The sequence below is a fragment of the Scatophagus argus genome, chromosome 2 (genome assembly GCF_020382885.2).
Source record: "Scatophagus argus isolate fScaArg1 chromosome 2, fScaArg1.pri, whole genome shotgun sequence".
NCBI lineage: Eukaryota > Metazoa > Chordata > Actinopteri > Scatophagidae > Scatophagus > Scatophagus argus.
In genome coordinates this window covers 1379891-1451979 of record NC_058494.1, presented here as the reverse complement: position 1 = coordinate 1451979, position 72089 = coordinate 1379891, and the positions used below count along the sequence as shown (strand labels likewise).

The 72089-nt window shown below is 38.7% G+C and overlaps 1 protein-coding gene across 1 annotated transcript; it reads right to left on the bottom strand.

Moving 5' to 3' along the window:
- Positions 1-16991: 16991 nt before the first annotated feature.
- Positions 16992-47944, bottom strand: LOC124053221. Its single transcript, XM_046378254.1, has 6 exons — positions 47455-47944; positions 47188-47260; positions 46667-47042; positions 46425-46513; positions 42474-42725; positions 16992-17143 (listed from the first exon to the last, which is right to left on the bottom strand). The coding sequence occupies exons 1-6, from the start codon at positions 47689-47691 to the stop codon at positions 16992-16994; spliced, it is 1179 nt and encodes a 392-aa protein (XP_046234210.1). The 5' UTR covers positions 47692-47944.
- Positions 47945-72089: the final 24145 nt, after the last annotated feature.

The window sequence follows — 72089 nt, the reverse complement described above, 5'->3', positions numbered from 1 at the left end:
CAGGAAGGGATTGACCATAAAATTATTGGGATTCGCAACAACATTTTTAGTCCTGTGATTATGTTTGTTGGAAGATTAAGCTTATCAGAGGAAAAAATAGGTTATTTTGCATTTTACTGTACTTTTATTTTTCACAATGCACTTCTTTTCTTGTGTCATATTAGACTTGAATGTCACAGAAAAAAAGAAAGTCAGAACGAGAGTGGATGGAGGATGGAGGATGTTAGGGAGGGGAGATGAGTCACTCTGTTTTTGTTTGCTGATCAGAAATCTGCAGTCTTATGCCATTTTGTCAGGAATCTATTGATTATTGATATTGATATGGATTGAATTGGAAGGAGAGCACTTAGAATAACAAGTGATATAAATTGGACTATGTTGTTTTGTGAATAGTAATTTATTTATATTTATTTATTAGTCAGAAATTATTATGACATTTAATTTTGATTTGTTCAATTGGTATCAATAGATTCTAACCTTCAATAAACCAAATAAACATAGTAAGAGTAGATACATCCTCCCATTGCACACCCCTTACAGTGAACCTATAAAGAAAGAAAAATAAAACGTGAAAAAAAGAAATAAATTAAGGGGCAGAAAATAATAATTAAGTAACATTTTGTTGCTTTTTTGTTTTTCAGCTTGACAAGAGAATTATATTAGAAGTGAAAATTATATAGAAATAAGGAAAAAATTGGTTATCTATTGGTCAGTTTCATTTTATGTATATGGAATTAGTCAAGAATAAACAACTTATTTATATTGAAAACAAATCAAAACATCACTAACATAAAGCATAAACATTTTTCATTTTTTTCTAGAAATTATGGCATATCAATCCACAATATTTTGGAATACATACAGTAGAAAAATATGTGAGAAATAGTTTCTTTCTTTAGACTGCAATAATCACAGAAATAATTAATTCAGTCAGTTAAACCTTTTCAAGATGTGCTTCAGAGGATTTTATTTTCACTCCAATGTCATTACTGGACTGATATTTCATACCTTATTCCAATCCAAGTCTCCTTCAGTAGAAGACCAGAATATCTATATCAGGGGAATATTATTATTATTTCTTTGTATTCCAGATTGATTTCTTACTACATTTTATTTAAGACAGATAAAGATATTCCCTCTGCATCTTTTGTTTTATCTTGAGAATCGAAAAACACCTCATGGCATAGTAACAAATAGCATTGCATATACGTTTGTAATGTAAAAGGCAATTCAGATTTTTTTCAGGACTTTTCTATAATAGTAATAAACCATTTCAAAGGTTGCTGAAATTGAATGACACTGGTAGCAAACTTCTTCTTGTGTTTAAACTGAACGTCTTCGTGTTCCATATGTACTATCTGTGTGAAGTTGTGGTGTCAGATCTGTTTGCATGGCCAAGGTCCATGCTAATAGTGCCTGTTAGAGAAAATAAGCTGTTTAATAGGCAATTCGCCCATATTTGAACCTGTATTGTCTGTATTTAATTGTATCTGATTCCATCTGCATTTTTACATACAGTAGGGTAAGAAAGTACAAATTGCTAAACAGTCACATGCAACATTTTTGCAACATTTTTGAAAAATAATTTCAAGCCCTGCTATGCAGGAAAATGGAGCATGTGTTCTGAGAATGACATTTAGAAAACTGACAGCACTGAATGCTTTCAAAAGGATGAAAACGCTGCTCCACTCTGCTCCCCTGCTTTTACAGGCAGGAGAACTAGGCCGGGTGCAATAGCATCACCAGCCAGCGCATGAGATCGAATGTTTCAGTCATTTATAGGGCATGCAAAAAAATACAAAAAAATTAGAGTGGCATCAATGTGACCATTGCATGTGGCCAAAAAGCTCAACCTGCCTTTCCTGAGCTACAGCATCCAGCTGCTGGCTTGACAGAGGTGCACTGTGGGAGATGGAGCTGCATGAAGGTCAAGTGCAGTTCACCATTGACAGATGAATATGTGTAAATAGAAGCAGTGTGGAATTGTTTGACTATTAACAAAAACCCTCAGGAGTTTAATGTAGAAAAAAGAGCTAATGATGTTCTAGATAATGGTTCATCTTGGAAATCATTTGTATGTTGATTTGTGACTGTATGATTATTGAAATTTAAATTGATTTATTGTGTCATTTGTGTATTCATGTGGTTACACATAATTTCTACAGTAATATTTCAGTCAATTATTAATAGGAAAACATGTTAATGGAGGCAGTGTTAGGTATTCTGGATGTTTGGAGTAACAGTGAGTGTCTGGCCTGTTTCATTTTTATTTTTTTTGTTTTTTAGTTTTGTTGTTTTGTCTCTTAGAAATGTATGATACAGTCACTTAACTGTTTAATGAGCCACGTTTAAAAGATGTGGAAAACTGTGAACAAAAAGTGAATAAAACTATTCCAACTTCAACTATCCCAAAGCAACAGATACAAACCAAATACCAAGGAGAAAATACATTTGATCCACAGAATTCCATTCCTGATACAGTTCCCAAAATCACTCTCCAGGTCATGGTTCAAAGCTGACAGCTCGAATCCAAAGGCACAGGAAGATATAATTAACAAAAAGAAAATTTTAAAAAAGTTACTACTGGTGATAACAAAGAAACACAACATAACAAAAGGCTGGAAATCCAGTCCAGCAAAGAATAATTCTAATGAAACAAGTTAAAAAGAATACTAAATACACAAACAGAGGAGGGAGCACAAAACTGAATACATTAGGGAGGTGAAACTTGTCAGGTCAATTCAAAAGACATGAAAAAGACAAAGACAGGAAATGTAAAGAAAAAACAGCTAAATAAAACAGGAACAAAAAAACCCCCATGCCACTCAGTAATGTGCAAAAACATCTAATAACCGTTTATGCAACAAGTATGCATCACATGCGTAGGCGGCTTTGAGAGAAACACTTAGATTTTACTTTTGGTTTCACTGCCTGTACATAATATTGTGACTGATATGTCCATCCCCCGTCAGGGTCATGGGGGGCTGGAGAATATCCCAGATGACAACAGGTGAGGAGCAGGGTACTCTCTTGACTGGTCGGCAGCCAATCACAGGGCCGGCTGATTATAATTTTACAGCTTAAAAAAAGAAATTAATAGTCACAATAATATAAATGATTTTTTTTTTAAATTTGAAATATTTGATTGAATATTTGATTGAGTAATTATGCATACTTTAGACATGTAAGTGAAAGTGGAATGACTGTATGTATTTAAATTTTGCATTTTGCAATATTTTTATCAAACACATTGATTTAAGAAAGAATGGGAAGTGTTAAGAACTGAAGAGCAAATGGACTATCCCAGTGTAATCGTCTTTTTTTGGGGGGGGTTGATTAACAGGGAAAATGCAAGACTGACAGCTGGGGCTGTGGCAGTTCATCCACCACCTATTCCATCATGCAGAGGTCATGTATTTAGGCATTAATGTTTCCCCCAGGCAGTCAGAGGCTCAACTTCACTCCACTACTCAGGAAAATAAATGATGACTTCCAGCTGGATAAATAGTTTCTGTTAAAATTATCAGTGTTTCCTAAAATAAATTATCCATCTGTATTATCGAAATTCAGTCATCTCCAAATTCGACTAAACTACCCTACTGTAAAAAAAAACAACAACAATAACATGGGCCACTCTACAGAAAGCTTTAGCTTCAATATCTATAAAAGCGGCTCCTCCCCAGTCAGATAACACATGGTTTAATAAAAAGCTTTAGCTGGCTAGACCATTCTTCATTTAAAGCATTAACAACAGCAGCAGCTCTGACAGCCTGGTGGAAATTCCACAGATGTCTTGCACCACATTTTCCCCAGTCTGCAAGGTTGATTTTCTAATGAACGTTTTTTTGTTTGTTTGTTTGTTTTTCTGTACACATATGAAAAAGGCATCACACACACCACGGTGTCATTCTCCCACTTGATCCAAAAGTATGGTATCAGGAACAAACATTTTTTGGAACATCTGCAACTTAAACCCTCCATCCAAACAAAATTTAAGATCATGGCCACCAAGTAAGACTTAGATTTACTTCCAAAATTCCTCTTAGTGGTTATGATCATTTTGTCATGCGATCCTCCCTTTTTTTTTTTTTTTTTTTTTTTTTTTTTTTGTATGTAGATGTACGTCTGTCCATCCATTATCCGCTTATCCGTCAGGGTCGCAGGGGGAGCTGGAGCCTATCCCAGCTGACTACGGGTGAGAGGCGGGGTTCACCCTGGACTGGTCGCCAGTCAATCGCAGGGCCAAAGACAGACAACCACACACTCTCACACTCACACCTAGGGTCAATGTAGAGTAGCCAGTTTACCTGATGTGTGTGTTTTTGGTATTGTGGGAGGAAGCCGGAGTACCCGGAGAAAACCCACGCAGGCACAGGGAGAACATGCAAACTCCACATAGAAGGGCCCAGATCGGGATTCGAACCTGGAACCCTCTTGCTATGAAGTGATAGCGCTAGTGTTTTATCTGATAAATATTTCAGTGAAACTTCAGACTAAATAGTTTCACAAAGTTACAAAGCATTATCTAGTATGGCCAGGAAGTAACTGAATCATATGGCACTGTTGCATGCTCATTTCCCTCGTATCTTTCAGATAATAGCCATACAGGCACCTGTGCATAATGCATGAAGCACAATAGTGTTGAGCAGATGCATTTTGCTACCTTGTTAAAAAGCACTTAAGCAGGGGTGGTAAAAAAAAAAAAAAAAAAAAAAAATCAGCTGAAGTACAGTGGAAGCTTCCATCTTGTTCATCTCTCCTTTTTATCCTGCCGTCAAACCACAGCAGTTACAATCACTGCTTATATCACACAGTGGAGAGACTATATTAACAAATTAAATACTACAACTTAGAAAGTTCCTAATTTGCTAACTGGGAGATAAAAGAAAACTGTAGCACTCATTAGTTTTTAATATTGCTGACAGGGAAATAGGATATCACTGAATTCCAAAAAAGCCCCACTGTCATCTTCAAATTAGAGGATGTTTTATTGATTTGTTAGGACAATTACTTAGGGCCAATTAGGGCTAGCAGCCAATTAGACTAGAAATTTGCTCTTTTTTCAAACTAAATAAGAGCATTCAGTAGAGCTGTTTACAGCAGCTCTCTGTTGATAATTACCTGGAGCATTTATTTTAGCTTTACTACTTCCAGATGTATGTTTTGTGATGTGCCATTTTTCTGTGGCACACTCTTCCTGCACATTCCTGATGGTAATTTTAGTATGAATATAGTGAAGTTTAGTCTACTGGTTCTGTTTTTGCAGAATACAATATTTTCCCCTTTAGGCTGGTATAGTACATCACATTGACATGTATTTATTGTATTTTCTCCAGTAACTTTTTCTCTCATTCTCTTGCTCACTCTCAGACATATTTCTTCTTCCTTGCTAGAAGGTTTATTATGATTGGTGAATCCCATTAATGTGTGTATGGATGTGAGTGTGTGCGTGCAATGTCCAACGTCTAGGACCAAGAGTGCTGCACAGAGACTGATGAGCTTGAGGGAGGAGGTAGAATAAAGAACATTTAGAATGCCACCCACACACACACACACATAGAGACGCACACATGCTCACAAACACACACTGTGTTCAGTGAGCATTTAAGAAGAATTAAACAGTATATGGGCAGGTGCAAACACATAATGTCAAAACGTTTTGAACAAAGAAAATGCACCAACACAGAGATACAGCTTTTACAGCTTTTGTGTCTTTGTTTAACTGAAGCTACTGTAAACATGGTGGATTATATTGATCTATCAAGACAGGACAATATTCACAATTTTTTGGTGTCCTGGTGTGATGGATGCGATGCAGACTGAATGATTCTGTGCTTATTGTAAATTGAATCAGCATTGCTTTGTTTGCCTGTGGGAAATGCTGTCCGTGTCTCCTGATGACCCAAATGCTTTTTGACTCCAACAAGAATGATATTTTATTTAAATGGTCGTATTACTCACTTCAATTTCCTTCAAGAATGTATAGACCAATAGACCAAGTCATTCAGAACACACAGTGCTGGTGTGGGTTTCTAATCACAGTTTACATTGCTTAGGCTAGTATAAATTATGCTTAGGTACTACTAATTATGTTTAATAGTTTCAACTTGCTGATTACAAAAATGGATTGTAATTTTTGCAAATGTTCCATTGTCTTGTAATGTGAAAGGCGTCACTTGCAGCGACAGAGACAGAGAATTATGAGTGGCTCTGCATTTCTCCTCAGCTGTACGCAGCGTTTTTGTTTTGCAGCTCATTATTGTGATGTTATTGTTGCTAACTTTACCGCTTTACTGTTTCAGCCTCACCACTCTCACCAGTGCAGTGTTCAGGTAGTGGATGCCGAAACTGAGCTAAAAGACTGAATATTGCGCTTCCATTTATCATGGATCAGGACACAAACGAGACTCTAGAAGTATCAGTAAGAGAGGTTTTGACTGCATAAAGCAGAATTTTACATCGAGAAATTGTGGGTATAATTGAATTAATGCAATCTTGTGCCGTAAGATAGATAGATAGATAGATAGCTAATTTATTGAAGGAAATTTAAGAAACCATTACGTCCATTAAAATTGCTGGCATTAATTTGAAATGTTTTTAAAAAGAAATTACTAATATATGTGTCACACATTTATTCCAACCATTGATATAAGCTCTAGGAATCAATATTTTAATCCATGAAATAAACAAAAATGAATGATGTAAAAGGGTTTGCTAGTCATGAAAACCCACTGAGAAATGAAAACTGTGCAGCCATACAGTGTTATGATTTAAACCCTTGATGAGGTCACCACTCAGAAACCCTCAGAAGCTTTAGGAGTTCATAGAGAAGACTTATTACAAAAAAAAAAGTCCTTAACAGAGAGCAGAATGCTTAGCTCAGAATATAAAGTCATATGTGGGGTTAGTAGAAGAAAGTGTCAGGTGAGCCAAGGCCAGATGAGCGCATGTGGACGGATGCTGTGCAAATTTTCAAGAGTAGCCAAAGGAAGTGGGATCCAAAATAGTCACAGGAGCTGGCAAGGACAGGCAGACATGAGTGGATGGACCTGAAGCACAGGAAAAATGTACTGGCCAAAAGGTCAAACAAGGAACACTAGGAGATAATAAATTCAGCCTGAAACATGTACCACACTAGATGAAAGCACAATCTGGAGAGGATGGCAGGGATGGAAAGGAAGGAAGACAAACACACACGCAAAGACACACAGGGATAACAGGACGGGGAGGGGAGGGGGAGGAATATGGAAACACTGGGGAAATCAGGGAGGCGAAACAAGAACCCCAACATATTTTCTTTTATTCTCTGTTAGTTCATTGTTTTACGCACTGCTGATTGTTATATTGTTAATGTTGTTGACCTTGGTGAACCCGCCAGCCCCTCCAGCACCTATGGCAGACAAAACTCTCAAGAGTTAATAAGCAAATAAGTAAATATTTGACTTCGCTTTGTCAGGTGGTCGAAAACTGCGAAGGAATGTTGCTCCTTGTGCTGGATCTGTAAAGAGCATCTGTTTGCTAAAAGGTTAGCCACAACAACCTTCCAGGGTCTATTAGGGCTTGTTGTGTGAGCTTTTTCATTCTAAATGCAGTTGTTTGTTTGAAGTAGTATTTGCTTAGCTCAGCTTGTGTTTCTGACAGTGAACAAATTTATTGTATTTGAAATGTGAAGTGTAGTGTCATTTGATAATTTAGCTACATTTTTAAGCAGTTTTCATTGTCTTTGTCAACCCAAAAGTAAGAACTCCAGAACATATCGTGAGTGTGTAAAAGGCCACTTCTTTTTAGGAGGTATTGCCACTTTATTACTGTCTACTTTCTTACAACCTGACTCTGTCTTTTCCTGCTTTTTCCCCACCTTCATTTGCCTATTACTCATGCTGTCCATTTGTCCTTCTCTTCTATGATCATCTCCCATTGCACTTGATATCAATCTTATTTCTGTTTTTATCTATCTGTCAATCCATCTGTTATCTACCCATCTCTCCTTTCTTGAGGCTTTTTAGTCTTTTTCCTGCTCTAAAAAAAAAATCAAAAAAAATCATGGCCTCGATCCCTATGGGGAAATTTTTCCTGATAAAATGTCACTGACACACACTCACATACAAACATACTCATGAACACTTAACCACACACACACCCACACACATACACATACACACACCCTTATATACACACAAATACACACATGCACGTATCCAAAAAGCCTGTATTTGTCCTAATAAAACGTCAAGCCGGCAGCAAAATGAACTGTAATGACTTTCAGGCTGTACTAATGGCCAATAAATCCTGGATTAGGAAGCTCACACACACTTCCTCTCTGTCTCACACACATACACACACACAGAAATACACACGTACACATACTCATACAAACACACCCACGCAGGGTCATGTTTCATGGCGTGCTGCGCTGGGTTCATTCAGGAGTCAGATGGGTAAAGTTTTAAGCTGTTTTCTGCTGTTAATGACTGTTGTGCTGACTTTTATAATAACAGCATGGAAAAGAATCAGCAGGAATTAGCATGCTAGGATCATTTAAACCAGTGATTCATGATGACTGGGCCTGGAAGCCATGCACACATGCATATGCACACACACACACACACACACACACACAGTGAGAAAGAAAAAGATACAGTGATCACACATAAAAACATTTCCATCAGAGAATTTCACATTATGACTGTTCAGAGGGAGAGAGAGAGAGAGAAAAATCAAAATCCCAGATGCAGTGTCTTCATTCATTATCAGTGGAGTGATGGATGCTTTTCATTGCTTTAATTTAAAGAGAATGAACAGGACGATGTGTAAATGAGAGAGAAAATTGTGTATGAGGGATTTATTTTTAGAGGAATTTCTGCCATATTAAACAGTATGTGATGGAAAAATATCGGTGAAATTACAGGGAGGAGAAATGATATTGCAGCAACAAAGGTCATCAGTCAGGGGAACTAAACTTTATTTGTATTGAGAGGAAACAACTTAATATGGTACAGATAAGTAGAACATCAAAATAAGGCAACATGAAAGAACCTTTTGTGCAATCTCTATAGATGAATTTTGTATTTTGACTTGGTTGGAAGTTGCAGTGTCAGAAATGTATGCTCACAGGATAAATTCCTCAAAATGCATCGTTTCTTTCAAAGGCTCCCAAACAAACACTCCCAAATAGAATATAAAACAGTACCAGGAACAATAAGTTATTATCCAACAGTTATAACACTCACAACAAACAATCAGTAAGCAAACAACAAACTAAATCACAAAAGAAGTATAAACAAAACAAAAGAGTCACAACCTTAGACTAGACTCCATTACAAGAAAAGACAAAAATCAATCAAATAAAAGAACAAGTACGTCTAACATGGTGCAACTGTGTGTAAAAGCTAAGCCAGCTGAGATGAGACATCAGTCAAATTGCCAGTTTTGTGTTTATGTGAATAATATTTTGCTGAATTGGTTTTCCTCGTCTACATAGCAGGCACCATAAGTTAGTTTACACACACACACACACACAAACATATTAGACAAAAGGAAAAAATCTGTATATGCATATCAAGCATGTGCAAAGACACCATACAGTACTTATTTTTCCAAAAGTTTGACTAAACATCAGTTCATTTGAAGGTTGAATCACTGCTTGCATTAAAATATAAGCTTGCCAGCTTTAGTTTTTCATTCTGTTGGGTCATCCAGCCTATGAAAGAAAGTGAAAAGAAAAGAAATCATGAAAAGAAGTTACTGACGACAAATGTTATCACAGAATATTTTTCTAAGGACTAAGGCAAGTCAAAGCACATAACTTTCAAATTGTTCATAGGTTAAAGGCAATGTTAAAAATACAAGGAAATACAGAAGAAAGGGAGAAAAATGTGCGGTTACGTATATATCTAAAACAACAACAACAACAACTGTGAAAAAGACATACAGTAAAATGTAACATCTAAGCAAGAGCTGAAAAGTAATAATCTCAGCCTGGTCTACTGGTCTGTGGTCATGCTTTCAAAGGCCATGCATGCTACTTTGTTGAAAGCTGAAAAGACATCCACGGTTTTCCAGTTACATTTACATTACATTACATAACACCCAGTTTCCCATTATTTTTGGTGTAACCATGGCAGCCTTTTTGTACCTTAACAAAATGGCTGAAATCAGTGCATGCACAATTTAGCATAGCAGATAAGGCAGGGCAAAGAATATCTTTTTTGCATTGTGCAGATTCAATACACGGAACAGATTTGGGAGGATCTGTGGATGGTCCTCAGCTCTTCACACAACACTGTAGGGGTTTCTCACTCGCCGAAGCGAAAGAAAATTTCTAATCAGGCGGCTGACAGAGACTCGGACAAAGAGGTATGAGATGACGGTCATGTGGAGGAAATATCTGTAGCAGAGTGGGATAGAGAGAACAACGAGGAGGCACCTTAAGCTGAGAGAGAGCAGAATGATATTCACTGTCACCCAGAGGGTAAACAATAACATTTACCATCCCAGAGTCAAACACAAACAAAAAGGCACAAAGGAAAAGACAAGTGCATGTCTCTCTGTGTGTGCATGTGTGTTTTAATATATTTTTATATATAAAAATGGTGCAATGCACTTCACAAAACACAGTGCACAACAAAAATAAATGACTAAAATAAGGGATATCAGTTTTGGTTAATTTTGCTTTCCAGATTTTGTTAATGACATGTTTAATGGTTCTAAGCAAGCAGTCAGCAGATTATTTGTGTGTGGATGCAAATTAACCTATAGAAAAATATTCATAATGTCTGCAATATTCATGGTTAACTGATTAAAGGTTAACAGGTATAAAAAAAAAAAAGTAAGACAAACAAATCACACACACACACACACACATGCATATTGAAAAGTTGTGTGTGTTTTTTCTGTCAGATCTTCACAAGTAGGTTGGAATGACCAAGAGGAAACACATGCTGATTGCAACAGAACACACGGGGTTAATAGCATGGCAACAGAACCAGAAGTCCATTAGAGCTTAAACTTATGAAACTTACTTATTATCATTTTAGGTCATATAAATCAGAAAAGTCCTATAGAAGGATCATTTGTAACAAGTTGTGGTGCGGAAAGGAACTTTTCGATCAGCAAATTCAAAGAAAACTCTTCAACCCCATCAACACCATCAGGATGAGGTGAGCCATGCCTTTTTTGCCAGTGCCTGACCTCACAAATGCTCTACTGCATGAATGGGCAAATATTCCTACAGAAATACTCACAAAATCTTGTGGAAAAGCCTTTCCAGAAGACTGGAAGCTGTTACAGATGTAAAGCTGTCTGAGTATTTAGAATGTGATGTCATTAAAATCCCTGCTGTTGTTGGTGTAAAATCCCTGTGGTCAGGTGTCCCAATACTTTTGTCTTAATAGGGTGCTTAACATCCTAGAAATTAAGGTTCCTCATCTGTACTGTGCATCTTCTTTCATACTTCCTTTACTGCTGTGAAACTTACCTACCTTATCTTAATGTATTAATGTATATATATATAGTGTAGTTGCTGTACCTTTTTCTAACGGCGAGCATACAAGTGCATTACTGAAAATCCTTTCTGTATTTCAAACAGCGTAATGCTGGTATTGGCTGGGCAGTGAAGTGTGAATATTACATGTTGAACAGCACATAAATTTCATCTCAGAGCATAGCTGCAGAGATAATAAAACTGGTAAGATTTCAATATTAGCTACAAATAAAACAGCGCTTTTAGCTGTTTATGTTGTTAAATATTAATGTTTGGATTTTATAGAACTTTCTGTTCATCAATATTAATGTGCCTAACAGGTCAGGGGGCAACAACACGAGGTAAGTGTAGCTTTGGGAATTGTCTTCCTCCTTAAATTTGAAATAAATCATTTCTGTATATAAAAAGTGTAATACTAAGTAATACTTGATCATAACTGGTTGAGCAAAATACATTTTCACTAAACTATTTGAAGTATTCCACTATGATCTCAAAAAAGTTGGTATTTATGCTGAAATTTTGGTTTATATGCCTATGTGCATATGTGTGTGCAGAGAGAGAAAGATAGTTATATTTATACACAAATATGTTACATTACACCGAGCAACAAAACACAATATTACACAAATGAATTAATAAAAAATAAATAGATAAAAAAATAAAGATAAATAACAGATTCAAGAATTTTACAGGTAAATATATAAATGCACATAACGTATTCAGTTTTAAATTCTCTACACACAAGGAAAATTAACAAATGTTAATTAAACATTTTCTTAAAGTAAAATATTGTATATTACATTATATACATTTGAAGAGGCCCTTATTCTATGAATGTAGTACACTGATTAAATTGATAAAATGAAAATTATTTATCAATATAATCAGCCCCCCCCAACACACACACACACCCATCCCCACCCCCCGACACACACACACAAACACACATATGGATGGACAGCAGTATTACCACGCTCACACACAGATCTGTAATTTCCATGCCCACTGAACCCTCGCTGACAAGCTGTCAATGGAGCATGAGGAAAAATAGACATCTTCCAGTCCACTACTGCGTATATATGAATGGCGGGTGTGTATTTGACTACTTCAACAAAAACATGATTCCTTCTCAAATATCAACCTGGGAATCATCATATTTTGTATGTGTGTGTGTGTGGGTGTGTGTTGATGAATATGTATTTTCTGCAACTGCAACACACACTGTAGTTGTCTAAAAGCAAGAGGGTGTTTGGAGTTCCTCGACTGTATGAAAAGCTGCAAAGTGCTTATTTTCCGTTTTTTCCACTCTACTTCCCACTGAGTGTTTCATCATCTCTTGGAAAACAAACACTAGATTTTCTTGCAATGTCTTCTACCTTTCATTGCTGTTTGCTCTCTCTCCCTCACCTCTTAGCTCATATGATATTTATACTGTATGGAAGTAAGCTCACATGAATAGCTTTCTCTCATCCAGTACACAGTGAAGAGTTCAGTGCTTAGGTTTTGCTTATGTTGACTTGATATTTTATGTTTTGCAGCCCAATCCCATTAGCAGCTAGAGGTAACTTCTGCAAATTTGTTTTCATTTTCAAGATATCATCTCTGAAGCTGATGTGTTGGAAAAGAAAAACCCAGGCTCACTTTTTTCCTTTAGGAGATTTCTGAAGTGTCAGAGAGAGTTTAATGCACTCCAACTTAAAAAAAAAATGCATATAAATACACCAACGACAAGAAATTAAGAGGGAAAAAAAATCAATGTGCAGCAGTTAGATAAATAGCTGAATACGTGCTGCAAATACACACAGTACAATCAAATGCACAAACAATGCAATCCAAAACTACAAAAAAATATATACTGATGACCTATCCCCTGATCCAAACCCAGTTACTGAAAGCCAGCACCTAAATTAAGCCACCTTCATTAAATGCACAGTACATAATTTCTGTCTATCAAAACAATTATATAAATATACGTTGTTTAATAATATAATGAAATAGCATGGGATCATGGGGATTCACCATTTCAGATGAATCAGTCTATCTGATTGGTGTTTGGAAAAACTTTTTAAAATAACAAAAAAGTACTACCTTTTTTTTCTTTTTGTGTTTTTTTTTTTTTTTTGTCTTTGTCTGGAAGTTGTGTGGTATTCCAGATGTGGCATAAGTTGTCGTCTATATACTATGATACACTAGATTTTTTAATTTTAGCACCCAACACCCATTTTCTTTCCAGATGCCCTACATCGGTCAGATCAAGCTTGGGGTTGGGATGTCCTTTGTCCTTTGTTGCAGAACATACTGAATGTTCTGCACATAATAATGTTTAGGTTCACTGACGGAAAGAAAAGGTTGCCTTTAAAAATACACTTAGGTACTAGTTTAATAAAATCACCCATAAAATCTAATGCAATTCAGCTGCCCTACAGTACAAAACTTGAAATGTGTTTTTTTGTCGACATTGGGTCAGAGGGGATTTCATTCAAATATATGATTTGGAGTTTACTGAATTCTGCATTATATTGAAATCTGTTTTCATGTTTTCTTAAGTGCAGGAGGGGGGCAGTAGACAGGTCCAGCTATACAGGGCATGCAGACAGATCAGAGAGCTGAAAAATAGGGAAAATAATCATGTAATCGTCTGGTTGGTCTCCCCAGAATTTATTTAAATTGACTCCTTAAATTGACATTTTTAATGTGTCTATTTAAATACATCAATCTGAAATTTACAAATTCCATAAATTAAGAAAAAACTATTTCCATGAACCAGAAACACAGTTGCATATAAACAGACAATCGGAAGGGTCCATATGCGCCAATATTATGAATGATCATTAAGGAATGTAATCCTCTCTTAATACATTTTAGTTCTGCATTGCCTTTCACTGTCCTTTGCTGCTCTTTACTCTCTGTAGTAGTTTATATGTGTACTCAACACAAAAATTTAAAGCTCATATTTCCATCAACATTAATTAAATATTTACAGTCTTATTTGTACACAATAAGACAATACTGCATCAACACAAAATGTGACATATCTTGTTTGGGTCACATAAGTATCCTGTTTTTGTTTTGGATGTTTGCTATGGGCAACAGCTTGAGCCTTTAGCTCAAACTCTATGTGTGTGTGTGTGTGTGTGTGTATGTGGACACGTATTCCTGTATCTGTGGGGACAAAATGCAAGCCCCCTCAATGTAAATCATTAAATATCAGGGTAAAGACTTGCTTTAAATTTAAATTGAGATTAGGGTAAGGGTTAGGATTAGGCAGGTAATGTTTATTGTTATGGTTAGGTGGTGGTTAAGCCTCCAGGAAATGAATGAAAGGCTATGTAATGTCCCCAGAAATGATGGAAAGACCACTGAGTGTGTGTGTGTGTGTGTGTGTGTGTGTGCACATGTATCAAGAGCCACCAGCAGTTTTTTAATCCACAGGGACACAACTTGGCACTCACTGGAATTTTCTCTCCCTGTGACAGTTCACTGATTCTCAAGGGGTGTGTGCAAATGTGTGCGTGTTTGTGTGTGTGTACATAGGCCTACCTACATATGTATGTGTTATTGTGTCCATGACGATTTCTTTCTCTCTGTTCTCTCCTCGCAGTCAGACTATTGTCTCTTCTCTGTTTGAGGGATTCAGTATGAGGGCTTCGCTAGCCCACTATGCTCATTACACACACACAAACAGAGCACAGACAATCCAAGGTATTGTCTTTGTCAAGTCACTCTCCCCTGTTTCACATCCCTTTTTCACTCTTTTTTTGCTCTTTCTCCATCTCCACATCTGTCCACGGCATCCTCTTTCTTTCACCTTCTCTCCTCACTCTGCCATCTCCCTTTTTTCTTCATGCCGCTCTTTCTGTTGTCTTCTGCTTTCCATAAAATAGCCGAGGTCAGAGAAGGTCATTGACAGACAGTTTCATGTTCTCCCCTCTCTTCCACCTGCTCACCTCTGCCTCTTCTGATCCTGTTTAAAAAAATCTGTTCACCCAGATGAGTACCTGAAGGAGGACAGGAAGGAGCAGTTGGTACCTTCATAGAAGCAAATGAAAAAAAAAAAAAATTACTTTCTTCTTCCCCTATAATTATTGTATTTGAAAGTTTCATGACAGCAAGTTTTCTTTTGAACTAAAATATTGTTTATTTAATTAAACATATTTTAAAATAATGACAAGATACAAAATAAAAATCTGACAAAATAAAGAATTTTGGTTCATTTCAGTTAAAGGTGAATGACATAAACCAGAAGTACTTATAAATGCTCACAGTCATATTGGAGGCCAAAGTAATGCCGTCCAGAGAGAGAATATTATCAGTTTTTTCTAGTTCTGAGATGTTTGGGGCCAAAAACAATGACCTCAGTTTCGTCTCAGTTTAATAGTAAAAAATTGGAGGTCATCCAGACATGTCTGAAGTCTGACTAATGGCTCTATTTCTACAGGTTTTATTGATAAGTACAGCTGGGTATCATCAGCATAACACTGAAAGTTTACACCATGTCTCTGAATAATATTTCCTAGAGGGAGCAGGTATAAGGTGAACATGATCGGCCGGAGCGCTGAACCCTTTGGAACACGATGATTAACCCTTATAACCCCAGATAAGAGCAAAATCATTTCCCAATGCAACAAGATGTCTTCAGAGCAGTGTGCTGATACATCAGTTGTGCCAAACAACTTTTGATTTACTCAGCCACTACGAGTCTTGATTGGGTGCAGAGCATGCCAACCTGGCTCTGACTCCTCAGGTGTGTTTTGTATTTTATATTTTTATATATTTTCTTAAGTGTGCAATTTTAATTTTCTGCTGACTATTTATAAGTGTGTTTTTAAGCCGAGAATCTGCACAAAATTTCGCTATGCTTGCATAATGACAATAAAGACTCTTGAATCTTGAATCGTGTTGCACTTGAACTGTGCTTGCCTTCCTCAAGCTGAGAAGCAGCAGATGCTTTTAATGCTGTAGCAGAGGATGTGTGGCCAGTACAGCACTCATGTTCAGTTTATGAAATCCTGGGCATTTTGGACTTGCTTGTTGGATGACTCCGCCCCCCGATCCATGGACCTTCATGCAGGTTGGCCTGCTGCAGACAGTAGGGAGGTCTCAAAGATAATCAGAAGGGCAGCTGCCTACAAGAATGTCATACACTCCTGCAGGTGGCATGGCCAGCAGTCTTCCCCTGATAAAGCTGACCAGGCCTGATCATGGCATGGGGTTTTCCTGTCCAAAGGAAATATCAAGTGGTGACGGCACACCCTTGGACTCTGAGGGTCCAGTCGTATTGTACAATTTACAGAGCATTATTGCTCTCATGTTCATCCTTTGGAGTCCAACCGGAAAGCTTTTTTTCTGTGGAACAAGGCTAACATGATGACCAGACTCTCACCTGTGTATGTATCAAGTGTTAGTGGCAGCCAATTATGTCTCCTTCAGTCAACCACAGCACATTAACAAAATGTGTAGCTATTCCTCTGCCTCTTTTAGTGAGATTGGTATGTGTAATGAATGTAGCTTAGTTGCAGAACTGGAAGCGAGGCGAGTTGAGGCGAGGCGAATTGGAAATACTCTGCACCATGGAAACCAAATCTTTAGCTACAGGAGTTGGCAATCCCCAGTAGCCGGGGGCGGGCAGACCCAGTGTAGCTCTTCCTAGCCAATCCTTGGCTGCAGGGAGGCAGGGTAACTGTGCAAAGAAAGCATAGCCCTAAGCAAAAGCCCACGGTTCACCCCCAACCTGATCACGTTTTAAAGAAATTTTCCCCACTCAACGACACACCCACTGAGAAACCAACTCTGGTTTTTGGCAGCTACATATTGAGAAACGTGTGGTTAGCGACCCCAGTGACCATAGTCAAATGCATTCATATATGCATATTATTTAAAAACTGCTGGTGAATGATAAGCCTAAACACAGTAAGACAGTAATACATGTCAGCGGTAATAACACCCAGATGCACCAGTCGGAGGTCACTAAAATGAATCGGTGTGTACACTTGTAGTAGTAGTTTCTGCTCTTGTGAGCCATAGTTTTTTCTGGACCCCTACCCAATCTGATCCATGATGACATGTACAGCCACTGTCATCATTCAACCACTGGCTGTTAAGGTGGTGTCCAGCAAGTCAACCCTAAAACCATAGAGACTGTGTCTGTCTCCCAGCCACCTAAATTAATTACACCAAATACAAAAAAAAAAGTTCTACATAATATTCTAATTAAATTTAACACCAACAACACCATGGTTTTAAAAAAAATTAATAGGAGAATTAAATGTGGACTTTTAAACATCTCTGTGATCTAAAGCTGGTTTAGTAAACGACATAATATCGTACCATGATATAGATTGATCTTGCCTAACTGAAACCTGGCTCTGTTCCGAAGAATATGTTATCGAAATGAATCCACTCCCCCAAGTCTGCTCACATTCCTTGAGACACTGGCTGAGAAGGTGGAGTCGCAGCCAGTTTTTGACTCAAGACTAGCAATCAGTCCAAAGCCTAAACTCAATCAGAATTCATTTGAGAACCTTATTCTTAGCTTTTCACACACAAACTGGAAAACAGAGTTTTTATCAGGTCCAGTTCTGAAAACAAATAAAGTAATTATTGCAGGTGGTTTTAAAATTCATTTGGAAAATAACAGCAATAGCCTTTGTACAGCATTTATCTCTTTATTGCATTTAATTGGCTTTTATCAATGTGTACATAAACCGACGTATTGTTTTAATCACATTCTCAACCTTGTTCTGAAATATGACATTGAAATTGAACATGAAATAGTCTTCCCACAAAATCCTCTTTTATCTGACCACTGTTCAATAACTTTTGAATTTCCATTACTTGATTGTAAACCATGCTGACAGAGAGTCATAGCACTGTCAAGCCTTGTATTCCTGTAATCCTTAGAAGTAATGATTTTATGACCTTTTTTAATGTTAAAATTTTACTCATTAGAGACAAAATTCAACACCTCCTAACCTTGGCTAGTACTGACCTACCTTTAAATACAGAAACCTTGGAAGTAGCTGTAGAAACAGGTAATTATCTTCTTATCTATCTTATCTTGCTTTTCTTAACCTTCATCAACTACATTCACTGATCTATTCATCTAAACCAGGGGTTAGCAACCTTAAGCATGAAAAGAGCCATTTGGCCCATCTCCCACCAAATTAAAACCCACTTGGAGCCGCAAAATCTGACCACTAAACTGAAAGTAACACCACATATAGTTTCCTTAAACTTATGCTTTACATGTGAGAATTATAATATATTACTTTTATGAAATTAATAATAATAAACGGAAATGACAATTTTTTCTTTTCCATTTTTAACATCCCTAAACACCTAATGCTTTTGTACTTTGAGAGAAAAAGTCACTGGCACTTACACATTTATTTTCAAATACAACATTATAAAAATAAATCAGGCCTGTGGCAACGTTAACACGTTAACGCATTCGGGCTGGGCAAGTCAACAACAACAATTATTATTTTTTATTTTATCATACATTAACTCAGTTTTTTAGTAAGCAAGTGAGCAATGGTTAGATGAGCAACAGACTTATTATATATAATATATATATATATATATATATATATATATATATATATATATATATATATATATATATATATATATTATATAATAATTATTATAGTAAAAACAACAGTGCGATAAAATAATTGCGTTAACACATATGCGATAATAACGTGCTAAATTGCACAGCCCTAATATATACATGAAATAAAATAAAAAATGTTTGCTTTGTTTTTGTTTTATTCACATCCTTTTTCCACAAAATATGCTTGCCCTCTCTTAGCCATGGGAGCCACAGAAGATGGATGAAAGAGCCGCATTGCAGGCCCCTGATCTAAACCGACAACATGCCTCTTAGATCCCATCCCAACTAAGCTGCTCAAAGAAGTTTTACCCTTACTTAGCACTTCCTCACTAGACATGATGAATCTGTCTCTAATAACAGGCTATGTACCCCAGTCCTTTAAAGTAGCTGTAATCAAACCTCTCCTTAAAAAGATTACTCTTGATCCAGAGGTTTTGGACAACTATAGACAGATAACCTAACCTTCCCTTTTTCTCTAAGATCCTTCAGAAAGCAGTTACTAATCAGCTACGTGACTTCCTACACAATAATACTCTATTTGAGGATTTCTAGTCTGGTATTAGAGCTCATCACAGCACAGAGACTGCGCTGGTCGAAGTCACAAATGATCTTTTACTTGAATCAAATAAGGGTCTTGCCTCCAGTGCTGCATTTGATACTGTTGACTCTCCAACTACGGTACTCCAGAATGCCGCTGCACGTGTGCAAACAAAAACTCATATTAGAGAACATATTTCTCCTGTATTGGCTTCTCTTCAATGGCTGCCTGTAAAATTCAGAATAGAGTTTAAAATTCTCCTCACATACAAAGTGTCATGAGACAATTTTTGTTGTAATTTGACGCTATACAAATAAATTGAATTGAGTTGAAAATACCATGCCATTTGGTTGCTTCCTGGCTTCACACACTTATTTCAGACGTGAGTACACAGCTCTGAAGTCATGCAGGATGGGGATGATAATATATGGGGATAATGTTTATTTATCTGGATGACCTGCTCTTGCTGGGTTGCTCGGAAGTCACACTACAGATGAAGGAAATTGTGTCACATCTGTCAAGCCTTGTCTTCACAATAAACTTATGATGCTAACCTACAAACTTGACAGGCCTGAGAGGAGATGGCAAATCAAAAATTTCAATATTTTTGTTGAGCGATGAGAAGATCCAAAAATTGGCACAACAGCAAGCTGGCACCTGACTAGGCCCAAGCACATTATTCAAGAATGGCCTGGTACAGGGTTTGTGACTGGCTAGCTAGTGACTGCTGCAACTGCACTTTACACTCAGTGGTTATAGGTCCCTTTGAACCATTGGATCAGGTTCTCCTTAAGTTGTTATCAGTCAGAACAGGTCTGCTCAGTTTGCAAAAAGTGCTGGGAATTTATCTATGTCATTTTGTCCTCCCCTGAAATAGGTCTGCACAAAAGCGCACCCTGCCAGAAGGATTTTATCTTGCTTGGCTTTTCATGGAAGAGTGTCTGTTGAAGACATTTGCATTTGCAGGATGCTTCATGTTTTTCTTTAACTCACTCTATCTGTGACTGATATCAAGGAATTTAGTTAGACTCTCCGTCCTACCTGTTGAGGCATGAAAAGCCTTCTTCCTAGTCTGCTTTGCATTGGACTGTTACAGTGTGTAACCTTCATGCTCACTTTGTCACAGCAGTCAGTTTTGCTTGGGGGCAGCTGTGGCTCAGAGGTTTGAGAAGTGGCTTGTGATCGGAGGGTTGCCGGTTTGATTCCCCCACCGGATGGGCAGGAAAAATTTTGGTGTGGTGGAGTGATTAATGAGAAAAATGTCCCCCATGTGGAGTGCTTGCAGTTTTCTTGCAGGTATTTGAAGGCATCACATAGGCATAGTGTGGCATAGACCATATCCTGCTTTGCCTTTCCCCATAAGTGACAGTCGTAGAAGGCGGAACCAATAGTAATACTAATGTAAAGTTAATTATAAAGTTTTGGGACCAACTAGCCAGTTGTAAAGTCTCACTGCAATTTGTGGATTGAAGTTGTTCAGTGCAGATAAATGCAACACACACTATCTGTGTGTGCTAAATGCACTAGCGAAAGCATCTAAAAGCAGTTCCTGTTCTCATAGAATCTTGAATTACCTTACACAATAACAGATTTCTCACCTTTGTCAGGTGTTTTTGTCTTCATTTATACAATGATCAGCTGATAGCACAGGTGATGAAAAGAATAATTAATAAAGACACATTATTGCTGTACAAAAGATTACATTCAGATTATCATGTTATTGTATGAAGGCAGCCTTTTCAGAGGTTAGCCTTCTGCTTTGTGTGAGAGTGCAGTTATTTGACAGTAACCTAAACTCATGTGTCTTGTAGGTTATATCTTGGCTATAGGTTATGTCTCTACTGGACATCAGTGGAGACATGATATGAAATGTAAAAATCCTTTCTAGAGGTTTGAGGAAGAATTTTGTTCTGACTTCTACTATGCTACTATGTTAATTATCATATAAGCTTGTCAGAGCAATAACAGCAAGCAATAACAAACACAACATGTTTGCTGTAAATTCAAACTTTGAAGTGCAACTGCACACCCATACTCAATTAGTTGCCCCCCTCTAAGAAAGTTCAAATAATGCAGCAGAGGATAACCAGTTCAGGGCATGCGAATTTGTAGAAACGTAGCCTGTGACGCAGTAGGCTTCATGAGACACTGACAGCGTGATAGACGGCCAGTGCTCAGTGTAGCAGGAACAGCCAGCTGGTAGTCAGAGCTAACCAGCCATGAGCAGCTGCTGTCAGACAGCTGGAAACACAGAGACACTGCCGGAGCTTTGACAGTCACTAAAGCACATTCATTGTTCTTTGTATAAGTTTCTGTATCGCACCTGTGTTGTGGCTGACCGAGTGGTTTAGAGAGGCTCTTGGTCTGTGTGTGTGTGTGTTTATATGTCTGTGTGTGTGTTGTGTTGTGTAATATACAACAGTAAGTTAAGAATGTAGTCTAGCGGTGCTTTAACGGCTACCAAAAGCTTTCCAAAACACTGCACCAAAATTTCAATGTACTAAGTAGAGAGTTAGCAAAATAAATAGCATAAACTCCAATGAATAGTGAATCTCAATTGGCATATGCTTAAAAATGAGTGTCGTTTCACAATCCCACTTAAAGAAGTGTTAACAATTTTGCTGAATAAATACAAACTGCTGATAAAAAATTGGCAGAAAAGGTATCTTCATCAGTTAAAATGCTACTGGCCTTAACTTTTTGAGGATTTAAAAGTGTGGATTAAAATCTTTTCAGATCTTGATGAGAAAACTGCAGCAATGGTTTGTGCTGAAATCTCTTTCATCTCTTTGTGGCATCACAGTTGGGCCAGCTCTGTCTGATAGGGTGGCTATGGGGTGTTTCGGGATAGTACTCTTCTGGTGTGCAATTTCCAAACCTCTCCAACTGTCCTCTCCTTGAACATCTCATGCCCAAGCAAGGGCAAGGACATGAGATGTAGGGGTTTTACTGAAACAGTTACCTGTATTTTAAATGTTAATTGTGGCAGTTTTAGTCTCTTTCTCCCATCCACTGGGTTTTTTGTCACTTGTTGAATGCTTCAGACAGTTTTCATATTACACTTTGTCATCTAATCATCACTGAGTGTCATCACTCTTGTGAGCCAGGAGGAAACCTCGGGATGTTTACGTCTCCTAGCAGCCTCTTATAGAATGACGTCTGGTGTTAATTAAACACAATGCAGCTGAATTCCACCATGACCAATTTAATATATCCTGTCTGGTTGGGAGGTAAGAATGGTTTGTCAGATGGGAACTGTCTGTCTAAAGGCACAGCGTCCAGGGGGACCACAGTGGCAGACAGACCAACTAAGAATAGCAGAATCAAACTGACTGGATGGGTAGATGGAGAACCAATTCACGCCTGGGCTGATGAGAAAACACAGACGTGAAAAACATATTGCCATATTTTCACCTGATATGTGCTAAAAATAGCACAACAATAAAATTGTCTACTATAAACCAATGTAGTTTATTGCCGTTACCCTTGGGTTATTCTTATTCTGAAATCAGGATTGCATTAAACAAAATGGAAAAAAAAAATAATCCAGTGTTAAGGTGGGGTGAGCAGTCCTGTTGAAAGATAATTGCTGTCAAATACAGATATTTTTGGCTGTTGATTCTCACTTACACTCAACAATAATACTCAACAATAAACAACTAATGAGCCACCACCATACCATCAACTATGCTTCTCCAGAATCTAACCCCACCTTTTAGGGTCCTGTAGGCAAACTTTATAGCAATAATAGTGTAAAATTAAATTTTATGGATCTTTGAAATTAATATTATTTGTGATTGTTGTGTCCCTATTGCATTGCATTGTATGTAAAATTAAAAAGTGCATTAACATGAACCCACCTTCCACAGAGCTGTGTGTAAGACATGTAATAATAATAACTGTAAAATTGTGATAATGCAATCACTGTGTGGGGCAAGCTTTTGCTATTTATCATAATTTGTTCATTGCTTATGGAAAGGGAGGACGCTAAGTGGCTTGCTATATTTAAGTTTATATGTAGCTTAGTTATTGTGTTATTGTGTGTTGTGGATTTAAGCTGTAAGCTGTTGTCATAGTGGGGCAGTTAGAGGTGTTGGTGCTGGACAAAGGTCCGGCTGTAACCGTGATCATTCTGGTATAGAGGAAAAAACACTCTGGGTTGTTATTTGTTAAAACCGACAACAACAATCGAGCCTTTCAAAGAGAGCAGACTACACACAAGAGGTAGAGCTCGAGCTCACCATTCACACAGTTGCATCCAGAGTAAGTAGAGTAGGGTAGAGACAAAGAAAACATATGTGCTGTTAATCCTCTCTGGATATCACTGTTATGACACAGAGGAAGAAGACAGTGGGTTACTATGGTGGCCATGAGAGCTTGACCAATTGCAACCTAAAAAAAACAAAAAACCACATCGTAATAACTTTCACAGCACATGTGCTGCAAATACTCAATTCAACAGGATGAAAAGGGTGCTGTAAATATTCACAACTCACAAATACTCAAATGAAAGGCCCTCTCTGGATCCCTTGTTTGGTTTGTCTGTTCTACACTGTTGTAGAAACAGTAGTGTAAAAAAGGCTTCATGGAGGAGGACTTCCTCCCTGTAATACAAAAGGCTCATTCTGAGGATATGAAAACACAGCAAGTGTTCTGTTTTCAGGTGATCATACATAATTCTGAATCTTATAATTCGCCTCTGCCCATAGATCCTCCTAAATCCCATTATTTGAATTGGCAGGATAATAATGCACAAAAGGCAAAGGCTAGGTTAACAACATGTATTTGAAACATCATGATGTTATATCAATGAGTCACAACTTCACAAACAATTGCAATAACAAGAGTTATACAACCATGTATGTGTAGAGCAATGAAACAACTAAAGCTGTGTATCAATCTGTACTGTCTGATTTTGTGTAAGGTGTGGATTAAAAAAAGGATGACAAAGTGTATTGTAATATTTCGACAAAAGGTGTACATACAGCACCATAATACACCATACACTATACACCAGGACATTTACAAGACCAATTGTTACATCTGGGGCACACTGCCTGCTTGAGCAGCATGTGTGTTATAAAACTCTTCCTTTTCATTTCGGAACCCATGTTAACAGGTTAGAGCAGCCGTGCAACAGTGTGTCCTCTAGACATTTGATCTTGCTTATTTTTCCTTATCAGACGCACAGCTCTCAACAAAAATACAGTGAGAATATCATACTGACATTATTCTAGTGTGTCACGATAGTTTCAGTGTCTATATCTGTACAATATGTCAGACATGAAAAAATATAAACAATAGAAAGACAATATTTTTTTGCTGTCTTTCTTTCTATGTTTCTCTCTCTGAACGAGGGTAAACAAAAATCTTGTCATCGTCATTACTGACACCTTCAGCCGGTGTCCACCAGCGGGTTGGAGGATTACCACTGCGACAAGCACTAGTGACCCTCTGACCCCAGCTCCAAACAGCCATCGCAGTGATGGCAACATGGAACACGGTCCACTCAGATCCCATGTCCGTCACCATACCTGGAATGCCACTGAAGCTCTACCTGAGGTGGCAGTTGAAGACCATGATCCTGACATGGTCCTCAGCCAGACATTCCCTGCAAACCCTCACTGATCATTTAGGTCTGCTGGGTCTATCTGGCATCCTCCTCTTGCTACCTGATCCAGCTCACCACCAGGTGGTGATCAGTTGACAGCTCTGCTCCTCTCTTCACCCAAGTGTCCAGAACATACGACTGCAGATCAGCTGATACAACTGCAGATTTGATCTTTGACCTGCAACTATGGTGTCCTGGTGCCAAGTGCACTTATGGGCATCCTTATGTTCGAACATGGTGTTATTTATAGACAAACTGTTACTAGCACAGAGGTCCAATAACTAACCACCACTCGAGTTCAGATCGGGGAGGCTGTTCCTCCCAATCACACTCCTCCAGGTCACGTCATTGCCCACATGAGCAATGAAGTCCTCCAGCAGAACGACGGAATCCCCAGTAGGGGTATCTTCCACTGCCCATCCCAAGGACTTCATAAAGGATGGATACTCCAAACTGTTGTGTGGTGCATAAGCACAAACAACCCTCTCATTCAATGGAGTAAACTTCAACATGCAGGCAGAGAGCTGGGAGGGGGGTGCTATAAGTAGTCCTACACCTGCCCCCCGCCTCTTTCCTGGAGCAACTTCAGAAAAGAGGAGACTCCAACCCCTATCTCTCAACCTCACGTACAAGTTCAAGCACCTTCACCACCAGTGAGGTGACATTCCATGTCCCAACAGCTAGCTTTAACGACCTGGGATTGGACCGCCAAGGTCCCCACCTTTGTCTGCTGCCCTATCCATATGACACCATATCTTCCCCACATATTATAGTTTGTAAAATATGCTGCTCTGCTGTGAATAAATTTGTCCATGTTTGTGGTTGTCATATGCTGCAAACACTTCCTCTTTTACGCAAACATCATTGACTTATCAAGTTGATAACCAGCTTCAAGTGTCCGCTTATTGTAGTGGTTAGATGAGCAGGGGATCTTGCATGGTAGCATCTGCTATCATTGCGGAAATGGGTGAATGATAGTCAGACAGCATCAAAGACAGTCAGACAGTCAAAGTGCTATGTAAATACAGGCCATTCACCATTTCATTTTAGATGTTAGATGTTAGACTTGCAATTCAGAAGACAAAGTTTGAGTACCTTTATTTAGACAATTATAATTTAGTTGCAAATTTAATTGGATATGTGTAGCAGTGTTAGTTTCGTTGAAGTATAATTTTCTTCATAGTTTTCATCAACAACCTTTTTTTCTCAGACCAAAACGAGACAACAAGTAAATAAAAACTAATGCACGAGGACAAAACTATGACAAAATCTACTGACATTTTTGTCAACCAATAAAAACAAGACGTAACCCAATTTGGCTTTTGAATATTATTTGTCAATGAAATTAACACTGACGTGTAGCAAGTTTTCTTTGAACGGAATTATTTTGAGCTAAGGAGTCTGTAGCTCTTTGAACTTTGCATGTGGAACAATGGGGCTAACTGTGTCATTGCAGAACAACATTCAAAAACATGTACCTTTTCATTCTCTCTGACTATCTTACTCTTAGAAAGAGAGGATGTAAAATGATGTGTTGCTTGTGTAAATGTGTATGGCTTGCTTAATGTAACACTTGCAGCATGCTAACTGGATGAGGAGCTAATATTGGCAAGGTTGTGAAATAATCTTTAGGCCCGCTCCATCTATTATCATTATCTCTGCTAAGCTCAGCTCCATGGGAGTCATAACAGCCTAAGTGTATGTGTGTGCACTTGTATGCATGTGTGTGTGTGCTTAAGACAGAAGGGGAAAAAATGGAATTCACGTGTTACTCAGCATAAGCGCGTAAAAAAGTGCATGCATTCTTATTGATGGTGCCTGTGTGTGTGTATGTGGTGGAAAATGAGTGTGCATGCATCCCCTAAATCACATCACACGGCTAATGTAGATGTTAAATTGAATCGACTGCCGCATCATTTGTCTGGTGGATCATTACTGGTAATACGTCTGTCATATTAGCGAGGCATTTCTCCTCTGGACAGTAAAATGTCTTCCCTGTACTCACTGGAATGGCAGCACTTAAGTGGCTGGATTTTTTCATTTGTTTCTTCCATTTGTGTATTCTCACAAAAAAGATAAATGTGACATTTGCACAGTTTATTGTGACTCCACATACATAATTTAGTCCAAATAGGCAATTTGAACCTTACTGTAAAGTGGAAAACTGTTGAAGTGACAAACACTGCACAAATACAAACAAAATATCCTATAATAGTTATTTGCTGTGAGGAGGTTATCTTGGGTGAGTTTATTTATTCAAACACTGTTACATACAGATAAGTAATGTAATAAATGCAGTGCATAGCTACAAAAGGAACACAATATATAGATACATAGCTTTAGATGAAGTGAATTTGCAGGCCTAACCCCACCTGCTATAAATATTCCTTCAGGCGGTGTTAAGTATGCACAGTAAAAATATGGTCCTTTTTTTCACAAGCTGAAATAAGAGATCGAACACAAAAGACTGCTCTCAAGTTTTTGTTCCCAAACTCGTCAAGATGTGTGTTAGTGATCACAACTCCTTTACCAGGATGATGCATCCACCTGACAGGTGCAACATATTAACATGCTGATTAAACAACATAATTACTGCATAGGTGTACTTTGAACTGGTTACAATAAAAGGCACACCAAAACGTGCAGGTTTATCTTGAAACTTTCCATAAAGCTAAATTTAAATTTATAGAAATTGTATAAAACTCTGGTACCTATTCCTTTAGAGGTGATTATTATTATTATCATTATTTTTTTTCTATTTACTTTTTGCTGTGACACATTCTTTCCTTACTGCAATCTAATGTCAATTCAGACAGTCTGTTACTAGTAGACATTCTCTATAGATAGATAGATATAAGATGTTGGGTATGGCGTTCGGCTTGGTCAAAGGGGATATTTAACACTGTGTTGTATTTTGTACTGTAAGCACAACATTTTCTTGAAACCATGTCAACCCAATGGCCCAGACAGCACATCAGCTTCTCTGGTGATATAAAGTTCTTTAGATCCAAAGGTTGTTACAAGTACCGTTTCATGGAGCTGAAGGTGAAAAAAACAATGCAGATGCACTCAGGTCCTCCCCCCCTCTCTCTTTCTGTGTTTTTAACAGTTAGCCACCTCATTCAGGTCTCACGGGGGTCAGAGACATCAAATGTACGCTTCAAATCAGGAGCCACTGCTCAGAACTGTAATTGTAACAGTTTCTCTCCAAAACCCCAGTGGCCTGCGTTGGCATGTGGTCCATAGTGGGTTTACATCTGCTCACCCACTTGCTTTAATTAGCCCAACGTGGCTGGATAAATGGGCAGTGAGTGAAAACCATAGAGGAGATGGGGAGGAACTGATGCTGAGAGTTGAAACCACTGTCGAGATGACTTTCCACACAGATCAGATCAGCAGAAATACTCTTGTACAAGTTAAAGTCAAGTCAAAAGTGCAAAAATAAAAGCATCAAAATTTCCTCTGAGTACCAAAAGTAAAGTAGAGCAGAATTTCATATGCCAGAATAATATATGCTCTATTGTTGACTTTTAAGTACTAATGCATTAATGTAGTCATTGCTGTAATGTCATAAAAGTGGTTTAGTGTTTGTGCTCGCAGTGCAGCAGTTAAGTAAATGAAGTTAGTCACTTTTCATTACTGGATAGAATAATATGAGCAAGCAACAAAACCTTTGCACTTTGTCTCTGATGAATCCAAGCACCACATACAGTACATCCTCTGTTTGATTAAAAAGACTAGAAGTTGCACATCTACATTATTTAATTTAAAACAACTGAGAAACAGAAAGCTAATAAATAAGTTAAGAAAAGGAATCCAATTTGTCTCAAGTTAAAAAAATAGAGCATTGGCTCATTGTGAAGCCCGACCAGTCCTCCAGCCAAACAAACAAAATATATGGCTGGCATCAATAATACAGCTGTCTGTATATACATGTATTCATCTGTCTTTTATTTTGACATGGTTGCCAAAGATTACACTTTCCTCAAAATAAATTAAATAAAAAGTCATTCCAGTCCTCCTGGAATTTTTATACTTCATGTTGTGATTATGCATTCAATATTCACATTTAATATTGATAGAAATTAAATGTGGCACAGCAGACAATAAAGAATAAGCAAAACTAATACTTTTACTGAGAAGCTGCTGAATTAATCTTACTGAATGCAAAATTTACATTATAATTACATTTACAATATTGTTAATAATAATCCTAATCATAACAATAATAATAATGATAATAATAAAGCCCGCTGATGTTGAAGGAGAAAGATTGCCTCATAGTGACAGTATGCTGTGTGGGCAAGTTTGTGCAAGAGACAGTGACATGTGCAATGTGTAGGTGAACATACTGTCTTCATATATTCATGCATGCCTTTGTGTGCTTATGTACATGTGTGTTTGTGTGTGCATGTGAATAGGTAAGACTAGTTACAGAAGGATACTCTGTTGACAATTCAAAGATGTCAGCTGAGTAAAGTATGCTAATGCTATTCTCTGCTCAGCATCCAAACACAGCAATATATTCCACATTGTGGTCGGATAATTAGCTCTGTGTGTGTGTGTGTGTGTGTGTGTGTGTGTGTGTGTGGCTGCTATCTTGGAAAAATACTGTTCTGCCACTGATTACCTACATCATGTCCAAAGAAGATGTGACAGTAATAGTAACTGAATTAGACATTATTTCCTTTTCTTCTCTTTTCTTTGTTAATAACACTGTGTTAATAACAAACCAATGTTCTACAGTCAGGTGATTCTTTGTTTTTTTTTTCCTTTTTTGAGTGGATTTACAGTCCAAGAAACCCTGATTTGGTCTTTGTTGAAAGTAAGAATAGTTCTGCGAGGAGGTCTGCGATGAAACTGAAAGTTTTGAAAACTGAAAATGTAACAATGTTCAGTTTGTAGTGTTATAATATCCATTTAACTGAAAACATTTAGTGGCGTTGATTCCTTGATTGTTGTTGTATAATTTGACTTGTTCAGCAGCCTTCTTTGAGAGACACTGATATCATTTTAGGTGTGAATTCAGGAGGCTCATCACCTAACTGCTCAGCATATAGGCCTATTGAGAGGAGGAGCACAAATTAAGTTAGAGTAAACACTGACTCATAGATATGGGAGATAAATTTCATTTCCAATCACATCATGTCCCTACATGTTTTTCTGGTCCAATGTGAATAGGCTTTATAATGAATGAGTCAATCATACAGTAGTAGTTAATGGCAATGGCAGCCTAAGCACTTGTGCAAAGCTACAGGGCATCTTGGTGTTGGCTAGTTTATAATTACATTTCTGCTTTCAAATAAGTTATTTTCTTGTGCTACATTCAGTGTGATAAGCTCCTCTCACTGTCTCCCTATTGTGTCTGCAGAAGTGGACAAACAGGCCTCAGCTTCCTCTGCTCGTAGGATGGCCTGCTCTCATTCTATAGCAGCCAGGTGTGTCACACTGACAGGTCTGACAGCAGGCTAACCACCTTTTCTCTTCAACAATGGGAAGCTGAAAAGTTTGGAACCAGGCAGTGCTGGGAGGGGATATCATAGCATGATACATGATAAGACATTTTAAATAAAATGCTTTCTCTGTGAGACAATACTAACATTAATTAGAATTTTAATAAAAAAAGAAAGAACTATAAGGTCAAGGTTAAAGATTTAAAATCTGTAAATCTGAACCATGTGGGGAGTAAACTTAAGCTGACTGATTAAACAATTGATTGGTAAATTCATAATCGGCATACCAAATGTGTAGACATTAGAAAACATGTACACATGCACATGCAAGGTCTAGGTTTGAATCAAGGATCAAGGATCAGGGATCAAGGATCAAGGAAATTTTATTGTCACACCAGCTCACATTTACATGCTTATGGTACGAAATTAGGACTCAGGTCCCGGGAGCAATTGGTAGGGTATTTTATTAAAAATATGAAATGAAAAGTTGAATAAAAAAATAGAAATATAAGCTAGGTAAAATTAGAATAGATAGGCAAAGAGTAGAATATATAGGCTAAGACAAATACAATATATATATATATATATATATATATATATATATATATATATAAAACTAAACATTGACTGCAATGACAAGGTGATCAAAGTACTGAAACAGAACTAAATGCTGAATAGTTTTTTTTAGACTGTTTTTTAACTGTATTGAACTTATTCCTTTATTTATCCTTATATTTAAGCTTACACTCTATTGTACATTACTTCAATATCCCTAATAATGCATATAAGTTATGGCTTAACTTGAATTAATAACGACAGTATGCATAGATTCATTCCATAATCCTTTAAATCTGTTTTTTTCTGTCATTTCCCAATAGCAGTCACTGAGTGCGATGCCTCCCAACAGATTTTGCCAAATTTATTTAAAAAAAAATATAAACATATCTGTTGGCTGAATATTGTGATATTGTGAGACTATGTAACTTTTCCGGTAACTTTTTGGCAACTACGGTAGAGCTTATGTTTTCGCTCTTTCTCTTTTTCTTTTAAACTTGTTTGTGTTCAGCTGCCCAATAGAGAGAAAAGAAAAAAAAACCATAGTGAGATGATTTCAGATGAAAATCCAAGCTGTCAGTCATCCTTATCTGCTGCCCAGCTCTGCTACCTGCAGACATGCTAGCTCACAGATGCAGACTCTCACCAAGAAAACTGAAGAAGAGTCCCTCAGAGAACCTCTCTGGACTATGAGCCTGTCACAAACCACTGGCATATTCTCCGTTTTTTTTCTCACTTTAACCACTTTCAAATTCTCTCCTTCTTTTTCTCATTCTGACTCTCTGTTTCTCTTTACTCTGCCTCTCTCTCTCTCTTTCACTCTCTTCCCCCGTCTTGAGTTCATCTGTTGAATTACTTTATGGCTCTTAAATTGCCAAAAATGTATTTTATCAATACAGTTATGAATATTAAAAACAGCAATTAACCAGGGCTAAATACAGATGCAGAAAAATGTAATGATGCTGAAGGAACAGGGAGCATGGGTTGAGTTTTATGAGACATTCTTGAATTATTTAGAGAATTGAGTCAATTCTGCAAGCAATGAAATGTAAAATCTGTCCAAATCTCATAGGCCAGACAAATATTAACAAACTGACAAAAACATAATTAACTAAACCCATATATTGTGATAGCACTACCTAAATAGGGCAACACACTTGATAAAAAAATACTTGGCATATACATACATATAAATAAAACGATCACTGTAATTTTTAAATATGTATATTTAAATATATATGGATTCTAGAAAGGATAAACCTATCCAGTTGACTCTCTTAATTTATGGAAATTTATAGTCTATATGTTTATTTTCGTGAATATTGGACAAGGATATGACTATTGGTCATTTCTCAGGGCAGGGAAATGGTCAATTAATCACTTTGAAAACAAACCTGACTCTGCTACCTGGCTGGTGGAGGTTTTCAAATGTTAAAAATTCACTGACGCTGACAGGGAAGACCATTTGAACATCGGAGGAAACACCCAGGTAAACTTTAAAGTCGGAATGAGAGATAATTTATTAACACTAAATAAATTAGGCTGAGCAGTTTATCAGTGCGATACCTATAGGTCTGTTAACTTGTTGATGAAAGCAGAGGACTAGATGAGGGGGAAAAGTGCTGATGCTACACACCACATATGAACACCTCCCACCCCCAAATGGCGTGAGGAAGAGAAATACAAATCAACATCTGTCAAACTGTATTCATATATGTTCTTTCTATCTTAATTTTCACTTCACATTGTACATTGTATGCAGCTGAATTACAACATAGATACATACATTTTCTTTGATAATTCAGTTTTGTCAAAAGTTGAGTTTAAACATTTGGTTTAATGAGGACGCTTCTCAGTTTCAGTATTTTACTTATTTATTTATCATTATTATTCAATCTATATTCTCATCCAAATCAATGTTTTTGTAATATAAATGATATATATATATATATATATATATATATATATATATATAGAGAGAGAGAGAGAGAGAGAGAGAGAGAGAGAGAGAGAGAGATATTGCCCTGAAAAAAATACTAAAAAAAAATATCTTTAAATAAAGTCCTGTAAGTCTGGTCAAATTCTTGCATTTTGCATAGACTTCACATAGTACTGCCACATTTTGACATTAAATTATTACCCAAGCTGCAAGATTTACATGATTTTCATTGTCACTTTCCTTTATTTTTTAACCAAAATTGTTGTTGAGATCTCTTTTCCACAATAGACCTTGCTAAAAAGTAGACCTATCATTGAAAAAAAACATAGTTGCAATGATAAAGACAAACAACACAAGCACATTTAAACAACTGACACACTTGTCAAAAGAGTACAGAAAATATCTAGTTATGTATCCAGTGTATACTGTATCCAGTTAAGATACATTAATGGGGATAACCAACATACAGTGATGAACAAAACAGTCTTCATGGTGTTTCAAAGTCAACTACAAGTCACCAGCAGTTCAAGTCATCATCATTCAAGTCCACCAGAACTTTTGGTGGACTACAATTTATGTAGAGCTATGTGTCATAGCACAGAGTCTGAGCTCCTCTGTCAACCTTTCCCCAAGAGAGCACATCATAGTGTGGTGCAGATGTGGCTAGTGACAAAGAAAGACCCAATATGGCTACTGTTGCCTCAGCTGAACTATAGCAACAAGCTGCAGCTCAGCTCACAGCTAGTTATTCCACAGCTTTTCCAACTTCCAAAAACGAGTCAAAGTACACTATAGTACAATCAACTTCAACTAAAAGGAGACACTTTCACAAATGGATGACTATTTAGCATTGAGAAACACAGAATAAGGTGTAAGGGAAGGGGAGACTGGGTTGACAAGAAATATGGCTAATGGAGCTGCAGGGAGGGGTAGGTGTATAGTGGTCTATACCAAACCTAACATGCAACTACAATATATATGGCTTATATGTATACGAGATATTTTATAGACTATGTGCAAGTTTGTGTGTAAGTGTGTGTTTGTCTAAGAGAGTGCGTGGAGGTGAAAGGAAGAGAGGGTGTCCTCTGAACACACATTAGCAATGGTGGGAGACGGTCTTGCCTTTTATATGCCCTGCTCTCTCTCTCTCTCTGTGTCTATCTCAGTCACACACACTCACACACCTGTCATGGCTAATATAGGAGGGGTGTTTAGGGGGCACGAAGCAAGTTGTCAGCACTGTCATCAGACAGGCAATGAACTGCTGGAACCAGAAATGACAGGGGATGGTGCGTGATTGTGTGTGTGTGTGTGTTGGAGGAAAGTGGGAGAGAGAGAGAGAAAGAGACTGAGACTGAGAGAGAGAGAGAAAGAGTGATACTGAGAGAGCGAGAGAGCTGGAGGGGTCAAGTATGTGCTCTGCCTCTGTGAAACATTCAGTTATTCCATATCAAACAGGCAGGGAGGAGGATGATTATACACAGAAAGGTTTCTTTATCTTGCTTTTTCATAGATGCCGTTTTTAAGTAGAAAAAACACACATCCTCAGTGACCACACAAGTGGAGTGGATTTACCAATCAGATGTGAATGCACTCAAGACCCAGTGATGCTCTGACCACATTTGGGGGTGGTCTGAGCCACATATATATTATTTGAGCTCTTGTTTCCTGAGCCACACTAAAAAACTGTTGTCCTCTGCATAAGGGCAAATACATACTACTCATTTGTGTGCCAACAGCAGTGATATAAATGAAAATAAATGTTATGAGGTCTGGAGTTAATTATATCTGTGGAGATTCTCAGTCATCCAGGTCATATTCACTCAAAGAGTTAAAGCAAGGTCTGGACTAGTGAAGATTAGGTTTGGAGACGTTTCACTGCTAATCCAAGCAGCTTCATCAGTTCTGAAAAAACTGACTGGTGGGGAACTAATGGCTGTGAGACAGTCTCACAGCCATTAGCCAATCGTTAGACTCAGATAGCCAGTCGTTAGACACAGAGAGCCAGTTGTTAGACACAAAGGGCCATCTCTGGCAGTCAAACTACATAGACTAATCTGCAGAACTATCAGATCCTTTGTTTTAGTTAGTTTCACTTAGTCACTCCCACTGAGGGGTATATATTTGTTCCCCACCAGTCAGTTTTTTCAGAACTAATGAAGCTGCTTGGATTAGCAGCGAAACGTCTCCAAACCTAATCTTCACTAGTCCAGATGCCTTGCTTTAACTCTTTGAGTCTGGAGTTAATTCTATCTCTGAGCATCAATCTCAGTATCTCTTGGCTCTCAGCAAATCAGGAAGGATCTATGGCTCTAAAAATGTTCAAGGAATGTTTCACTTTGACTGACAACTTGTTGATCCTACATAAGTCAGTCGAATGTGTTACTGATCAAAGGTTTTGGGTTGAAACGTTCCATAAATTAGTGCTGCATATTAATCCAGCTCACGTACAGTGTCAAACACAATAGGAGTTCCTTCTAGTCGGTTTAATCAATAACATCATAAGTGGCAGGCTGCAGCTTTTGTTGCCAAAAAGTTCAAATTTAATTGAAGGCCATGGGCTCTTTCGGGGGGGGGGGGCTCAAAATCACAGTATCTTGACCTTTTGTCTAATCAACAACGCTATGGAATGTGTTTGCATGATGTGAATGATTAGGTGAAGTTTGAGGATTTGCTGAATAGTAAACCTGAAAAAAGTATTAGCCAAGGAGCCAAGCCATAGCATTTGAGTATGTGTCTTACAAGCTCTAAATTCTGTCTCTCTCTCCCAACCCAACTACATGTCTCTTAGACTCCATTCCAACTAAGCTCCTCAAGGACGTCTTTCCTTTGATTGGCGCTTCTTAAATGTACAACTTAAATGTACCAAAACACCAGGACATCTGCGTTGTCACGATAAAATGCATTCTTTACCCAAAAAGTGCAATTTGAACAATCTCTGCAAAATCAGGAACACAGAAGAACCATAAACTAGAATCATGCCTTTTGAGTACCTTGTTCCCCGATAGGTGACAATGTCAGCCAGCTAAACTTGAGACTGAGAAAGATATAGATGCCTACTTGATCTGTGACACAGTAGACGTGGCTCGGATTCTCAGTCAATGGGCAAGCGTTTTTCACATAACAGTATGTGAAAGCAGGTGTTTCGCTAATAGTCAATACATTAGTGGCATGTGCATCTTTGCACCTGATCTCACCTCCTTTCTCTGAAATTCGGATCACTGTCCAAGACAAAATCTGCAAATGAATGGTCTGGAAAAATTTCCACAAGTCCACTTATTGACTGTGTCCCAAGATTGCCTGCAACTGCACAAAACACACTTCCTTTCACATTTAGTCAAAAGGTGGAAATGTGGACACCATCATGCTCCAAGATAGCAATGTCTTTTATCAAAGGGGCAAGCATCATAGCATCATAGCCAAATCTTTGATGTGAACTGCTTTACAAAAAAGAGCCAAGTTCAGAGTGGCTCAAGATGAATGAGGGATATGGCCCAGTATACACCCAGTATACAGCTGTAATTTTATGCTTCTTTCTTGGTGTTTCCAGTGTATTACAAATCTCAAACTCATCAATGTACAGTACAAGTGTAATTCTTAGTTCTCCAGAATTAAAAGAATTCTCCTTATAGACTGTACCATCATGATATGATTTGTATTTACGAGATGACAACTGGTCCTGTTCTTTACTCAGAACTTTTTCTCTGGCATTTACTTTTCCTAAAAATTTGAATCAAGGATTGAATAATTGGGACATACTGGAAACTTCCCCTCTCATTTGGTTCAAGAACATATTCAACAGGCTCAACAACATCAAATTTTTATTTATAATGCTGTTGTGAATGCTCCAGAATAATGAGGACAGAGAGACAACATGCCTGAGTGCTGTAATTAGGGGATTGGAAATCCATAATTCTTTTACTAGAGATGTAACAAATGTGTCATCAAAGGTTTGGTTATTCTTCTTTAAATGAGAAACAACAATATCTCTAACTGATGATATGGGTGCAGAACTTGCTATGAAGTGGAGATCATCTACCTGTTCATCAATGCACTGAACTGAAACATTTTGAACACTTTCTAATTTCAGCAAGAGGGATGCTATGTACTCTACAACCACGCTGCTTCCATCTTCCTCTTCATACTGTGCATATGTGCTAGTGACCTCGTAATTATCTTCACTGCGATCATTATCCTCTTCAGAGGCTTCAGAATCAAGCGTTTCTTCTGGTTCTGTTAACTGTATTTCACAGATAATACCTGGTTTGAAATCCTGTGACCTATGTGGAGTATGCTTCCTGTGTTTGTATGTCGCATAAGTCCCATATAAATTTGTTCAGTGATCACATCGAGATAATATTTTACTAAAGTTATTTTTTAATAAATAAACAAATAATTTAAAAAAATGATAATCAAAGTCTCTTTAAAATATTGCCACCACTTTATCTTGCCATCAGACAGCCTTTTCACTTGGAATTACAATTTCTTAACCACATGCGTAGGAATATATAGGTTGAAAAAATACAGTTGAAAAAATATAGCTCCAAATGAAAAGGAAAACTGTGTTGTGAAAATGTTCTAAATATAGTGTAAACAGATATTGATTTTTTTAGGTGAGCCTTTTTTAAGTGGGTAAAATGTGTTTCTGCTGCATGCTCCCTGGAAAGATGCTGCCCCTTATTTCCAGCAGCAATCACCTTTTGATATTTATGAATAATCAGGTAATCAGCAGTTTTCAAATATAAAAGGGAACATGAATGATGCATTACACAGTTGAATTCAGCTTATCTTATCAATTAGTAGGCAGGATTTTGTAACAAAATAATCTAATTATATATATACATATATGCAGGTGCACACTCACACACACACCACACATACACACACACACAAAATTGAGTGACAGGTGCAGGATAAATCTAGAGCAACCTTGTTTCATGTAATTTTAATGATTATTCCCTGGACTTGGTACACATGTGTATGGACACATATCTGTGTATGACACAGTCATTAAGACCCACAGTGATTGACAGCAAACAGGGATCCAAAGTGTAAAAACAAACTGCTGTCACAAAGTGAAAACACTTCTGGACACACACTAATGTAAGCAATGCAATTTTAAATACAAGATGTGTACAAAAAAACTACTACATTTTGGATCTTGGATCTTTCAAATGACATCAATATGAAATTTCCTCATGCGTGGAAGAAAATAAATCACAAATTTAAACAATTTGGATACTGAAATTCTTACATATTTTTATTCTGTTGTGACTTTTTATTTTGGTTAAAAAAATCATTTCATTGTAGTTTTTAATATCATTTCAGTAACAGAAGTTACTGTTAACTATTAGACTGTAAACATCGGGAGACATCCTTATAAATCAAAACAGTCATTATAAAACTGTTCATGACATACTTTTAAAATTAAAGATGTGCACAAGTGTTGGCTGTTGTAAATTGCAGAACAAAAAAATAATCACAGATAACTCAACATTTTCTCCACGACTGTGCATCAAAGCTGTATTTTTTTCAGCATTTTTGTCAGCTTTGTCTGGCGGTTTACTGGACGAAATATCATATATTGAAAACTGAGCGAACTCTAATACAACTGAAGACTGTACGATCTGGTTGAAAGCTCAAGAAAAAGCCCAAGGGTAAGCTGTAAAACTATGGTTTCGCTGAATTTGAGATTTTTATTTACTGCTTTTTTTTTTTTTTTTTTTTTACAATAGTTCTTAAATACTTCATTACCTTTATTTCTGACACATCAAATCAACATACTGCTCATAATCATAATGGGAATAATCTTCAACAATATAGAATAGAAACAAATAATAACAAAAAAACATTTCCATATAGATTTTCTTAACTCAGTAGGAATTATATCCATATTGTATAATTCTGCACCACATGAATGCAGCATTCCAGATAATATATGAAGTAAAGTGTCCTTTATATAATGAGATTTACAGTAAGCTTGTACAAATCAGAGCAACGGATGGGAATGTAGCTAGTCAAACTTCAGTGTGGGAACAAAATGAATTAGCATCCTTTCACAGGCCTGCAATTAAGGTTTGTTTTTTTTATGAATAAACTCACCATCATCATAGTTTCTTAACTGTTATGTATTGATACTGTAGAAAGTGACAATGTGAAAAAGATTTACATCCTGATGTAAAATTTTTGACTGTAACATCACAGAAAATTACTGGATACTAGTTGCATTATTTTTAGAATAATTTACTTGAAGTATTACAAGATACAAGATACAACATAGGTTTATTTGTCACACACACAATCATACACGGTACAATGTGCAGTGGAATTCTTTATGTCCCTTCTACCAAAAAGTATGTAAGTAAAAACTTAAATATTGTAAAATAGAAACCTTATAAAAAAATTAAAAATGTGAAAATGTGCAGTATTTACATGTACAGTATTTACAGTGCAGGTGGGAGTAGGATTGTCCAGATTAATGCTCACTGTTGAGCAGAGGGATGGCCTGGGGGAAGAAGCTTTTCCTCGTCCTCTCAGTGTTGGTTCTCAGGCAACGGAACCAACAGCCTGACGGCAGCAGGGAGAGGAGTGAGTGTCCGGGGTGATGGGGCTGCCTGAGGATCTTCTCAGCTCTCGACCTGCATCGTATGATGTAAATGTCCTGTAGGTTGGGTAAAGTTGTTCTGACCGTCCGTTCAGCTGAGCAGACTACCCTCCTAAGGGCCGAGAGGTCCTGCTTTGTGCAGCTGCCCATCCATGTGGTGATGCTCCCACTCATGCTCTCAGTGGTGCAGGTGTAGAAGTTCCTGAGCACCTTGAGGGGGAACCTGAAGTCTCTGAGGCGTCTGAGGTGGAACAGACGCTGCCTGGCCTTCTTAACAGTCCTGTTAATGTGCAGTGACCAGGACAGGTCCCGTGTGATGGTCACACCGAGATTTTACAGTAACTTACAATAAATCTATAAATATAAACTGTAACTTAACAGCAGCTGTGCCCATAACATTATTGTAATATACCTGTGGAATTACAGTATCTTGCTGTACATAAATTACAATAATTACCTGTATAGATAAATCCATCCATCCATCCATTTTTGTAGTAAGAAGTATGTAGAAAAGTAGAACATATCAGTATCTTAAGAGATTACATTTAGATATGAACAGTGTTATTTTCGGTTATGTTTCTGTTATTTTCTGACTGTCTACAATCACATTAACTAGAACGGGTGTCAGAATTTACTAATGTTACCTAACAGCAAACGTGTTGATTCAAGCCTGAATGAAAGCTAGTTATTCTTCAGGGGAGGAAAAGAGTAATGTGAATTTCGCTATCAGATTATGGAGTATGACTTTTTATGACTTTTTTTTTTTTTACCTTTTCTTCTTCTTGACTGCAGAGTACAGTATTTTATTGTGATATAATACTGTTAAATATTGGGAAATCATGGAAACAATTAACAGTGCAGATGAAAAAAAAAAAAACTAACTAAAAAATCTTTTTCATTGAATGTAATCTGGGTTTTTACAGATTGGTTAAGTATTGAATTTTTTTGCAGTTAATCAGGGATGAACCCAAAAGCATAACCGAGGGACCAGGCAGGTAAAGTAAAATCAATAGCTTTAAAGCAAGGATCAATACCAGACAGACTTGGAAGCAAAGGCAAGCCTATCAAGCGTGAAAGCAGGCAAAGGTCAAGAGACAAACTGCGATCAGATAGACAAAAAAGACTATAGAGACAAAGATCAAACAAGCATATTAGACTAGCTGATTGAGACTGAATGGACTGGTATACAGAATATACTGATAGGTTTGATGAAGAAGAGTGCAGGAAGAAGGGGAAGTACAGGTGATGTGAATGGTGGCAATGTCAACTATTAATGCATTATCCTGGCAAGACATGTAAAATTGAAGCATTCCCATGTCATTTTTGACATAAAAAAAAACTTTTCTCTCAACTGCTGAATACTGGAAGGTCATGATATCATCCTTACTGAATGTTTTCAGGTAGAACTCTAAGAATAAAGAATGCAAGGTTCACTGTCAAAATTAGAACCGTTTATAATATCACAAATTTAAACAGTTAGAAAATCTCATAACTGAGGATCATCATAAATATTGGGCTCTCTAAACACTATTCCTCCATGTGGAGAAAATGGTTCTTTGTGAAGTCAGCCATTATTCTCCAACAGTGCCCGAGCAGTTACTGTGCATCATTATCCATGGCCATAACACCACATAATGACAGCATTTCACTATTCCTGGAAATATTAGGCCTTAAATGACATGCACGCAGACACTATATTTTCTGCCCTGCTTAACAAATGGAATGAAAATAGGAATTTAAATAAGAAATAGCCAGGATATTTTCCTCAAAGGAAAGTTTTACAGATATGTGTGTCAATTTGATTTCATAAAGGAGCAAAAGACTTCTGTTCGTTTTTTGTTTTTTCCTCTTTTTTCCTGCCAATCTACAAATGTACAGTATAATCATAGTTTTCAGCAGGAGGCAAAAATCAGTAAAAAATGATTTGTGACAAAGTCTGCTGTTGCTGCTTTGCCTAACTATCACTTCTCCACCATGGTTGTTACATGCATCATTTTAACAGGGGTGGAAAAAGTACTGAAAAAATGTAATTGAGTAAAAGTATCTTTACTTTGCTTAAATTCTACTCAGAGTAAAAGTAAAAGTACGCATCTAAAAATGTACTCGAGTAAAAGTACAAAATTACTTCATTTAAAATGTAATTTGAGTACTAGTTACTTCATTACTTTCATTTATCTAACGCAAAAAGGATGAGTCATGAATAAAGTTCAGCACAAGTTGTTTAATATACCTCGAAGTTGAATAAGTGCACATCCACACTTAAAAGAAACCCTTGACTGAACTCAGTAACAGTTTCAATCCTATTGTCCAGCCAACAACATTATGAGAAAAGAATTACAGTATTTGAAGTCTCACAAATCAACATAAAATGCACATACTGTAGGATCCGACTATTCAAACTAAAAATGGCTTCAGGATCCGACTATTCAAACTAAAATGGCTTCAGGATCAGCCTATTCAAACTAAAATGGCTTCAGGATCAGACTATTCAAACTAAAATGGTTTCAGGATCGTACTATTCACAATAACATGTCCCCAGGAAGCCCACAATCTACAATTTCAGACCAGTAAAGCTTTTGTTTAGTTTCAGCAGCAGCTGGTTTTCAAAGTTTTGGGCTGTAATTCTTGCTCTCTTTGCCGTGAAGAGCAACCCGGCAGAACTAAATAGTCTCTCACAGGCGGCTGAGGCAGGAAGGCCTGTGTTGAGCTTCAACGACAGTTTCTTAATGTTTGGAAAGGAATTGAGCAGGTCCATGCTGTCTGACGCACAGGCCAGGTACCCCTCCAATTCCCCAGAACCCTCTGACTTGCGGGACTTCATTGCTGAAAAGTAGTCCTCCTCGTCTGATGAATGCTGCCTGCTTCCTGCACCCTGCTCCACCTCAGCATCTGCCATCTGGTCCAGTTGATGCCTCACATAAAGAAGTCCTGTTTAATGGCAGACACCGTAGGGATATTAAGTACAGAGCTATTTGTTCTTAAAGAGTACTATGATCAGCTAAGTCATATAACATACTGCAAAAATAATAGTCCTGTGGTGATTGCTCGGCGTCCCGAACAGCGAAAAACTGAGGAAATCTCTCTACATATTAAATAACGTTATGTTGTGTAGTTATATCGCCTCAATCCTTATCCTCATACTCAAAACTATCAAAACATCCCATTTCATTTATCGTCACATTTAGCAAACTTCAATACGTGCAACTGCCCTTCTCAACTCACCCATACTTTTGAACGATCACTATTCACCCCCTTCCCTCGTTTACTTGGCTTGATCATGGTGAAAATAACATCATGACGGCACGGCACGGCACAGCGTGCTTACATGGGAAGGTTGTTATATGGGATGTAGTTAAAACAAATAATAAATTAACGGTTTGGAATGTAAAGGACAAAACACTTGTGCTAACTTACCACCACATGCTTTCGCAAGTTAGACGTCGAAGTTTTGTTGAAAGCTCCGTTTTGCTGGGCAAACACATTTTGCACTGCATTATTACGTTGTTCCCCTGTTGGCGTTTGAACACGAAGAGCTCTTCCAAGTTGGGCCAAGGGTTTTTGTTTTGTATTTCCTCTTCTTTCCGTTCTGACTGTTCCTCCTCGTCCATTGTAACCACCTCACCTGCAACAGCCATCCCTACGCGTTGGAATCTAGAGCGCGCGCAATGGAATGTCGCTTAATTGACGTTCAATCCCGGGGACAAAGTGGTTTTCCGCCCAATTTTTTTTTAAACTATCAGTGTTGTACTCAGTAACGTGAGGGGGTTTCAAATGTAGCGAAGTAAAATACTTGGGTCAAAATGTAATTGAGTAAAAGTAAAAATTACGCATTTCAAAAACTACTCTGAAAATTACAAGTTACTCATAAAAAGTACTCAATTACAGTAACGTGAGTAAATGTAATTCGTTACTTTCCACCCCTGCATTTTAATGTATGTAAACTAATGCCATAATATGGAACTAACATATAAATTTTATGTATAGTGCATATTGTAACAGATATTTGGTAAACATAGGTGTAAACTACTCCAGGGTGATTCACATCACAGTCAATGTATAGTGATCTGTTTCCTCTATTTGTAGTTCTTCATAGTTGATAAAATTGGATATTTTAAATGTATCTAAATTCTCTGGATGAAACAGTACTTTACTGTATCAAACTTTATAGGTAGATCATTCATTGTACATATAGATGGATAAAAAGACATATCAAGTGAGGACTCGTGTGACTCGGACTTCACACTTTAGTTGCACATACAGAGACCTGATTTGACACTCCTCATCAAAAGACTTGACTTGGACTCAAGGTTTGGGAGACAGAATAATCTTTAATTCATGTTTTTTGAATTTAATGAATGAAACTCTGAATATACTGAATGAACTTTTGAATATGTGGAATGAAGTTTTAATATACTGACGTCAAGTCAGGTGATAGCCTTCTGAATTTGTTGGCTTTACAAAATGGCATCAGCTGAAATAGTTCAGTACTTTTCTGAACTGGAAAACTTTTTTGCTACAGGTTATACTCCAAACGACACCAATGGTTTGGAGACTACATTGCGTCAAATTGAAGATAATATCTCCGTTATGGGGTCATTCATATTGCTTATGAGTAATAATGATCAACAAAACATTGCTCAAAGAACATTAAGCATGTGACCTGTTTGAGAGGGTAATTCTGCTGTTTAACTGCTGTTTCCTCATACATTGGCACATATACTCCCGGATAGAAAAAAGTAATATGAGTTTGAACTGTTTAAGGGATACTAATGGACAAAGGAGTGTACAGATCCTAGGACCAAAGGTTTTCTTTCATAACACAATGTAATAAGATAAGGTAACATGAACTTTATTGATCCTGCAGTGGGCACTTGTCGTGGCTGCTCACAAGAACGGAAAAGAGTGCAAAAAGCAAGAAGTGTGCAAAAACAGTTATAACAAAATATAGAGGTAATAAATTAACAATTTACAAGTACAGTAAACATAGAACAATATACAGCTATATACAAGTCCTCATAAGGGAGGAAAAGAGGACTAGACTGTTGAGTTTTACAGTCTAACAGCAGTGGGAATGAAGGACCTGCTGTAGCTCCTTCCTACACTGAGGGTGTAGCGGTCTGCTGCTGAAGGAGCTGCTGAGAGCCTCCACTGTCTGATGCAGAGGCTGAGAGGTGTTGTCCATGATGGATGTCAGCTTGGCTGACATTCTCCTCTCACCTACCTGCTCCACGGAGTCCAGGACAGAGCTGGCCCTTCTGACCAGCTTATTTAGTCTCTTCCTGTCCCGGTCCGTGCTGCCTGGTCCCCAACAGACCACAGCGTGGTGAATAGCAGAGGCTACCACAGAGTCATAAAAAGTCCTTAGGAGGCGCCTGCGCACTCCAAAGGACCTCAGTCTCTTCAGAAGGTGGAGGCAACTTTGGCCCTTCTTGTACACAGCATCGGTGTTATGTGACCAGTCCAGTTTATGGTTGAGGTAGACACCCAGATACTTAAAACTGTCCACCATCTCAATGTCAATCACCATCTCCTTTGTTTTACTGGTGTTTAAGCACAGGTGGTTGCACTCACACCAGTCCACAAAGTCCACGATGACTGACCTGTACTCCGTCTCATTCCCCTCAGGCACACAGCCAACAATGGCTGAGTTGTCGGAGAACTTCTGGAGGTGACATCTGCTGGTGTAGTAGGTGAAGTCCGAAGTGTAGAGGGTGAAGAGGAATGGAGCACTGTTAACTGGGGGGCCCCTATGCTGCAGACCACCAGCTCAGACTCACAGTTACGGAGTCTCATATACTGTGGTCTGTTGGTGAGGTAGTCGAAGATCCAAGCAGCCAAATGTCCATCCACTCCTGCTCTCTCCAGCTTCCCTCTCAGCAGCACCGGTTGAATTGTCAAGCCTGGTCAAGCTGCTAAAAACACAGCAGATCAACCTGGGAATAGATTAGTAAATTCTTTGAAAAGTCACTTAGGTATTCACTGTTACATGTAAGGAACACATCAATAACCGACAGATTTCTAAACAGTATCAACTTCATTTTGGTAACATTTCTTAACACATTTTGCCACTCATCCTCACACTATCTTTACTCACTTCTTCTTCTTCAAAAAAGGGTATTTAAGAACGATTAATTTGCGCTTATCAGTCTATTGCTGGGTCATATCAGGGTGTGTAGATATCCATTGTACAGTTGTCAACATAAAAGTTCACCCAGTGCACATTATTAAATCTGAAACACAAAACCATGGCTTGAAATATATCTTCGACACTAACAAAGAATATTTTCTACTTATGCCAAACCACTTCTGAAGGTGGTCTGGGATGCATTATGACCACATTGAACAAGTAATAAATGCAAGTCCAACTTGAATCTACATGCAACAACTCAGCAAGTGGAAATACGGTGTAAAAAACAAACAACAAAACATTGAAATAGTCTGCTGCTTTGTCTGTCAATGGGAAGGAACATGATTAGATAGCAAATGAATCTACTGTAGATGTGGACACCGAATATGTACAGTAATACCAGGTGTAAACGTACGCGATCAAGTGCTGTCTGATTGCAATCTGATCACAAAAGGGGACCATACATACATGACATATAATATCTTCTACTGACCTCTCACTTGTGCTGGAATCTAAAGACCTGGAAATGGCTTCCTGGAGATCAGGGTCATCAGAGATGTATTCTTCCTCAAATAGGTCAAGGTGTGTACTACAAAAAAAACCAAAACAAAAGTATTTTATAATGAAGGTACAAATATGATTTGTTTGTTCACACTATAAATCCACAATATCTTTGCATAGCAAATAGTTATTTGCTTACAATACTGTATGAAAAGAGATGAAAAATTTAGAAAAAATGGACCTGTAAGATGTGCTATTGCCAGATGCACTGGGTTGAGTAGGAGCATGGGACACACTGGACGTGTTATTCCCAAAGATGAAATGCCTGTTACCGCCTGAATTGGCAGTGGGGCCAACCGACAAGCCATGAATGTTTCCAGTGGAGATGGCAGGAGTTTCACTGGACATGTTGACAGTCTCATCAATAGTGATGACACCAGCACTAGTGGACATGGTGAGGGTGTCAGCTGGGATAGGAGGTGCATCAGTGCAAATGTCTTGGGTAGTAAAACACCATATAACTTCGTCACCACTGGACATGGAAGGAGTATGACTGGAGATGGAGATGTCTGGGACAAGTTCTTTGGAAACGTCAGGTGCACTACCAATGGCTGTAACTGTAACATGAAAAATTAACTTCTGACTAACATTTAACTTAAACGACAGTGACCATCAGAACACATCCAGGGATTGTACAACACATGTATTAAGTAGATTAAAAAAAGGGTATTTTTTATGATATAATTGTGTAAAAATATTTACCACATTTGTCAGTGTCAGATATTTCTGCCACACCAGAGCCATTTGAAAAGCTGCTTTCTCCATCAGAACATGACTGTAAATGCAAACAGATAAATACAATAACTTTTATGGATCCAATAGACTATGCTAACAACAAAATATTCAAACAGATTTTGTATTATGTCAGAGCATACTACAAGTGAAAGTTTCAATCAAGTGTAAAATACAGTATTGCCATTGTGACTGCCACAGTAATGGACATGTCTTGAAATCGTTGGTACTAATCACATATTCTTTTCCCTCACTTAAAATGGTTTTTTCAGGTCTGACGTAGATGGACTTCTGATGAAACAGTTTTTTCACAAGGTCTCCATTCAAACTCTGTGTGGGGGAAAGGGATGGCTCATAGAGTTTGTTGAAGCATGGCAGCAGGATCTGTAAGCTAAGGAAAGGAAAACAAACAGTACATGAAACTTTTTGTGAAGAGTTGCCCAGGTGTGTGACGGTCAGGTTGGTGACCAGCATGAGGAGGAGGTGTCAAGCTGTTGTGAATGGATCTTCCACACACTACTGAGGTCTCTGACACTGAGTATAAAATTAATAAAGTGCAAACATGGCCCATATGTGTTGTTTTTCTTTTCCTTATTACTGTGGGATGGGTGGATGCCAACAGAATAGTATTGCAGGCCATTTTGGCAAATTTTGGGGGGCTCTAGCCACACGTTTGTTTGTGTTGCTCATTCCACGAATGTCCGATGCTTACAAGCTGTACCTCATTGTAAAGGTGACTAATCAACGATAAAAATTAAATAAAACACAATACCTATTGGTATTATTAAAGGGGAGATATAATGGACCAAAAACTCTCACATTTCCTCGCTCCATTCAGCATCCAAATGCATGGATGTCCATCACATCATCCTCCATGATGCTTGTGAGAGAATCACACCTTCCTATCTGCTGTGAAGCCACAACATAGTGTCCAATGTCCGACGAAGCCTCAAGACACTCACAGCCCGGAGAAACACCCGCTGGCTTCCAACGCCACTGCCCCCCGACACGGAGCACCTTAGCTGGATCGACTCGATCGGTGTCAGAATACAAGCAGGTATCAAGTTCTTGATTGGTATCAGTGAACTTTTAACGAGTACGAGTCTATTAACACAGTATCGGTGCATCCCTAAATATGCACTCTTTTGAGAGCCCTCATGTAGTTTTGAATAAATCCTACCTATTCTTTCGTCTCTCTTCGTCTCTGCACAGGTGAAGATTGTACACAGGGGCTGTTGTGGGGCACTGCTGTGAGGTTGATGGCGTGACAACAGCCTGGCCTGTAGGCCGAGGTCTATCCCATCCCTGACTAAAATGACAGTGGACTTCTTCCTCGGAAGTAGTATATTGGGCATTTTGGCCAGCACAAGCATTTGCCAGTGTGTTAATTAACTCTTCGTTGTTTATAATAGCTGCAGCCAAATTCCGTGTTGGCTGACTGACTCATTTCTGCCGTCTGTTGCACATAGCTCAAGATACAAGATGGCGGCAATGATGACGTCAGGTTCATTCCGTATATTCAGAGTTTGATTCCATATATTCAAGGTTTCATTCCATATATTCGAAGGTTCATTCCATATATTCAGAGTTTCATTCAATATATTCAGAGTTTCATTCCATATATTCAAGTTTCATTTCATATATTCGAGGTTTCATTCCATATATTCGAAGGTTCATTCCATATATTCAGAGTTTCATTCAATATATTCAGAGTTTCATTCCATATATTCAAGTTTCATTTCATATATTCGAGGTTTCATTCCATATATTCGAGGTTCCTTCGCAAGGGACACACTGTCATTCAGAATTCTAAAGTCAATTGTCCTACTATGCACACTGACTCATCACATGGGCAAACACCTGTCACACATTTTTACAATTAGCAGTCAGAACTTTAACAAAGGGCAACAGGTTGAAAATTGTAGTACTGCAAATCAATACAGTTCTCAGTGAGTACAGTAGTAAAGTATTGCCTGTGGACTATTCTGTACGACTGTAAAAATAAGTATTTTTCAAGTATTTGGGAAATGTATTCCTACTTTGTATTCCTACGCAGTATTTACAGTATTTTACCATTTATATTTCAGAACGGAAAGATTACTGGCACAAGGTGGTTGGGAGCGTCTTCTGTCTCCTGAACAGGAAACTGAGATCATAAATATTCCTAGTCCTAGAAATTAATGTCATAACATTACGGCAAATACAAAGAAAAATAATAGAAAACAATGAGATATTCCAAAATATTGACAGGATAAACTTATCAACCCTGTCAAGACCTTATCGTGTCTTGCGCAGAAATAATCTGAGGATGAAGCCGGTCTACAGAGTGCCATTTGAGCGCAATTCAGAAAGAGTCAAAGAATTGTGTTATAACTATGTGCAAGTTAGTCCTATGCAATCTCACAACTGATGCGTACTGTCAACACTGTATAAATTTTACATATTTCAGTATTGTCAGCATAATTATCGTGCTTCACAATAGTGTGTTTCAGAGAGTCCTTGAGTTAGAGGTTGCTGCAGTGGAGCACCAGTTCATCTTCATTGATGAGGTTGGATTCAACAAATTTCACAAAAAGACGAAGGAGGGGAAGGAATATCATTGACCAGCGTGCCATTGTTGAAGTCCCTGGCCAGCGTGGAGGGAACACCACAATGTGTGCAGCGATAACCCACCACGGCATCGGCCATCACCATGCTACCCTCGGCCCCTACAACACTGCCCATCTGATCACATTCCTGGACACCCTACATAACACACTCATTCCACCAAATCAGACAGATGGCCCAGAGCAGCTCAGGTACGTTGTCATTTGGGACAATGTAAGTTTCCACCGGGCTGCTCTGGTTTGTAACTGGTTCACTGCCCACCCACGCTTTTTAGTTGTTTATCTCCCTCCATATTCTCCATTCCTCAATCCTATTGAGAAATATTTTCTGCCTGGAGATGGAAAGTGTATGACCGGAATACAGAAATGCATATCCCCCCTCTCCAAGCTATGGAACATGCATGTGGAGATATAGCAGCTGATGCTTTTCATGGCTGGATTCACCATGCTAGGCGATATTTCCCCTGCTGCTTGGCTTATGATGTGGATGAGGTGCTGTGGCCAGACTGAAACAGAAGACAGGATGCAGCATAGTTGCTTTTTGTTTTTTTTTTTGTTTTTTTTTTTTCTACTGTAACTCTGGAGGAGAATGTTGTGATCAATGGTATCAAACGCAGCACTGAGATCTAGAAGTACAAGTACAGAGACAAGACCGCTATCGGATGCCAGGAGGAGGTCGTTAGAAACAGTGCTATGGTGTTCTCTAAATCCAGATTGGAAAACTTCAAAAAGGAGATGTCGATGTAGTTGCTCTAGGACAACATTCTCAGGGATCTTGGACATGTATAGAAGGTTGGATATAGGTCTGTAATTAACTAATACATCTGGGGCAATGGAAGGTTTCTTTAATAGTGGTTTGATGACAGCCACCTTAAAGGCCTGTGGTACATAACCTGTGACTAAAGATTGAGAGATTGATTTGGTTCAGTATAGAAATGTTAACTAATGAAAGACATCCTTAAGCAGTCTAGTCGGGACTGGGTCAAGTAGACAATTTAATGAGGTTTTCTACAGGCAGAAACATGGCTGTGCCATGGGCTCCTCTGTGTTCCTCTATATGGATAGAGGTTTGCCACTATGGGGAGGTTTGCCACAAAGCTATGTGAGGTTTGCCACATCTGGATGACACCTGGGTTAAGATTAAAACCCAGGAAGTTAAAGCTTTCACAGACTACATCAACACAGTGGACAACACAGTCTCAACATTGAAGTTTAGTGGAAACCCACCCACACAGACTGTTTGGTTCTTTAAGATTCTCCCCACCGAACGGGGCGCCAGGAGAGGACACGTTGTTATAACTCTTTGTGGTCTTTATTTACTTTATTTGATTTTCCAGTTTTAAGTTATTAATCCACTGATAACATCCACAAATAGCAGTAGGTAGTAGTGCACAAATTGCAGTAGGTTGCAGTAGGTTGCAGTAGGTTATAAACCTATAGAATAAAAAGGCTATGATGTAAACAGCAATATTGAAAGCCAAGTAAGCATTATTAAGCATTTTAAATAGCACAATATAAATAGTGTGTTAATTGAATGACCAAGCAAAGTACCTTAACATTAAACTTTGTATTGCCACACACAAACCACAATGCATACATATTAAATCAATAGCCTAAAAGTGCTGTCCTAAATGCAACCAGTGAATGTAGTTTTAAATAGTAAAGCAGAGCATAGCAATTCATTATTAGTATTAATCGACTGACTACATTACCCAGCCTGCATTGCGAGCGGGAATACAACCAATTACAGGCAACTACATCACCCAACCGCAAAATAGGAAGTGTACTCATGTGAAGGTGAAAGCGCTACAATTCAAACAGACACGGATACTATGAAACCGGCAACGTTAATCAACAGACCGCTAAGAATGTTTTATCAGCGTGACCAAAGTAACAGTTGTCAAACACATGAACCGCATCACGGCAGCACAGCGGCAACACAAACAACAGACAAACTTAAACCGCAGCTGAAAGAATGTAAACAGCAGCTTACCGGTGGCGCATCTCTCCTGACGAGACAACATGCCAAACTAGTGCTCGTACCCGCTTATAGCCCGTGCTCGTTCATTTCCGGATTCTAGTTTGCCGCTATTGGATTACTTGTCTACGTTTCAACTGTTTACTGGCCCATGCTTCAACCAGGTAAGTGAACCTCCCACTTGCTCACCTGTTACCACTAATCACCTAATCACCCGTGGCTTTCCCGTGTCTCACCCGCAACCTAGCGAACGCAACACAGACAAATACCTCCTCTTCAATTCACATCACCCTCTAGAGCACAAACTAGGAGTCATCAGGACCCTCCAACACAGGGCACTTTACATCCCTACAATGCCCACTGGTAAAGAGAAGGAACAGAACCACATGAAGAAAGCACTTAAAACTTGTGGTTATCCAAACTGGGCTTTCGTGAAATGCAACAGAAGGAGGACAACGGAGAAGGACACCGAGAAGGATGACAACAGGAGGAAGAACATCACTATTTCATACATTGCAGGAGTATCAGAGAAACTCAGAAGGATTTTTAATAAACACCAGATGCCAGTACATTACAAACCCAGCAACACTTTAAGACAGAAATTGGTATACCCTAAGGACAAAACTCCCAGACACAAACTAAATAATGTGATATATGCAGTGCAGTGAGGAATGCGCTGACTTACACATTGGGGAAACCAAACAACCATTCCACAAACGTATGGCACAACACAGGAGAGCTAACACCTCCGGACAGGACTCAGCAGTCCACCTGCATCTCAAAGTCAAGGGACACTCCTCTGAAGATGACAAGGTTCATATTCTAGCCAGGGAAGACAGATGGTTTGAGAGAGGAGTAAAAGAAACCATTTTTGTTAACCTGGAAGAGCCTTCACTCAACAGAGGAGGTGGGCTCCAAATCATCACTGCTGAGAGTCGGGGGAGATGCATGGCTCAACAACCCTATGGTTTTTAGTTAACCTGGATACAGTATTGAAGAAGAATCTAGGAATGTTCTTGTTCCTTTCTATTAATGAGAAGGGCTCTAGTGGCTGGATGCTAAACGTAGCGCTAGGTGCACTAGCCGACAACTGCTACACTGTTCACTGTCACTTGAAATTTTCTGTACCACCTTGCTTTACTTCTGTAAGAGTTAGAATTTCACTTTATTTATCATTTATGTTTATGTGCAGGACTAATTTAATATAATTCATCATTTACATATTTATGTTTATTTGTATTTGATATGCAAGTACAGTTTATCAGATGTTGAATCTGCTCATTTTAATTTAAGTTTGCCTTACTCGGGTCCTGCTGGTTCCTCATTTGTTTGTTTAGTCATGTGACAAGGAATATAAGGAAGTTGAGGTTGTGTGGGAAAGGGTCTCCGTTGATGCTGACAACTGGAAAACTTTAGTAATAGCGCTGTTGGATAGAGTTATCCGTCTGTCTGCTGTCTCATATTTTTAAAGAGAGAAGCTGCAACCACCGACGAACCCGCATGTTACACTTTCTCTATCCTACCGCGGCAGACCTTGTGTGTGTCTTGTCTCAACATACAGCACTTCCAACACCATGTCGTCTTCTTAATTTCAAACACAAATGAGAACGGAACGTAGAGCGAAACTGTGCACTGAAACAACATGTTTTTTATTACCCTGCCGTTCTGACACACACTCTCCACTGCAGGCGACATTCATGTCAATGTCTTGTTTGGAGTCCATCCCTTGAGTTAATTATGGGAAATATAGTCTTTGAAAATGGCACCATCCACCGACAGAAAGACTAAAACCACAATGCAACTGACCTAACACACTAAAACAAAGCTGATATATTGTTATCAGCCTTGTATTGTTTTAGTTTTCAAACACATTTTTAAACACTCATTGACATTTTTTATCACAAAGGTCATCCAATTCTATGGCACACATAACAGTGATGGAAATTTTAATATTTTTGTACAATGTTTGACTGACATGACAAATGTAGCCATGTTTTGGCTCAGGATTAGTATGTATGCACATATTTAGTTTAGATTATTCAATCTATAGAAACTTTAAGTGAGATAAAAACATCAAAAACTATTACACACATATATCTATATATTAAACATTTACTTTATATTGAACTACAGTCATATAATCATCAGCCACTTCATCAGGTGCACATATATAATGTATGGAATTAAATAAAACAGCTACTGCCTTAATTGTAGTTTTACAAAGCTTTTATATTCAGCTTTTGTCAACACTGAAAAGAAAGGCAAAAATTCCAATTTATGGTCATTGTTGGGTTCATGGCAGGTGGTGTTGTATTGAAAGGTGTTACTAGTAGTCAGCCTCTCTTACATATGGAAATGGTGTGGAGAAAATATTAAGAACACTTCTCAATATAATGCAGTCCAGTTAAACACCAGTAGAAACTGCAACATCAATATTAGTCACATAGTTAAATAAATACCTATCTGACGGCGTCATCCAAAACTGAACATTATTATTTTTGACAAGGCAAAGTTTAAGGCAGAGCAGTTGTATTGGCTTGCATTAGAGTGCACAAGTACACGCACGTTCGAATGCAGAGTTCACATTCAGGAAGCACAAATACATGTATATCTGAAACAAGACATGCATACATATGCATGACTACAAACTAGAAAACTTGCCTTCAAATAATTCAAACAAAACAGTTTTAAGTTGGAGCCAGGTAAACTACTGCCAACCTTTGCCAGTGTGTCAAAAGGTCCCTCTTTAACAATGAAAACATTTTGGAAAGAGTTTAACCATAGCTTAACAATGTTGTCATTTCGCTGATGCTGAGTACTGGTCATGAGATGAACAGCGGAGCAAGTCAGCATATTTATTGTCTTTGAGGGAGAAATAGCTGCTGAAGAGAAGAGGAAAAAAAAGAAAATGCAAATACAGGAGATTATTTGGAGATTCTGCAATATGTAAAAAATTCCGGTAAATAAATAATAATATGGTAAATATTGTGGTGAATATGCAGTTGAGGCAGATCCAAGCACCAGCGCATCATTAATTCATGCAACCTGTGTGTTGTGTCGAGGAGCGAAAGTGAAGGACAGAGATGCAGAGTAGAGACAGACATAGGATAGGAAAGAGGAAAAACAGAGAACAAAGTGTTAAATAGGGGGATGTAAAGACAAATGATGCAGAGAGACATGAAGAGTGAAACAAAAATGCGGAAGAGAGAAAAAAAGTCAGTTAAACAAAGAAGAGAAGAAGGAGGATGTGAGTGAAACACAACCGGGGGATGGAGGGAGCATAAGAGAAAGTGGAAAAATATCCGGAAGGCAGACAACCGGAAACTTCTTCTGAATGGAAAAAGGTGGCACTTCACACTTCTATAGGGCTCTCTCACTATTGAAAATAACTTATTCCCAAGGAGGAAAAGACCACACACACACATACACATACTACACACAAACACACACAGGTCTCATTTAGAGAGGAAGCGCACTTCTTTTCTTTCCCCCCACAATCTTGCAAGGAAATCTCTGTTCTTCTCACTCTTTTCACCTTCCAATGCATACCAATTCATATCATTTACATAGTCAGTTTACAAGTGTGTATATGAATATGTGTGTGTGTGTGTGTGTGTGTGTTGATGAGCAGATTCTTTGGCCACAGAAACAGCATTTAGGATGATACAGTTGGATGTCACACTACTCTGGAAGAGTAAAATAAAATAAAATACACATGTACACACGCGCACAAAAACGAACAGTTTCTTATTAGTAGGCAAGACATGCATATGACTTCACCTCTTTCATTTCACTTCTGTTGTTCATTGACTGGCTGAGTATGGCACTGTTGTGCTGTGGCAAGCTGTGTCCTGCCGCAGAAAATCTTTTTCAATCAATGTGAAGGTGGAATGGCTCAATAAGTGGTCATGTAAGAGACAAGAGAAGAACATTTGTTAAACCTTTATTATACAGCAGATAAAAGAGTTTCATGACTCATGGCTACCTAACATTCTCAGGAGGAGCATAATAAAACCCTCCGCTCAGCAAGTGAGAGAACTTCAGCAGAATCATTGCAAAGAAATTGTCCAGATATGCTCGGAGTAACGTAACAGTGCAAGGTAGGGATGAGATGTTAATTTGTCACCACTTATGACTTTTCCATCTATAAATGAATAAGTGACTTTTTTAAGTTATTTTTGTGAAATGTACACTAATATTTGATCAATTTTGAAATTGGTCTCTCAGCGTTCATGCTGACTGGAGATGAAATGAAAACATCAAGGGCATCCAGACCAGAGGTGTAATGCTTTTTGTTTAAGTACCAGAGGGCACCTGTGAAATGCATGCATGTATGCACACAGATGTTTATTTCACTTGTTATGTAACCACTGTTCCTCTGGTGGCAAGTTTACATACATTAGTCAGCTATAAGTGATCACAAGATCAAATGTGAATCAGGTTACTGAATAGATTTTCATGTTCGACATCGTCATCCTCGACAGCACTCACCTCCCACATCAATAGTGTCACCTGGTCCTCCTATATTCTTGTTCACAGCCTAGCTACCCCCCATTTAGACTACTGTAACTCCCTTCTGTTTGGCCTCCCACATAAAACCCTCCATAAACTACAACTAGTCCAAAATTCAGCCGCCCGTATCATCACACGCACCCCTTCCATCACCCCATCACATCACACCTATTTTTCACCAGCTCCATTAACTGCCCATCATGCCCTGCATCAAATATAAAATACTTCTCATCACCTTTAAAGCCATCCACAACCTTTCCTCTCCATGTCTCTCCTCCATATTGCCACACCGGTCTGCACCCTCAGATCCTCCTCCTCCATCCATGTCACTTTCCCCCCTGCCTTGTTTTTCAACAAGTGAAACATAGGTTAGCACATTCACTAATGTGACACGTTTTGGTTTTAATCATTGTGAAAAAGTGAAACAATCAAAAGTTTGCTTTTTGCATCACTTCCAGTTAAGAAGCTGTAAAGGCTACAGGTCTATGCCCTCCTCATATGTCTCTGATCTTCTTTCTAGTGTCCTGATTTCTGTTAGGATGTGTGGTACCCTGTACTGGACTGGGTTCACCTGGGGACAAGGTGTTACAAATTTCTGGCTAGCATGACAATAGGGTGGCTAAGGGTTTCAGCTTGCCATCTGGACTTCTTGTGTGATGTGGAATGTTCTGTCATTGTGTATGTTCCTTGCTAACTAGATCTGAGGCACTTGCTCAACTACCTGGGGACTGGGTCAGGCATTGTTTTAAAAACTAATCACTCAGGAATTTCTCCGTATAGATGTTTTAAGTCTATTTTATGTTAGAGAAGTAAGTGACTCCTGTTGGTCATAAAAATCAGCTGGTACATAGAGTCCTAGATTAGCAGAGTTAAAAGAGTTGAAAAGGGTGAACAGTTTATTTCACACAATGAAGAATCATTGTGCTTCTTAAATAAATGAGAAGATTAAGAATCTGTGGGAGTTAGTCTGTGGTGGTTTCCAGACAGGTGAGTGAAGTAATGTCCCAAGCAACAAGGTTCTTCCAGGAAGGATGATTATTCTGGTGGAGAGAGGCGCTAGAGAGAAGAACCTGTGGTGGAGCAGATGTGGATGAATGGGAAAAGCAGAGTTGAACACAAGGAATAGTTTCTTAACTTGAAGCATAAAGAGAACAGAGTTACTGGTTTGCCAAAAATCACAAGAACACAGGTCCTAAAGAGTTGTTCATTTTTGGCAGAGAGTGGAGGAATGAGTCGTACCTTAAATACACCAGGGAGAGAGGGGAGCTGATTGCAATTGAGGTTCAATTGTGCAGATAAATAGTCAGGAAGACTGCCAGAAGACACACACACACACACACACACACACACACACACACACACACACAGAGTAATGAAGGTTTTCTTTCATTACTGATTTTCATAGCATTTCCTCTCTTTTTTAGTTCTCTTGTTTGGTTTGGTGATGGGGGAGGTGCTTCTCAGTTGAGGTGGAATTGAGTCCTGGCCTGCAATGATAACAGAAGACAAAGGAAACTTAGTGGGGCTAATCAAACGCAGCCTTAGTAGTGTTACCACTTCTACAGTGATGCCTTAATTATATAATATTGTGTGGAAGATCACTCACCTGTTGTCTTTGTTACAGGGCATTCAGGCAAAAAGAGTCCCTGGGAAAACTGAACACCATTTTAAGGTTCTGGGAGATACCATATTGTTAATAAGAAAGGGGGTGACAATGTATTGTATGTTTTCTAGTAGTATATAAATTAAGAGCATGCCGGCTGTGGGAGACAAATATAAGGGATATGCATTTTAATTCTGTTTGTAAATTGTTGTAATGTTTGGTGTTAGGGGAGGGGTATATTTTCCTATGTTTGGTAGTGGCTAAGGTCCTAATCAGTGGCAGAGTAAAAAAGGCTGCCAGTATTTAGGAGGGCTGGCTGTCAGGACTACATGCTGCTCGGGGTCCACAGTGTTTGTTCAGTGTTCTCCTGTTATGTCTTCATGTGGGTCATCTTTCATCTTTCATTTCATCATCTAAATAAACACCTGGTTGGTCTGCACCTAACCTCTGCCTCAAGCCTCGTGTTTTTAAGTTCATCCACTGCACGGCCATCCTAATACACGCATAGAGTCGTGTTTCCATCACTTCTGGGGACATTACATAGACTGACATTAATTTCCTGGAGGCTTAACCACCACCTAACCATAAGAATAAACATTACTTGCACAATCCTAACCCTTACCTAACCTTCTTCATGCTTTTTTGTCTGTTAGATTTCTATGGATCATGTCTGGACCTCTTCCTGTAGTCCTGCTTGACACTGATGACTGTTAATACCTATTACTACTACTATTACTATTACTACAACTACTATCAAAATTATTATTGTTAATAGTGATATTGTCATTCCAATGCTCTGTTGGAAAGTGTCATGAGACAACTGTTTTGATTTGATTTAGCACTATATAAATAAGTCCCAAAGAGACAACCTGATAACTCTTCTTTTGCCTTTGACTGATAAATATTTTCTATAGGGGTCAAAGCTGATAAAAACATATATATAACACAATTTCCTGGTGTTATAGAACATTTTGTTTTAATAGTGCTTTTTGTTTATACTTCCCCTACCTTGGGCATATTTCTTCTATGTACAAATTGGCTGAATGTGTCGGTAAATGGTGCATTGAATTGTCTATTCCAGGTCCACCCAGGTGGTCTCTGCAGAGTGTTTGTTTTACATCTCATCCCATGTGCTTTTACAGATCATTGTGAATGGAATGAACCCCCTCCTGTGTGCTTGTCATTTGTGCTGTGAAATGCTCTTATTTGGTGCCCAGCAAGACAAGAAAGACAGACAATCAGTGGTAAGGGAAAGAGGAGGAGCGAAAAAAGGATAAAACGGAGAATGACAGAAGAGGCTATTTAAACATCAACAGAGGGGTGAAAATTGAGGGAGAAAGAGCAGAAAAAAGGAAAAAAAGATAAAATCATTGCACTTGTTTTGGAACAGCATCATTCTCAAAGTGCAAGAGTGAAACACAGGAAGAGGGGATGTATAAAATTCAGATGGAGAGGAAAAAGTAATTCTGGATGGACAGAGGATACGTGATACATCCAATATATTCATGATCATCTCCCAAATGTGTTACAGTGTTCAGAAGTGCATATTACGCGTCCTCTTAAAGTATTTTAATATTGAAACTACAAAAAGCCACATTCTAGATCAGTTCAGTTAATGTGGGACACCAAACTGTGCCTACTGTTTCTAATGGATGACTCTTTGATGAGTCTCATCCTACTGGAATGCTGTTTCAGAATAGAGTACTGATGGAGACACTTGGAACATTTCACTGTTGCTAAACTCATTAGTCAAAGGGAAAGTGAAAAAATAACAATAACTTTATTTATAAAGCACCTTTCAAAAACCAGGTTTCCAAAGTGCTTAACAATCATTAAAAAAAAATCGACAAATTGTATACTGAATAGAATGCAATAAACAAAACATAAACAGACAAATGATGAAGGTTTAAGATTTAAAAAATATATATTAAAATCAAATATATTTGATTTGAAAAAGGAGATATATAATTCAAAACCAATAAATTAAAGTGGACAGTAAAAAGACAAGATCACATAAAAGCCAGTCTGTAAAAGTGTGTTTTGAAAAGTGATTTAAAAGTCACTGACCTTGTAAGCCTTATCTCCTCGGGAAGGTCATTCCAAAGCAGAAGGGCTCGGACAGCAAAAGCCCAGGCACCTTTAGACTTACAGTGGTATGAAAAAGTTTGGGCACCCCTGATCATTTTCAGGATTTTCCTTTATAAATCATTGGTTGTTCGGATCAGCAATTTCAGTTAAATATATCATATAGCAGACAAACACAGTGATATTTCAGAAGTGAAATGAAGTTTATAGGATTAACAGAAAGTGTGCAACAATTACTTAAACAACATTAGGCAGGTGCATAAATTTGGGCACCCTTGTTGTTTTATTGATTTGAGTACCTTTAGCACTAATTATTGGAACACAAAGTTTGTTTGGTAAGCTCATTGACCCTTGACCTACATACACAGGTGAATCCGATCATGAGAAAGGGTATTTCAGGTGGCCAGTAGCAAGTTGTTCTCCCTTTTGCATCTTCTCTGAGGAGTGGCAACATGGGAGCCTCAAAACAACTCTCAAATGACCTGAAAACAAAGATTGTCCAACATCATGGTTTAGGGGAAGGATACAAAAAGCTGGCTCAGAGATTTAAGCTGTCAGTTTCCACTGTGAGGAACATAGTGAGGAAATGGAAGACCACAGGCACAGTCCTAGTTAAGGCCCGGAGTGGCAGGCCAAGAAAAATGTCTGATAAGCAGAGGCGAGGAATGGTGAGAACGGTCAAACTCAACCCACAGACCAGCTCCAAAGACCTACAACATGATCTTGCTGCAGATGGTGTCACTGTGCATCGTTCAACTATTCAGCGCACTTTGCACAAGAAGATGCTGTATGGGAGAGTAATGCGGCGGAAGCCTTTTCTACGCACATGCCACAAACAGAGTCGCTTGAGGTATGCTAAAGCACATTTGGACAAGCCAGCTTCCTTTTGGAATAAGGTGCTGTGGACTGATGAATGTAAAATTGAGTTATTTGGACATAACAAGGGGCGGTATGCATGGCGGAAGAAGAACACAGCATTCCAAGACAAACACTTGCTACCCACAGTAAAATTTGGTGGTGGTTCCATCATGCTGTGGGGCTGTGTGGCCAGTGCAGGTACTGGCAATCTTGTAAAAGTTGAAGGTCGCATGGATTCCAGTCAGTATCAGCAGATTCTTGCCATCAATGTCCAAGAATCAGTGACAAAGTTGAAGTTGCGCCGGGGCTGGATACTTCAACAAGACAACGACCCCAAACACTGCTCAAACTCTACAAAGGCATTCATGCAGAGGAACAACTACAACGTTCTGGAATGGCCATCTCAGTCCCCAGACCTGAACATTATTGAAAATCTGTGGTGTGATTTAAAGCGGGCTGTCCATGCTCGGAAACCATCAAACCTGACTGAACTGGAGATTTTTTGTAAAGAAGAATGGTCAAAAATACCTTCAACCAGACTCCAGACCCTCATTAATTATTGCACACTTTCTGTTAATCCTATAAACTTCATTTCACTTCTGAAATATCACTGTGTTTGTCTGCTATATGATATATTTAACTGAAATTGCTGATCCGAACAACCAATGATTTATAAAGGAAAATCCTGAAAATGATCAGGGGTGCCCAAACTTTTTCATACCACTGTATACTTTAGTTTTTAACCTCGACTTTGAAATGACCAGAAGGTCCCCACCGAGGATCTCAGTGTCACGCCCTGGGTTTCTCTTTTGGCTTTTGAGTCCATGTGTCATGTTTCATGTGTGTCTTGTGTTTCCATGTGTTATGTTCAAGGTTTTTGTCATGTCCTGTTTTATTTTGAAAGCGTCACTTCCTCTGTGTGTCCCTTTTCATGTAGCTTTGCTTTTGTTTATCTTGGTCACTTTTTCCTCCCCTTATGTGTTTCACCTGTGTCTCGTTATCTTATCTGTTTAGTCCTCGTCTTCCCTGTCACTGTTGTCCGTGCGTTATATTGTCTTTTGCCTTCCATGCCAGGATTTTTATTGTCTTCTGATCAGGATTTGCTTAGGTCATGCCAGGATATTCAAGCCAAGATTTTTGCCACAGTTTTGTTGATCCCATGCTACAGTAAATGTGTGCCTGTTTTGTTTTTATTGATTATATTTAATAAAGACTATTAGTTTACACCTCTGCCTCGCCTGTTGGCCTTTTTGACCCTGCATCGGGGTTCTGCTCTTTCTGCGTCAGCGACGCTGTAGCTTTGTGACACTCAGGCTTTGGGTTAGCTCATAGGGGGTCAGTAATCAGTAAAATCTTAAAATCAATTCTAGAACAGACTGGCAGCCAGTGAAGGGAGGCTAGAATGGGGGTGATGTGGTGTCGGCTGTTAAAACCAGTGACATGCCGAGCTGCTGCATTCTGAACTAATTGAAGGCGTGAGAGTGACTTGTGGGAGATGCCGGACAGAAGAGAGCTGTAGTAGTCTAACCTGGAGAAAATGAAGGTATGGATCACCTTTTCAAGGTCAGACCTTGGGAGGAGTGGTTTTAGTCTTGTGAAGCAGTATTGGGCAATCTTTTTGACTTGGGGGTGGTAGCTGAGGTTTGAGTCAAATAAAACACCTAGGTTTCTGGCAGTGAGCTTTTGACTGGTGGACAGAGGACCAAGGTTGATTGGTGAGAAACTCACATGACTAAGATCATGTGAGCATGAGCTCTCACTTGTCTCGCCTCAGTCCTGGTCCTCTAAACAGAGGAGGAGAGCTGAGGCATCAGCTGATGCTGTCATCGACTCTCTCCTATTTGAGAGCATCGGCTGGGCATCAACATCAGCTCTCACCTGTCTCACCTCAGCTCTCACCTGTTTACAACTCTGTCCTTTCATCTCTGCCTAGCAGGTGGGCCGTTAACTGGTCCTGCACATAGCCCTGCTGTAATTTCTGGTCATTATGACCATTAAACCAACCAAAGGGATCTTAGTCATGTGAGTTTCTCCAAGATTCACCCACAGAGATCCTAAGCACATAAAAACACAGATTCCCCACCAGAGCAGCAGCAGAAAAATTCTTGAGTCCAGTTGCCTCAATTTAAAGTGTTGGACAATATAGTCAGTGCTTCAAGCAAAATGAAATGCAGGTAAAATAAAGGAAGTGTGATGAACAATATGCATTGTAAGCAATACCTCTGAACTAACTCCAGCGTTGTGGCTGCCTCCACCTGATATTCTATGTTGAAGACATAGAAACTGGCAAACAAGACAGCAAAGGCAGTTGTGAAATCTGGCATGGGAGGTGAATGTGGAATTACAACACAGCCCTCTACTGACAGCATCCACTTGTTGGCAGACCACACGCTGTCTCCTACAACAATAAATCATGAAAAATACAATTACAATACAATCTTAGACATTGTTTATTGATCCCATGTCAGGAAAGCAAACCCCTTTCACATTTGTACTGTGGTGAAATGAAAATGTCCCAATTCAATCTTTGAAAGGATATATTTGGAAAGCAACGCTGCGTTGTTGTGTGGTTGGTTGTATGTACTATGTCCAAAAAAGACAACTTTTGTAGAGTGTGTTACCAAGCGCAGTGAGTCTCGGGGTGATGGGAAGGGGCAACTGGGTCTCTGCATCAGCAGGAGTTGAAGTCTCCTATAAACATTAGAATTTAGGAGAACATGAATACATGCTTTAGGGCTACTTACTGGAGTCCCAACAAATGCAAATATATATAAACAAACCTATTTGAAGAGGTACAAAAGAATTGTAAAGGTCGAAAATCTAGGAGACAAATGATTGCAAAAAACTTACATGTGCAAGAAGAAAAAGGGCATCTTCTGTTTCTTTGAAATAAGCCATTGTCACTATTATCCCAGCAAGTCCATCAGTGCCCTCTCGGTCCTCTTTCAGGGCTTCTTTCAGAATAGATTTTACTTCGCTGCTCCACTTCAATCTCTGACCACCAAAGAACTCCAGGAGCCTCTTTCCCTTTCTGTCGAGGTCTTCATTTAGTCTTGAGCACAATTCAACACCAGTGAGGGTGGTGAAGTGGGAAAGTTAATATTTCCAGCACAGGAGAAATGGCCCCTGATTCCTGATCTTCAGAATGCTGGGGGATGGATCTCCATTTATGTACTTGCGCTATTTTGTGTATGTCACACTCATTAGGTCCTTAACCCTCCCTCTCTCAGCTGCCCTCAGTCCTTCTTGACTGTAGATATTCACCATCTCTTCCTTCTTTTCTTCAAGCGAGTTGGACGTTTCCCCTTCTGGGTAGTCCTGTGGTTGCCAATAAATGCATCCGTAACTGTCAGTTCTGACACATCTGGGCTTCCTCAAACGAGAGAGTGTGTTGCCTCTGTTGACATACTCAATTCTGGTTTTCAGCTGAATGAATAGACTGAAGTAGCCACAACCAATTATTTCCCACTCCTCGGTTTTATCCAAAAAGCTCTCAGGATACTTCTGTGTTATAGCTTTTGCCACTGCTGTGCAGTCTTTGCGTGTCGGGTTTATAGAGTGTTCTCTCATTGAGTGAACAGTGACTTTTATCATGTGTCGGCGATCTTCAGGCTGTGGCCTCTTACCAGCTTCGATGGCTCTTTTGAGAGTGGGCCTCATTTTGTCCCAGGGCACCTGGAAGCTGTCCAGCCAACTGGTATTCTCACACCTGATGGCTAAGGAACGGGAGTAAGATACAATGCTGGTGGAAGGAACATGTTCCACCTTAGGTGAAGAGGGAGTTAACAGGAACAGTTAACACCTTTGTGAATCTGAATAGAATAACAGAACAGGTTTATTATTTTTATTATATTATATTTATTTTTATTATTTTTATTTTTTAGGTTATAACAGTGATCCAAATGTAATAAATGCAACTGAGATAGCTGAACGTGCAATACTGAAATTCTTGCCATTTTTGAAGGAATTGAAGAAGCTTTCTGCACTGAATTATTGTGAGCAAATGTGTGATATCTTCCTCTTTAAGGAACTGCAGATCTTCTGGCCCTTCCACACCTAACTTGGACACCAACTCGCCAACCACAGTGTCCAGTCTCTCTCTATCTAGCTGTGGTAACACAGTCTGTATGGCATTTTCAATTGAATCCATCCGTCTTCTATTTGCAAGACACAGAATGGTGCATGGCAATCAACTGGAGACCAAATCGATCATATGCAGGCAATGGGTAGTAATCTGCCAGACTGTCCACCATTACACATTCATAACGACCATCATTACTACTTTCTACTTTCAGTGAACACCAAGATCCAGAACAGGCACTGACTGATACTGCTCAACAACAAAATGCACATGTGAGTTACTGATCAGTATGAGCACAATTTTTCCAAACTTGTAGCCCATGACATTTTGATCAACAACAACAACCATGCCTCTCTTGTACAGTGTCCCTTTGAATGCGACAGAGGATGTTTCAATAGTATTCTCTGGACGTATGCCTTGAGACTGACAGCCCTGTGAATACCCCTCTGGGACAAATGGTCATCAAACTTTGTTACTTCCCCTAGCTGAAGCATTGGGGGAAATAAGCTTCAGGTATGTAAAAATGCTTGTAGCAGCTGGTGTCTTTCAGATAAAGTACTACAAAGGTTTTTAAAGTTGTGGAGTTTCTTTGCACACTGCTTAAAATAGCTGTGTTTGCTTTCAAAGCGCAATGTCCACAGTCGAATAAGAGGGCCAAAATGGAGGACGAGCTTTGGGTAGTGCACAAGATAATGGTGCTTGGCCTGCAGTGGTTTTCCAGGGAATAAAGTACTTCTTAATTGGAGGTACTCCTCAATAAGAATTTTTAGGTATGGATCTTGGGTGCACATATCAGATCAACAACCTCCCTTAGCTTGAGACACAACTGCCAAACATTATCACTGAGTGCATTTTTTATCCTGTCACCTATCATTAATGGAAGGAGACCCAAGAGGCTCCAGTTTTGAGCAGCATGCCCTCTAAGCTTATCCCCATCCGGTCTTACTTCACATGGTTTGTTGTTAGCATCACTGCCTTTGTATGGGAATTTGGTATACACAATAAGTGAAATGTTTCTTGACCGTCACCAAATGCTGAATGTACAGGGCAAGATCAACAGAAAAAATCCCTTCAAATAGGTCATGACCTAAACAAGGAGGGAACCCTGGCTGGCAAACATGATAATATTTCAGTTGATTGAAAACTGAGTCAAACTTTACACCATTGATCATTTCCTGCTGTAATGATGCCTGTTTCACACAGTTGTCATAAGTCTCTACGGTTCTCATAGGACCTGATTTTGTGGGTGTTTGCTGAAATGTTTTCCTGTCTATGAGGCAATACCTGCAAAAGTATCTGCTTTTACTGAAGTTTTCAGTGAATCTTTCAATGCAGTGTGATCCTAGATTGTCTCCAGTTATCGCAATCACAGTGCCCCTCACAATGTTCCCATCAGGACCATGGATCCCAGTTTCTTCCATTTCTTTCAAATCACTAATTATGGCAGAAAATATTTTTTCTTGCCCAAAAAATTTGAAATCCCCTTCCCTGCAAACAAGACTAGCTGCACTGGATCAATAGAAGACCTGTTTTAAGATGCAATCTAATGTAATATACACAGCCAAAATCTTCTTCCTGCCAGATCCAAGAGGGTTTGCAACCTCAAAGGAGTCTTGATACAAGATTATGGATAATGCAGAAGGTGATTCCTTAGGGCAGTCAGCGGTTAGGGTGTCGGACCCGTAACCGGTGGATCGCTGGTTCGATTCCCCGTCCCGGTGTCCATGGCTGAGGTACCCTTGAGCAAGGTACCTAACCCCCACTGCTCCCCGGGCGCTGCACGCGGTCGCCCACTGCCCCGGGTTTGCTGTGTGTGTGTGCACGTCACTTGGGTGGGTTAAATGCAGAGCACGAATTTCGTTGGAGTGAGTTCCCTCCAATGACAAAATATGTCACTTTAATCTTTAATCTTTTTAATCTTTAATCTGTAACAACCTAATGTTTTTGATGATTTTACCATCTCTCAGGTGTTCCAGCATTAGGGGTTGTTGGTGTTTCAGATTTTGCTAGGAGATATTGCTCACGAACTGAATCTTGACTGAGTAAAGCCTTCAGTGTCTCTTTAATTGACACATACTGGCAAAACCTCTCTTTTCCATTTGCATCAATACCCAGATAAACCCTGTTTGGCTCAACATAACCAAGGGTACTCTTAAAAAAGGTTTTCCGTGTTTGATCTGTTCTAAATACTCCCTCATTGCACCTTTTCAGGAGGTCATTTTTTGAGACTTTCTCTAGGAGATCAGTAATTTCATTTTCAGGTACATTTAACTTTGACATGTGTTCATGCAAGTTTGGCAAAACGTGGGCTGTACTCTGACTGTGCACCTCCTGGAACTGTTCTATAAGTTTTTGAATCACACTGGCTGGTAGCAGCATTTTAGCCTGCATTTGGAGATAGAATGAAGCCAGACTGTTCATAAAATCATTCTCATCTACTTTATGACTGTGCGCCCACAGTTGTAAAATTAGCGGGGCACTCCCCATGTCCGCACTGAAATGTAACGTTTGCCAGATTTTTGTGAATTTTAACGTGCAGAACGAATGCTGAAATCGTTGTTGTACTAAACTTACACAATTTACACATCTAAGACATTTTTCATGTAAAAGACTAAGCAAACATTAAACAAAGCTAAACCGAGACCAACTGAATTGGTCCGAAAAATGAATGAAAATGACTTCACTTACAGTGAGAGGTGCAGTGTAGTTGTTCTGAAGAATCTTTTAATCCAGTGATGTTGAAAGTCTTCCAAAAAGTCCAGGCAAGTCTGTCCAGGCAAAAATTGACTTAAAATCAAACTGCTAAGATCACAGACTGCTGCTACGATGAACTTTCGCGCGCTAACTTCTTCATCTTCTTCTACTACCATGTTTTCTGTTCTTCTAGAAGACCACTGACCCCTATAGCCTGGTAGTAGATTGCAGTCTATTTCCAAAGTTAAGTTAAAAAAAAAGTTAAGTTCGATGACTGCTGAGAACTCTCTGACTCTGTATCTCCCTCTCGACGCATGTGTGCACGCGCACCTGTGATTTTTTCCAAAGCAGATAGTTAGATAGATAGATCCACCGATAATCAGGACAAATTGTTTTTTTAATAACAAACTTTACAGTAATTTCCTGTAGTGTTTAATTATTCACTACTCCTACAGTAAAATATTGTCTACTGTAATTTTCCCTGGTATAAATGTGTTTATGGTAATTTTCCACGGTCTATATAGTTTACTGTAATTTGTAACAGCACATAATTGAGATTTTCCACAACACATAACTCTTTACTGTAATTTCTGCAGTATAGAAATGTGTACTGTAATTTCCCACAGTAAAATAATTTTTAATTTTCCACAGCACATAATAAGTTACTGTGATTTTCACAATAACTCTTTGCATACTGTGTTTCCTACTTAAATACACAGTATTCCATTGTTCACTGTTATGCAGTAAGTTACTGTACTCAAACACAGTAAGTTACTGTGGATTTTACAGGTATGCATAGCTCATCCCCTCTTACCCTCAACACGGGATACCTTCAAGGCCCCTGCTGTACTCCCTGTACACACATGACTGTGTGTCCACATCAAACAGCAACATCATTATAAAGTTTGCTGACGACACAGCCATCGTGGGGTTAATCTCCCACAACAAGGAGGAGGCCTACAGGAAGGAGGTCACCCACCTGGAGAGCTGGTGCCAGGAGAATAACCTCCTACTGAATGTCAGCAAAACTAAGGAGCTGACTGTGGACCACAGGAAGAACCAGCAGAAGGACATCCGTCCACTCTGCATCGCCGGGTCTGAGGTGGAGAGGGTGGACAGTTTTAAATACCTCAGTGTGACCATCACACGGGACCTGTCCTGGTCACTGCACGTTAACAGGACTGTTAAGAAGGCCAGGCAGAGTCTGTTCCACCTCAGACGCCTCAAACACTTCAGGCTCCCCCTCAAGGTGCTCAGGAACTTCTACACCTGCACCACTGAGAGCATCTTGAGTGGGAGCATCACCACATGGATGGGCAGCTGCACAAAGCAGGACCTCTCGGCCCTTAGGAGGGTAGTCTGCTCAGCTGAATAGACGGTCAGAACAACTCTACCTGATCTGCAGGAGATTTACATCAAACTATGCAGGTCGAGAGCTGAGAAGATCCTCAGGCAGCCCCATCACCCCGGACACTCACTCCTCTCCCTGCTGCCATCAGGCTGTCGGTTCCGTTGCCTGAGAACCAACACTGAGAGGATGAGGAAAAGCTTCTTCCCCCAGGCCATCCATCTGCTCAACAGTGAGCATTAATCTGGACAATCCTACTTCCACCTACACTAGGATGTAAATACTGTACATGTAAATACTGCACATTTTCACATTTTTACTTTTATTATTTTTATAAGGTTTCTATTTTATAATATTTAATTTTACTCATTCTATTTTACTTACCTATTTTTTGGTAGCAAGGACAAAAAGAATTTCACTGCACATTGTACCGTGTATGATTGTGTATGTGACAAATAAACTTATCCTGTATCCTGTATCTTATTGGTCACCTTTGAGGAGTGTAGTTTCTGTACTATGCAGTCATCTAAAACCAGACTGAAATTTCTCAAGGAGGTCATTATGACACATGAACTCTAAAAGCTGAGTAAATACCACTTTCTCTAGCACTTTAGATAAAAATAGCAAGCTTTGAAATTGGTCTAAAATGCCTAAAAGCAAATGGATCAAGGTTAGGCTTCTTTAAAAGAGGTTGCACCATAAAATGTTTAAAAGCAGAGGGGAAAATACCATTTTCAAAGGAATTGCTTATAATAAATAAAATAATGGGACCAATAGCATTAAAAACCTCTTTGAGAAATTTAGTGGGAGTATCAAGAATGCATCTGGTTGACTTTGAGTGTGCCACAATATCTTCTAAGGAGTGTAGTGATATTTTCTTAAAATTACTTTTTAAAAAAGCAGTGTATATCCCTGTAGGTATGTAAAATCTGATCAGGTGGTTTTATTAAATTTCTGATGTTAGTGACTTTCTGGCTAAAGTGGTACTGAAATTTATTGCACAATTCCTCATATGAGACAATAAAAACACAGAAGGGAGTAGTGGTGACCTGATGAATCCTGATTTGAATGACTATACAAAGTTAAGTTGGAGAAAAATGATGCTCTGGCCTTTTGATAAGATTTCATTTATTCATGCCATATCTGATAAAATACATGAAATCTTGTTTTTTCCATTTATGTTCCATCCTTCTACATTTGCTTTTTAAAACTTTGTTGGATTCATCCAACCAGGGCTGTGATGATTTTGCTGAGTGGCTGAGAAGGGCAGCAGACATGGATGTTAAAATTATCTTAAGATTAAAAGTGATAGAAACTCAGGGAACTCTTAGATAAAAACATTGTTAGAAATAAACAGAACAGAAATAAAGTGTTAATTCTTACTCAATTCTATACTCAAAGTATAGGTTCCTCTTATCTGTATATGTGTCTAATTTCTTTTTGATTGTCGATAACAGATGTCATTCTTCCTAGATTCCAGAAAGGACTGACATGGAGCAAACATTTCTAAGCATCAACATCACTGAGGTGTTGCCTGACCTTCCAGAGACGACAAAAGATATTCTAGAAGAGCATTTAAAATCCCTTGGGGCTGAGACATTTTCAGTTTATCGATGAAGCGGATCTGCTGTCAGCGTTGAGGCCAATTCAAGCCCAAAAAGTCATCACTGCTTGGAAGCTGACATTTTGCAGTACAGAATGCAACCAATGCCTAAAGAAGCATACATAAAAGATCAGTCAGAAATACAGAGGTATGCACATTGTGGTCCTGATAACACTGTGTGTGTTTGTGTGTTTATTTGTTTGTAGGCCAGACTCCAGAAACCAGCAACTCATCTGTTGTTGACTGACCAGGACGTCCGGCATCCTTCGAGTCAGTTTCACCCAGAAGTTCATTCTCAACCTCTTCCAACAGCTGCCAAAGTCCTGATGTAGACTCGGTGGACACATTTATGATACCATGGCATTAGTTCCCAGTAGAACTGATGCAGTCATTGAAGAGAGGTAAACGACCAAGTCCACAAATGAGAAGGGAGATGGTCCGTGTCGTGGTGTCTGAGATGATGTGAAAAGGTTCTTGCATAACTAACAGGGTCTCCACTGAAGTTGCCAAAAAGATGGTGGCAAAATACCCACAATCTCTCCAAGCCATAATAGAGGGGGATGTGATTGAGCTGGCCTATCACTCTCTAACTGCAAAACGGGGTAGAGAATCTGAGGCGATCTACCACCCCAAAATAAGAAAACGAAAGCATCGCACTGATGACTCTGACACAGACGAAGTCCCTCTAGAACGGAGAGCAGCAGTCCAGGACACCTATCTGTGCATTAACTGGGATTTAAAATTCCTGCCCATTTGGAGAGACCCCAGAAAGCCAGCAGGAAAAGAAAGAAAAACTGAAGCAAATCCAGAGGAGGTCAAACTTCTGGTGAGGCTGACTTTCTACAGTATGCGATGTGCACCTGGCAGAGAGCCAGTGAGTTGTGAAACCTCACACCTGTGAGTTATGTAACCTTTCAGCTAAAAGGTGCCCATGCGCTCTGTAACCTTACTGTAGGCTCTGTATAACCTTAAAGAAACCTTTCACCTTGCTATAAACTCTTTAAGAATTTAAAGGGACATTTCACTTTACTGTAAACACTGTATGAACTTAAAGGAGCCCTTCAGTTATTTTAAAAAAAATATTACAAGCAAAAACCAAGAAATAATGGAATCTGAAGTAGCAATAACTATATAATATATAACTATAACTATACTAATAAACAGGCCTCAGATGAGGAAATTTATAGTATATTTTATCTATAGAAAATTATTAAAAGAAAAAATGGAAAATCCCCAAGATGACCTAAGAGTGAAGCACTAGCTGGCACAGACAGACACAGAGGGATGAAATATGACACTTGGGAAGTCCTTAGCTTACCAAGATTGAAAAAATTTCTTAATGGTGAATTAGATAAAGGCTGGTGTAATGGACAATAGGCGTGGAGAAGTCCAGACCCCAAATGTATAAAATAAGAGTCACCAGCCGTTCGAGTAAGCGTTCATGTGTACCTTGAGTGCAGATGAACAGTTCTCCTTTTTTGTCGACATTAAAGTACTTTGCTGC

Bases quoted from the DNA above. Each gene is read 5' to 3' on its own strand.
- LOC124053221 (XM_046378254.1), bottom strand. From the start codon at position 47,691: ATGCTGGTCACCAACCTGACCGTCACACACCTGGGCAACTCTTCACAA. The intron at 47,261-47,454 runs GTGATTAGTACC...TTGCATTTACAG, and splicing joins TAAGTGAGGGAAAAGAATAT to TCATGTTCTGATGGAGAAAG. The intron at 46,514-46,666 runs GTCCATTTTTTC...TTTTTTTTGTAG, and splicing joins GGCAATAGCACATCTTACAG to TACACACCTTGACCTATTTG.